The 59,996-nt window shown below is 40.9% G+C and overlaps 1 protein-coding gene across 1 annotated transcript; it reads right to left on the bottom strand.

Annotated features, from left to right (window-relative positions):
* Positions 1-10,174: 10,174 nt before the first annotated feature.
* On the bottom strand, positions 10,175-36,470 carry LOC134586725 (transmembrane 4 L6 family member 1-like). Its single transcript, XM_063442481.1, has 5 exons — positions 36,234-36,470; positions 13,447-13,533; positions 13,214-13,353; positions 11,590-11,776; positions 10,175-10,352 (listed from the first exon to the last, which is right to left on the bottom strand). Exons 1-5 carry the CDS (start codon positions 36,408-36,410, stop codon positions 10,338-10,340), a joined length of 606 nt encoding a protein of 201 aa, XP_063298551.1. The 5' UTR covers positions 36,411-36,470; the 3' UTR covers positions 10,175-10,337.
* Positions 36,471-59,996: the final 23,526 nt, after the last annotated feature.

Here is a 59,996-nt window from a genome sequence, read left to right as displayed (position 1 = left end):
TTAAGAACCGGTTTAGCAGCACTCCTCCCAGTTGCTCCTATTACAGTGATAGTTCTTCCTGAAGGAGGAGCGACTAGGTTAGTCACCACAGAATGTTCAGCACCAGTGTCGATCATGAAAGAACTCCTTTTTCCCCCTATTGCTACATCGACCATAGGCTCCGCTCGGCCAAGGGGGATGGAGCCCGGTCGGTATCAATAGTCCTCCATGACAGTGTCAGCCAAACCCACAAAGTCTCTATCTTCTCTTTCTAGGGGTCTCTGCGCTGCTGGGTAATTACTATCCCCATGAACGCTTCCTATATTATTCCCACCATTTCCTCCAGGGCCTCCTCTTCCTCTCGCTCTGCCTCTATAATTATTACTATATCCTGCCCTTGTTCTATCTCTCTCATATTGTTCCCTCTGTGGACACTCACTTCTCCAATGCCCTTCTTCCCTACAGTATGCGCATTGGTTCCTACTTAAAGGCTCCCTATTCCACCTATTCTCGCTTTTCTCAGTTCCCCTATACACTTCCTTTTCCCTTCTATCTACACCCGCGATAGCTACTGCTAACATGTCTGCTTTCCTTCTCATCTTTCGTTCTTCTTCCTTTTTCGTCTCTGTCTCCCTATTCATATAAACCTTATTTGCTATCTCCATTAGTTGAGTTATAGACATCCCTACAAACCCTTCTAACTTTTGTAATTTTCTTTTTATATCTCCATAGGCCTGGCTGACAAAGGCAGAGTTAACCATCCGGGAATTCTCAGGAGCCTCCGGATTAAAGGGGGTATACAACCGGTATGCCTCCAATAATCGATCATAAAAGGCACTGGGCGACATTTCTGCAATACCTCAGCCGTCTTTGACATATTGATCGCCCTTTTCCCTCCGGCTTTCATGCCAGCAATAATGGCGTCCCTGTAAGCTCTTAAATGGGCCATATCTGCGCCATTAACATTCCAATTCGGATCTGCATTTGGATAATGGGCTGCGGCCCATGCTGCCGGGTTGGCCTGATTTTGAGTACGGGCCACTTCTTCAAGCTCTTTAATTGCCGCCTGATTTATCCGAGTTCTTTCCTCGTTATTGAACAATGTCATAAGTAATTGCTGGCAATCAGCCCAAGTGGGATTATGCGTCTGGATTATAGAGGTAATCAAATCTGTCATGGCTTGAGGTTTATCTGTGTAGGAGGAGTTATGGGTCTTCCAGTTGAATAAGTCAGTAGTGGTAAAGGGAACATAGACAAATATGGGATCAGCATGTTGTAACTGGCCCTCACCGTTAATATGTGTCGGGCCCGGTGTCAGTCGGAGAGGCATTTGATAATGTCGGGGTTGGAGGGTACCGGTCAATTGTCGGGTTAGTATGGGACTTCGTTGAGGAAGGTCAGTTATGGGTTCCGGTCGAGGGGTAGTAAGACGAGGGGAAGGGGACGCTTTTTCTTTACTGAAGGGAAGATCAGTAAGTAGAATATTCTGGGCCGGGCTGGGAGGAACCGTGACCAGAAACCAGAGATGACGCCAAATCTGGATAGGTGGGGTTAATAGGGGTAGGTACCGGAAGGGGAGGGTTTAAAACAAGTGGGCTAGACTCTGAGCTAGAGGAGGGGGTAGGTGGAGTCAATGGAGCAAGGGGAGTAGTATTACTAGCAGCACCTCCTCTTCCTCTTCCTGTAGAGGAGGAGTAAGGGGGCGGCATAGGGATCTCTGACTCAGGGGGCGTGTCCAGAATGGGCGTAATCACGGCCTTGGTGGACAAACGAGTTCTGGCCAACATGAGGCGAGATTGCTCCTCGTGGCATACCCTGATCCATTTTGGCAAGTCATTTACGGCCCGCTTCCATCAATCGATATACGGAAACTGGCCGTAAATTTCAGGCCTACCCGATACAGCCACGTGTACGCGCTGCACCAGCTTAGGATCAAGACTACCACGTGGAGGCCATGCAGCCACCAAGGCAGGCCATTCCCTACTACATAAAGTAGTCAGGCGTGTTGGGGACATCTTTACTCCAAAATCATGTACATAGTATCCCTTTTTAAAGTTCTTTAACATACATTCTAAGGGATCAATGATCTTTAAATCCGACGCACCCATACTTAGCAACGGAGCGCCGTCTCCAACAGAAGCAAAACAAACACACTTCCAACAGTCACACTTGTTCCCCTTGGCAACAGCACCACGTGGTACAGTTACTAGGCCAAACGCACACAACAAAACATACAGGGAATTCCCGTATGCACACAGCTGTTACACCAGTCACTAAATAACTATTACTGTACCTTTTGGCGAAACTATACAATCACCCACGTTATAATTCTCAATATTTAAATTACCCGTCTATAACACACCCTAGTAACATCGTCTTTGCAAACAGTATGTTAAACATACAACATAAACGACAGTTATTAGTGGTTATTTACAGTATCAGTAATTATAATACATGGTTATGGTACCGTGCGCTATGATACAGTTACACACTATTCACACTCTCGCTAGACGGCAGAGCTCACGCTATCTAGCAAGATATACACTCTACTACAATAATTTTAACACATTTACAGTTTCCCAACTAATCTATTGGCCAGTACCTCGAGGGACTACCTAAAACAATTTACATCCGTTTTGGTTAGCACCACATATAGCGAACTAGAGGGCGGAATTTACACAGAACCCTCTTAGTCTATCTACTCTATCAATAGTCTAGTGGGTTCCAAATTTACACGCCTTCCCACTTAGCCAAGATAGGTTGAGATCTAGCGGACAGAATATACACAGGCTCCGCTTAGTCTACTGGTCCCTCCGACCTAGCGAACTAAATATACACCCTAGATACGCTAGTCTAGACAAGACACCGGTGTCCGGCTTGGGCTATTTACACAGGACCCAGCCTGACTCCAAACCAAGATTAAACGGGCTGACTACAGGGCGTTTAATTACGAGCGGTGCGCCTTCGCTCCTTCCCTCTACTGAGAGGGCCAATTCCATACACAATACAAACCCCTTATGGGCCTACCGCACAATCGGTATCCAATACCCCTAGTGGGTCCACCGTCTAAAACAGTAGTCGTCTTACCTCCTCGTTCCTGAACCTGAGTTCACACTCATCGACGGGGGCACCCCAGCACTTACTACGTAGAGGCCGATGATCTCCTGGACAACAGACCAGTGGCTCCGAGACGAAGGGAGGTCCACGCAAAAGTTCAGGGGTGCAGCCGTAGGGAGCGTGGGCAAAGATAGACCGTCTCACGCCTCTGCTCTCAGCTACCGTTGAACGATGAGATTCCCGGCCAATGCACCAAATGATACCGGAGAAACTGACGGAAGCCAAGCACAGAGAGATTTACACAGGTTTCTTCAGGAAGGAAGAGATCTTTATTCGATTGACCGACCGGGACTCAGAGGGACTAATGTCACCAAAAACAGCTAAAGTCTGAGCCTGATCGTACAGTGTAGGCACCTTATATAGACATATAGCTCCTCCTATAATCAGTTCCACCTACACGTACTCTTACCCAATCAACAGAATAGAGACTAAATTCCTGTTTGACCACTTGGCTTGCCCAGCACAATGGAGGAGGGGAATACGCGTATATCCTGTATTCCTACACATGCTCCTTACACTACTGATTGTATCGTTGCCACGTGCAACCAACCGACCGATACATCAGAATATGCACGTGCACATACCACATGGCAATCTCGGCCTACTAAATTTATTTTTACCGAGATTCCACCCCATCACAAGGAGCTGCAGGGAGACATATCGGGTTTCACTGCAGCACGTGTGGTTAGAGCGATTACATGGGCTGAATCAGTGAAACTGCTTGCTTTAATGTGTCTCTAACACAGAAACACACTACAGGGACATTAACTCCACGATTGCCGCGATTGTAGCAATCTGGGGTTAATTTTAGTATTGGACGGAAATTTCCTGTCCTGCTTCCTTAAGGGGAGTACTGCAATGACAGAAAAATTCCGTCCATTGTCCTTAAGGGGTTAATGGGCTCTTCAGTTTGCCTTGTCTGAAATGGTTTATCATGCCATTTGCTACTTCTTTATGTTTAAAAGAAAGCAAAGAATCTCATGGAAAAGGTAAACACAAGTTGCAGTTTATTTCCAATGTTTTATTAAATGGTGTAAATTACAGAGAAGAGACAGTTTCGTTTCAATGTTGGCCTCGTCTTGTCAGAATATTTGTCATTGTCTAATAAAGAAGTTTATTTTGCAGACTTGCACCAGTCACATAAGTAAAGACTCCACTATAATGAGCACTTGTTATGTCTAATTCATGTGAGACAGCATTGTGAATCCCTTCTTCAACTATTTAATTAAATACAAATTTATTTTTAGTTATTGCCAATCACTTATGCCTTTCTCTAATTGTTGCTTAAGTATCTTTTTATTGATTTTTTTTAACTATAAAACCGTCATTTATTGTGCTATAAACAGTTATATGGTTTTTTTTTGTTTTTTTTTTAGTTACACAGCATTATTTTATTTATTTTTGGCATTTATATGGCGCCAACTTATTTTACAGCTCTTTACAATTTTATAAAACTGAGAAATTTTAGAACAAGAAGTTAATGAGGATCCTACTCAAACGAGCTTACACACTTGAGGAGGTGGGGTGTTAAAAACACAATATGAAGGGCTTTGAAGGGGATAGCAAATACAACAGCATTCAATGGGAAACAGGTCAGTGAATACAAAACATACTCTGGACGTTCTTAAACTGTGATCAGCTAGAAGATATTGGTATATTTAAGGGACCATATCCGTGCCTAGTGTTATTCTATAAACCTGGTTATAAAGTTGTATATCAGGAGTGGACAAACAGCAGGTCCCAGGTGTAGATTGTGTGATGGAATGTCTATACACAAATCACAGAGCTTCTACTTGAGTTCTGTCAGTTATATGTTTTTAATCTAATCTTTGCAAATGTGCAGTGTCTTGTATAAATATTCATTCCTCTCTTCTTTACATTGTAGGGTTTTAACTAAAAGACCCCTGCACTTGGGCCACTTCATTGAGATGAAGTGATCTTGGTGACTTTAGTGGTCTTTTCATTTACAACCCTTTTCCTATGACTAACAACAAATAGCCTATTTCACTTGCTCAAGACAGACAAATGATCCCTTATCACGCTGTAATCAATTATACCATCTCTATTGAGTTCCATTCCATACAATCATTACACACATACTATTAGTTAACATTATTTTGACAATGAAACCACAAATACACGCCACATTGATTGACAATATATTTTTAAACAACAAACTTTGAATCATGCCCACTTGACATTCCAGATGACGAGCCCATAAAATTAAATAAGTACATGAACAGTCCAGCAATACTACAAATGTTATCTAAAAAAAAAAGCTTGATCCCAACATAAGGAAAATGTTGTTTATTACAAAATGAACATACAGTTAGGACACACAGGAGGGAGAGAGAAGATCAACACGGATGCGTTTCGTGCCTCACCAGTACTTAATCAAAATCTCATTCTACCAACTATTGTCTTCTGAATCACATAAATATGCCTCTAAACCAGGGCCGGCACGGGCATTTTTTAATTACAGTGGCCCACTAGAAAGGGGGCGGGGCCAGATAGGGTGTGTTTTGTCATCACCAATGACAAGCACGCCCCATCACAAAGTGAGCATGTTGGTTCAATGCTCTTCCAGTGTAGACCATGCGCAGAGCTCTGCTGTAGAGCTCTGGCATGAGAAAAAGACCCTGTATTTGTTCTGCACAGCGCAAGCAAATTCAATAACATACTTGCACTATGTTTGCTTGAAATTTGTCTCTGGTGTCTCCATAGTTGGGATACCAGGAGACAAAAATGCTAGGAAAGCATATTGTGCAGTGTGTGTGTTTGTGTGTGTGTGTGTGTAAGGGGTGTAGTTTGTGTGCGAGAGGGGTGCAGTGTGTGTGTGTGTGTGAGGTGTGTAGTGTGTGTGTGTGTGAGTGATGGGTGCGGTTTGCGTGAGGGTGCTATGTGGGTAAGGGTGCTGTGTGTGTGCTGTGTGTGCTGTGTTTGCGTGAGGGTGCTAAGTGCGTGTGAGGAAGCTGTTTGTGTCAGGGGTGCAGTGTGTGTGTGAGGGTGCTGAGTGTCAAGGGTGCAGTGAGTGTGAGTAAGGGTGTTGTGAGTGTCAGGGGTGCAGTGTGTGTGTGCTGTGAGTGTCAGAGGTGCAGTGTGTGTGTGTGAGGGTGCTGTGAGTGTAAGGGGTGCAGTGTGTGTGAGTGAGGGTGCTGTGAGTGTCAGGGGTGCAGTGTGTGTGTGTGTGTATGTGTGTGCTAGTGAGGGTGCTGTGAGTGTCAGGGGTGCAGTGTGTGTGTGCTGTGAGTGTCAGAGGTGCAGTGTGTGTGAGTGAGGGTGCTGTGAGTGTCAGGGGTGCAGTGTGTGTGTGTGTGTGTATGTGTGTGCTAGTGAGGGTGCTGTGAGTGGCAGGGGTGCAGTGTGTGTGTGCTGTGAGTGTCAGGGGTGCAGTGTGTGTGTGCTGTGAGTGTCAGCGTGCAGTGTGTGTGTGTGCTGTAAGTGTATGGGGTGCAGTGTGTGTGTTATGAGTGTCAGGGGTGCAGTGTGTGTGAGTGAGGGTGCTGTGAGTGTCAGGGGTGCAGTGTGTGTGAGTGAGGGTGTTGTGAGTGTTAGGGGTGCAGTATGTGTGTGTGTGTAAGTTAGAGCTCCTCCGGGTTCCTCTGCTGGCAGGCTGGCTCCCTCCCTCTCTCTTCCCCGCCGGTGGCTGCAATATCCTCCATGTGGGCCGGTGAGGGAGATCTTTGGGCCACCGATGGCCAGTCCGATTTCCTTCCATCTCCATTAATGCAAGATGGACCATATCCATCGACCCACTCTTCCCTCCATTGATATGTGGTTGTCAATTAGCAGAGAAAATAATTTAAATATTCTACACAAAATTTGAGGAAATACAACACTATCTTTCATTCACTTACCTAATTATTAACTTAGACCATGCAAATATTTCTTCTTCAAGACATTATTGATGGCTTGGAGAACAGGAGCAGGAGTAATAAGTTCATTGGTTTGCCTGAATTAATAAAACTAAATCAATTATTGAATACTCTTCAGCATTGGCTCTTGCCAACTATATGTTAGCTTTTAAACAGCGAACACCTGCTCCTTACTGAATGAGCACACATACTAAGGCTTTAAAAATTCCCTTCTATCACATCATGGCCACATCAATATGAATTACATGTTGTCAGCCTCATGACCACCATTTCTTTGGGTTCTGTACTTTGTGGTCAAGATAATTACCTTCCAAACTGTGACATTCAGTATCACAATCGTCCAATCCTTTTCTTACAGGACTATTCCGCATTATGAAAAGCCAGACAATTAGAGTTTCTTCCTTTTTGCAAAGGTCTGATTGGCAAACATATACAATGTATTTTTACTATACCCTGCCAAACTGAGGATGACTTATAACAATCTAGCACATGCCTGGGACCTTTTGCAAGATGTAAGAAAACAACGGCCTGAGTCAACCTTTATATGAACATTCATTCCATGCAGGGTTCACCACCTTTTTGGAACTAGACAACCTGTGGGTCCTGATTAAACTCTAGGTCATCCAGACCTGTTATTGTTCTTTAATGATATTGTTTTTTGTTCTTGTTTTTCTTTCTAGTTTTAAACATGATTTTTTTCTTATTAATGCTTCCGTCGGTTTGTTACTTGAACCCTATTGTCTGTTGTTGTTGTTATTATTACATATAGAGAAAGAAGTGGAGCGCTATCTGAGTATAATACATAGACAATTCATATATGCATATGTACTGAAAAACACTAAGCTTAATTCGTTATTGAGGAAACTCCATTCTGTGCGTGTTCCTTTAAATATAGAGATAAACTGCAATAGTGTAAAAACATTTAAAACAATTACAAAATATATGAAAAAGCCAATTGCACACTCACAATTTCCAGAGCTATGTGACCTAGCTCTGGTATGTATCACTTATTGGTCCGTTATGGGCAACCACTCCCCCTTCTGGATATTGTAGTTATAGTGCTCTTTCCTTTCCTTGTTTACTCGGGATAAAAGTACTTTATTGGATTAATAAAATGTATTGGATTAGCCATTGGAGACAACGCAAAGGTTGGAAAAGACAAGGTCAAGGGTATTCAGAGAAAGTAAGGTCAAAGGAGCGAATGGTAGATTGAAAAGTAGATTTTATTGAGTTGTTAGGGTAGTTAATAGTGATGTTGAAGTCACCAAGGGTGAGGGAAGGCATGTCAAAGGAGAAATAGTAAGGAAGCCAAGTAAAAAATTATCAAGGAAGAGTAGAGGAAAACCAAGGGGATGGTAGGTAACAGCAACATGAGCTGAGAGAAGATTTAAGAAATGGATGGAGGGGACTACAAAAGATAAAACGAAGAGACAAGGGGGCAAAGGTTGTAAGGAACAATGAGGGGAAAACAAAAAACCCACACCACCACGCATGGCATTGAATGACCTGGGATAAGTGCTATCTACCATAAGATAGGGAGGCAGAGGTAGCAATGTCAGTGTAGGGGCCCCGGATTAGAAAAATCTAAACAATGTATGCTTCTTTTCTAAAAAATAATTATTGAAAACAATAAAAAGCATAAGCTCCATGTTACCAATCTCCAAACATGCAAGTTATTTACTTTTAAAGAACAGTCAAACATAATTTATTTATTTCAGTTTTAATATAGTAATAATATGTATAAAAAACATGTTGCATTACAAATTACATTTTACTGTTATGTTAGGCATCAATATTACAGTTTGAAAAAGTTGCTGTCATAAAAATAGAATATGGTGGCGGAGTTCCGCAGCGGAGCTGAATGGTCGCACTTCAACAGAGCTCCGGCATAACACGCTATTAAAGCCTTCAAATTGGGCACTATACCTCAACTGTGGCCACAAAAACCACAGACAAAAGGTGACGGAGGCATGATGGGTCGAAAGACCAAAAAACAAAAGTTGGACAAGCCCTGCATGGGACTTAATATTGGTGACCTCTTGCAGCAGGCAAAAGGCTCAACTAGGCCCAAGATTGTCGACTACCCAGAAACCTACTCTGACCTTTCTGATGACTTGTCGTTGGAGGAAGAAGAGATGAGACCGACCATGGCACCAGGGCCACCAAGCCCCAGACACTTCGCCAGTGAGAACAGCCGTATTGAAGGCACTACTGGCTGACCTGCAGGCTACCATCTGGCAGACACGGCCTCCCTGACATCCGACATAAAGGGCCTAACAGGCAGGCTGGTGATGGTAGAAACTACCTCGGGGGAACAGACCCGGAGTCTGGCCTACATGCAGCAGGAAATCCTAGAGCTTAGAAGGCAACAAGAGGTGCAAGACAGGAAGTTAGGGACTATGGAAGACTTAAGGTGCAAATCCCACATAAAGATCCGGGGCGTCTCAGAGGAAGTGCTGGAGCGACTCCCTTTGTCCTGAGACAGCCGGCACAAGGAGTGTATGCTGCAGTTACCACCTGAAGCCGAACTGGGGACTTTGCTTTCTCACATTTTACTTGAAGTAACCATTTCACCTCACCTAGTTCTATTTCGTTCGAGTTACAGCTTAGGTCACTCTCATGAGCGCAAGTCAGCATATACATATATATACACAGACCATTCATCACTCTCACATGGATAGGCCAAAAGGTTAGACAGATACATCTCCCCCTTCCCTTCGCCTGTCAACGCAACACACTAATGGTGCAAAGTAGGTCCCGCGACACAGGCATTAAACACCTACCAGCAGAGATGTACCCAGCACTTATCCCCCCCTTTTTTATATTGCCCAACTTTGACGCTAATTAGCCAAACACGAATAGGGAAGTAAGACACGCAGATTACCCACCTAACTAACTACTTGCGGATGCAACTACTCCATTCCACACTTGACCACCACATACACCCAAAAAATTCAATTCACTGTAGGTCTGATGCTCATAAAGTTTTACCTAATCAACTGTTTGTTCACACATATTGTGTTTTCCTTGTCATGCAGTGCTCTATATGTGAATTGCAAAAACAAAGAATTACAAAATAAATTTAAAAAAATAGAATATGGTGACAGTTTCTATTGACATATTTTATAAAATATTTGACCTCACAAATGTTTTCATTCTCTTTGTAGATTTACTTTCTTGTCAATGTGATGACTTCACAAAATAGATAAGCTTTATTTGTGAAAGGAACTGTTTCTGTGTGAAATTAAGAATATACAAAGAATTATGTACAGTGACATTCACATAAGTAAGTGCAAGCCTCCACTACTTTCTTCATCTTCATGGCAGGTGGTCAACTTCTTTTGTGAACTTCTACTTTCATCAAAATTAGCAAATGAGGGACTGCAAAGAAAAACAGATTTTTAAAGTGCTGCTTAATAATAATAATAATAATAATAATAATAATTCTAATAGCATTATTGGGTACAATCTTTAGAGGGTCATGATGGATTGCACCGGAGTGGAGAAGGGCTTCTAGTGCTGGGGGAGAGGATGGCTAGAAGGTTGGAGGAGGCTCTAAACTAAGAGTAGGGGAAGATCAAAGAAGCATACATTACAGTAGATAGTATAGAAAGGAGATTTAATTTAGATGAAGTCCAGCAGGGTGGAGATAGGGGAGTGGTAAGATTAGCAGAAAGAGCAAGTATTTAATATTTGCTTTTTGAACAAAGTTCAGGAAAAAAATTGCAGCTTTAAATGCCTGCTTGCTAATTCAAGAAGCTTGTGTAAGAAAATGGGGGAGCTTGAGATATTGGCATACAAGGAGCAGTATGACATAACTGGAATAACTGATGCTTTGTGGGAGGAAATACGTGATTTAGACATTGATATAAATGTATATACATTATTTAGAAAGGATAGAACTAATGGAAAAAGGGTCAGGGTATGGCATATATAAAACCTGATTTGAAGCCAAGTGATAAAGAAAATGTGATGATACTGGTAAGGGTGTGGAAGCCTTATGGGTAGAAATAGTCATAGGAGGAAACAGGGGGTATCCAACAGGGGTTATTATTGTTTGGCTAGTAAGCCAACCAATGAGAGCATTCTGACAACCAGAGAAGTGAGCCTTGGCTGTTAGAGTGTTAGAGTGCTCTGATTATCAGTATTATAAGGGCTTATAAAGACTTTCCCCTCTATCAGTGCTCAGTCTGCGGAGAACCCTCCATAGGTAAAGATGGATTAATTTTATGGTAGTGTGTTTTTATTTTTTGTTCCTGTGTTCTTTTCATCTCAACATAGGAACATTTTTATTTTAACAGGTTTTAGATTTTTTTACCCCCCCCCCCCCACTATTATTATAGTGAGGGTGGCAGGTAGCGTATTTTGGGAATGGGGGAGCCCCAGGTAGACGGGTGGACATACTACTACTTTGGGGGGGGGGGGGGGGCTGGAAGACATGTCCACTCCCCCTTATTTAATTATTTATCACCAACCCTGACTGATGTCAATGGGTGGGGGGAGGTGAGGGGGGGGGGGCAGGATTTTATTTTTTTCCCCTTTTAATACCATCATCTATGGTTGGGGATGGAGGGACTAGATCGTTAATCTGTTAAAATTTAATTTCAACTCCACTAACCTGTTTATTTTCTGCACAGCAGCCGAATATTCCTCCAATGAACCCATTGATGAGTTGGATTATGCAAAGAATAACCTGGATTGCAGACAAACCCAGGAGAATGGAAAATAGGGTAACATTCCAGACTACTACATTCTTTGGTTCAACACACTCAGACCAGGTACTGTGGTCAGCCAAATAGAAATAACTGCAAATATAGGAATTGTTGTTTAAGTGTATACTGCATACAAATAACCGGTTAATTGTGCATTCATACTGTGGTATATATACAAATATTATTTTCATTAAAATCCTCAAAACAAAGTACTAAAGGCTATATGTGACTTGTGCATAGAAAAAAAAAACATACAATCAAATAGTGGTCCTTCCAAAACACTTCAGAAAAAAAATAGTAATAGTTTTTTTAGGTTGACAGAATTTAGTTCATTCAGCAATTTTAAAAAGCAAATGTGGAAAGCCATAACTCAACAACAGCAACTATATTGCCTGTTATAATGGCTATGGCAATTCTGAGTTGCCAAAAATAGATAGATATACAGATAGACGGATAGACGGATAGATAGATAGATAGATAGACAATTCATTGATTCAATTCATCTCTATGATTGGTCAGGGCTGTGTTTGAATCCTGCTGGCTCTGCCCCTGATCTGCCTCTTTGTCAGTCTCAGCCAATCTTATGGGGAAGCATTGTGATTGGATCAGGCTACCACTTCTGCTTATGTCGACAGGCAGTGGGCAGGTCTAAAGGAAATAGTGACAATGCAAGCAGCTCTAGACTTGAAAACAAGTAAGACTTCTATATTTAGGGAGGCATGAGGGTGGCTAGATGGTGGTTTTAACCCTAAATGGTCAGAAATACATGTTTGTGTTCCTGACCCCATAGTGCTCCTTTAAAAATGGAAAAGTCAGTGGGCAATTGTCAAGCCATCCCTTCCACCCTGAAAAATGCTGTTTCTACACAGTCTTTCAAGGTTTGAAACATCACACAATGTTGCATTTCTTTAGACAAAAAAAAAAAAGAAAAGAAAAATAAAGCAAACAAAAAACGTTTTGATCTTCTGAGCACTGACTAGCACTCACAGCTCAATATGGTTGGCCGGATTTCTCAAAGCCAACAAAATTAAATATATAAAGCACAGACCTTTTTACAACTCTTAGGAATAGATATGTATCTGGATTCTTTCTTTGGATAGTAATGCAGGTTCACTCACTGCTTGTGTCCTCTCTCACTGAATCCATGATAGAGAAATGTATTAGCAACCCTCGTGCTGCTCATTAATCATTGAGTAACTACTTGAGTGGTTTATCAATCCAGAGTTCCTAAACTGGCTTGTTCACCTGCTGTGCTATCTTTAAACTGTGAAGTAAAGCACTAGCCCTCCCTTCTCTCCAAATTCTCCACCACAGGGATCCAAATTAAATCACATAATTTCCTTTGTGAAACCATTTTTTATGGTGCTTTTAGACCATATATTGCACTGCAGCACCTTTGGGAAAATATAAATACAATCCATAAATGTCCTGTGCTCTGTCACACACTAAACACATTTTATACGAGTGTAAAAAAAAATCAGCTGCCATAATTACCAAATTTGCTTTCATTGTTAGGTCTATGACACATACCTTGCATTTCCATATGGGTATACCCATGTATTATTATTTGTCAAACAATATGGCCCTTCTACCAGGCCCAAAGAGGAAATGATCAAACAATACCCTGCTGAAGCAAGTCCAAGTATTGCAGCCAAGATAGATGACAGCACCTAGAAGGAAATAAAGAGTGAGCCTTTTGATTCCAAATTCCTTTAAAAAATTATTATTATTTTTTTTTAAATTACAACTATGTGAGAACTTACTGCGGTGCTTTTTCCACATCTTTTGTGACCATATCCAAAGCAATTATTACTTTCTAGCCCAATAAAAACAGCTGCTGGAAAAAACATCTAAAAAAAAAAAAATACATTGAATTAACTTACAGTCAAATGTTTTGGTTTCGATCATTAGAAATCTTTTTTTTTTTTTTATCACATCTAATTTATTCTGAAATTAGCTCTTGTCTATCAGCTTGATAATTAAAGATATCCAAAAAAAGGACCTCACCAAGCCGTCTTTATTATATCTCAAAGTGTATAAATTCCATTATATAGGATGAGTTTCGTCCATGCTTACAGACTTACTCATAAACCCATGATCTATGGCAGGGGTGCCCAAAAGGTAGACACTCAGATGTTTTTAAAACTACAGCTCCCTTGATGTTTTGTCATTCTACAGGCATTCTAAATGCATGCAAAGCATCATGGGAGTTGTAGTTATACAACACCTGGGGATCTACCTTTTGGGCACCCCTGATCTGTTGTGTATAATTAAGTTTTGTATGTGTGGATGAAAAAAGTCAGATATGATGGATTTTATGTGGTTCGAGATGTATTAAAGACAACTTGTGGAGAACCTTTTCTACTCATCATTTCAAGGTTGTGCTGCTACCTTTTTGTTTCTGGATATATTTGTCTTGTTTGGAGTGCAGTGGGAGACCATCAAGCCTTTAGCTGGACTTATGAGGGTGAGCTTTGTGTTACTTGTGAGCTTATTTAGGGAACAGGTTACTGGAGCAATGCAGCAAATACTTATGTCTTGTGATAATTAGTTAGGATCTATTGAGACTCAATCCAAAAGCGACACACTTGAGTTTTCAATCAATGAAGAGAGCAGATTATAAAGTAGTGTTACATAACAAAATTTATGCATGTATGTCATTCACCAATCATTTTAAAGTCAACATGTTAAACTTTACAGAAATTTAGAGCATTCCTATGACTTTGCACAAGACTATTTCTGGGGGAATGTACTTTATTATTATTATTATTATTATTGCCATTTATATAGCGGCAACAGATTCTGTAGCGCTTTACAATACTAGAAGAGGCCAATTTCAAGAAAATTACAGGAATGGTTTAAGAGGACCCTGCTCAAACGAACTTAGTCTGTAGGAGGTGGGTGGGAAAAACACAATAGGACAAGAAATAGCAATCAAATAAGGTGGGAGTGAAGCAGAACTGGAGGAGAGAGTAGAGTTCTGCCCTTTAGGAGAGAGCAAGAGACAGGTATGTAAAGTAGAAGTTACTCTGGGAGGCCATAAGCTTTCCTAAAGAGATGGGTTTTAAGGCACTTTTTAAACGATTGAAGACTAGGGGAGAGTCTGATGGTGGTAGACGGGCTATTCTATAGGAAGGGAGCCACCTGCAAGCGTGAGTTGGATGTACGGGTGTGAGTAGCGAACAGGAGAAGGTCACGGGCAGAGCGGAGAGACAGAGAAGGGGCATACCTATGGATCTGTAAAGAGATATAAGAGGGGCTAGAATTTTTCAGTGCTTTATAGGTATGGGTTAGTACTTAGAATTGACTCCTATAGGATACAGAAGAGAGAGGTGTAAGAGGACCGACTAGAGAGGAAAATCAGTCTGGCGGCAGCATTCATTACAGACTGTAGCGGGGCAAAACTGTTTTTGAACAGACCGATTAGGAGAGGGCTGCAATAATCCATGCAGGAAATTACTAGAGCATGGACAAGCTCCTTACTAGCATCTTGCATAAGAAAGGGGCGGATGTGGGCTATGTTTTCAAAATGGAATCTACAGGATTTTTAACATACTGGATGTGAGGCTCAAAGGTGAGGCCAGAATAAAGTATGACGCCAAGACAGCGTGCTTGCAAGGATGGACTGATGTGGATACCACTAACTTGAAGGGAGAGCATAAGAGGAGGATCAGTATTAGGAGAAGGAAAGACAAGGAGTTTTAGAGAGACTGAGTTTCAGAAAACGGGAGGACATCTAGTCAGGGATGGAAGAAATGCAAGCAATGACACATTGCTGGAAGGCAGAGGAGAGGTCCAGGAAAGAGAGATATATCTGGGTGTCATCAGCGTACAGGTGGTAGTGGAATCCAAATGAGGTAATAAGTTTGCCAAGAAAGGCAGTATAAAGAGAAAATAGAAGGGGACCAAGGAAAGAGCCTTGCTAAAGTCACTTAATGTTGAATTTATTCACAAAACAAGTGAGATATGAGCAACAGAGAGGAAAAACCGAGACAGGAAGAAGTGAGGAGATTTCATTAGAAAAGGAGACACTGAATGAGCGTTGGGAGAGATAAGAGGAAAACCACAAGCTGAGCAAAGTGGGACAGGGGCTGAGCAAAGGGGGGCAGGGGCTGAGTAAGGAGACAGGTCTGAGGAAGGGGGATAAAAAAATAAAAAAAAATAAAGTGTGTTCCCCCCCTCCCTGAGTCTTACCTTACCAGCGTACAGCAGTCAGTGGAGTCGGACGGCCTCTCCTGATGATGTCAAGAAGAGGGGGCGTGACTTCCTCTGCTCTTCTCCCAGACTCGCCAGCGGTCCTGGGAGAAGAGCAGTGAAAGTCACGGCCCCTCCTCCTGACATCATCAGGAAGAGGCCAGCCGACTCCACTGGGTGTAGGCTGAAGGGAGAGAGGTAAATTGAAAAATTTGAGTCCCCAGCCAGAGGCAGGGGATTCTAATTTTTCCTTTTTTTGCTGGATGCGGACGGTCCTGGATTTAGGGTGGCCTGGGCGGCAATTGCCTCCATGACCCCCATCCCTGGCAAGTAGGCAACAAAGGCATGTTAGACCTCATCATCATCAGATGAATTAAAGAAACAAGAAACAAAATTTAAAAAAAAATCCTCTTGCCTTACTTCTACAACTGATGCCTCTTACAGCCACTTTTAGTCACTGATTTTGAATTGTTTGATTGATTTATTTTGTGCTTTGAAAATTGTAAGCTTCTTTCTTCAGTAATAAACAGTGTGTGTCAGATTAAAGCACACATGAACTCTGCCTGTAGGTTTGGCAAGTCTTTTTTTTTTTTTTTTTTAAACTACTTGTAGAAAAAATGCATTCTAAAATATGGTGGTGGTTGTTGTAATGTTTTCAAATGACTTTTATTGTCGTGTTAGTTTTCACCCTACCTAGGTGAGTCTTGTGATGCAAGTATTCCTGAAACCACCGCAGTTGGGAGTGGCTGATTTTTTTTAAACATGGTCATTCATGCTCCAAACTGTATATGTGGGAAAGATTTTCTCTTATCAGTGTAAATTAAAGGGATATGCAACATCTGACAATTATTTTTATAGACCAGCAAGCCAAAAAATGTATATAATCTGCTTTACATGCAGGCGCTACACACACAAAGTTTAATGATAGATACTACTCAATGGATAAAAGAAACATCGGGACACTCACAAGAAACATAGCACAATTAAAACAAATTAACTGTGCAAAATGCCTTTATTAGCCTAAATAGGCTTAGTCCCACCGGCCAAGTTGGCAGACAGTCTACTCCTCCAGTCTGTTCCTCCAGATAGCGATTGTAAAGCAAAGTCAAAAAGGAACTGTTAAGGAAGCTGTTCCTTCACCACCGGTCTTCTTATGGGATCCTCCGTTCAACTTAACACGACTGACTTCCTCAGGAGTGTAACCCTTCTCTGAATCTTTAGCATTTAAATACACCTGTTAAGGATTTTTTTCCAGTGGTCGCGCATGCACTGAACAGGTCAGACATAATGCCATTAGTCATGGTGTCCAAAACCACCTTTGGCCATGCGCCAACATCTACGCTAACAAACCCGCAAGCAAATAATTTTAAACAAATATATAAACCAAATTAGAGCTTCTCTTCCCTTCTCATCCCTTCTCATTCCTTCTCATCCCTTCTCATCCCTTCTCTTCCCTTCTCTTTCCTTCGAAGGTAAATATGAAAGTAATAAATACTATGAACTTACTTTTTTTCAGCCTGTAAAGTAAGGCAATTGTCTCATTCAAAACTGACGTATGTACCTTTAAAGAGAAGATGACCTAAATCTTTCTTACACAGGCTAGGCTATATATTGTTTAAAGAGGACACCATACTATTAAGAAAATAACACTATACCATTAAGATGACACTTTCTATTCATGAGAAGACATTTGCTGTTTAGGAAGACAAAGGTCATACTTATCATCCAGAAGTTAAAGATTAGACTTTTGACTTTTCTATTCAGGATAAGGTTTTTGTTTAGGTAAACAAAGTTTCTATTTGACTTGGAAATTAATTCTGGACTTAACTGCAATTCAGAAGAATTTAGGCAGATGGAAGTTCAACATAATTCATGCATTCTAAGCCAAAATATACTTGTAGCACGGACTAACCAAACTGTGCAATGCCAAACATGTTCCGAGGGTCAATATTATAAAAAAGATAATTGATGGCTAAAGTCACTTAATGTTGAATTTATTCACAGAAGAAGTGAGATATGAGCAACAGAGAGGAAAAAAGGAAGTGTCATAAAAAAAAACTATATTTCTATATCATATGTTAATAAAATTCCTACTTTTTCTCAGTTGATCTGTGAAGCAAATAGTGGGAAGTTGCTCCTATCAGTGTACAGCAAAATATATCCATAATAATATATTCCTAACTAAAATGTACAGACCGATGTCACAAAAAACAGACTTTCTGTGTACCTGTCTTTAGAATGGGCAAACTAACGTCGGACATTATCAGAGAGAATAGCTGAGGTCAAAGATAGGAAAAATACAGATAACGGTATACTGTATTCAAAGGAGTACAGAGATCAGGGTAAACAAGTCAGTAATCAGATACCAGAAAAAATATATACAAGAAGGTGCTATTGGGCTAACCAGAACCACAACAGGGCAACATGGAGTGGGGGAGGTGACCATAAATAGACTGTACTTAATTATATTAGCCCACGTCATCCTAGAATTCCAGATGATTTATAGGTGGTACAAAACCTTGTTAGACTGCCGATTATTGTCATATATATATATATATATATATATTGTCCATAATAGGCCAAATTCGGTATGGCAAATTCGACATTCAGACCCGAATTCGGTCTGGCAAATTTGGCATTTGGTCCTGACATCAGTTGCATATAAGAACACGCGGTGCATGAGCATGCAGCATCAAAGAGATTGCGAGCCTGGTAAGAGGCTACCGATCCTGACAGGTTTACTGTTCTGATCTGGTTTGGGAATGGATATTCAGCCAAGCGGAACCAACATCCGACTGATAAATGGCCTGAATAACTTTCTTTCTTTGGAAAAAAATATTTAACAGAAACAAAATTCCTCGTTGTTCACAAGTCCAGTTCACAAGTCCAGTTTCTATTTACAAAGCAACCAATGTTTTAAGAAACAAGAGAGCCCTAATCGTGTACAGAATTTCAATTCATGTGATCTATTGTTACGTTCTACCAAAACTGTGTTACATCCTAGGTACATCCCTGTTATATCCACAGCTGCTGTATGATCCATTACTTCCATCCAACCATATACCATATACTAGGTAACGTTCTGAACATAACTGAGATAATAGATGTAATTCTGTATGTTATATTTGAGATGGAGGTTCTTTAGTCCCTTTAGTAAATGTGCATAAAAGTTATTGTCAAAATAACAGATCAATCCGTCATTAACACTTGACTAGACAATTATATATACGCATATACATTGTATTGTGGACTAATCAAGACTTAATCAGGGGTTTGAAAATAATTTATAATTTAATTAAGCCATTACAAAGACACATTTTTGCCTTGTCACGTTTGGGGGTGCAATAAAACCACCATTAGACCAAATTCTGGTGTGCTGAGGATTAACCTTTTGCAATACAAGCAATTTAAATTTAAAAATTATTATTATTATTATTATGTTATATTTATATAGTGCCATCAAGTTCCGCAGCACTTTACAATGGGTGGACGAACAGACATGTAGTTGTAACCAGACAAGTTGGACACACAGGAACAGAGGGGTTGAGGGCCCTGCTCAATGAGCTTACATGCTAGAGGGAGTGGGGTAAAATGACACAAAAAGGTAAGGATAGTATTAGACTAATGACAGTTGCAAAAGAGGAATCAGTTGGGAGCTATGTCATTAAAATGTTATGTGGTGTGCGTAGATTATTTTTGATGATGGACTCATGTAATTATTCTTGTCTCTTTCAATTGCACAATATATTCTATCATAACATGTAAATAAATACTGTCTGTTCTCTTAATCATGGGTCACATGAAACTATTGCTTAAGTGGCTTTGGTTTAAGATTATGTTTTTATTTATAGTTACACCCTTTATTGCTGAAGAAAAATATTATGCTTCATGTATAAAGAAACAAAAATGTATTTTATTATTATTAAATTGTGGCAGCTTGTATTTTAAAGATAGCAGGGATTCTTAGATTAGCACATTTTGTGTGCATGGGGCCTTAACAGACATCACAATGGTATTTGTAATCTTTAAATGTAGATAAAGCAAGAACATGTGCAAGCAAAGTTTTTTTTTTTTCTTTTCTATTAGGTTTCTTGCCATTCCTAAGCAGACTTGGACAGACCATCGGGCAAAGCAAGTGAATGCTCAGTGCAATCTAATGGCTATGGGCCGAGACTGACATGGGAGATCAAAAGATCTCCCCCGCAGCCCGTGAGAGTGCCATGTGTCTTCATGGGCCAGTGGAGAGATTAATCTATGACCTAAAATAATAATCTAAGACCAATGGAGGAGGAACCTGGGTTGACCGTAGTGTGCAACTCCACCGAGTTCTGATTGAATACATACCTCTCGTGAGTTTCCGGCCATGGCTGTGGCTCAACAGTAACATGCTGATCCTTGAGGGAGGTATGCATTCAGTATGCGATCCACAGAGGTGTGGACTAGAGTCTCCCACTGGACCACCAGGGTTATGGTGGTCCACTTTCCATGACTAAAGATAAGAAGCTTATAGGTGGGTTTATAGTATTGCTATTTGAAATAAAAATAACATGACACAATTGAATTGAGCCCCATGTACATACTTCTTATAGCCCCATATTTCACCCACATACAGTCCCTTTCACACCACTCTCATTCACATACTACATCCCCTATACACGCATATTTTATTTATTTATTTATTACAGGCATTTATAAAGTGCCAACATATCCCATACCACTGTACAATTGGGTAAAAGACAATAAAGTGTAAACAAACCAATCTAGAGGTTAAAATGAGATGAGACAAGAGGTAGCAGGGGAATTTGAAGGTGATTGCCCAGAGAATTAATCATATAATTGCAGTAACTGATAACATGTAAAGGTAAGGTGATTGACTGTGGTTCCAAACAGCTAGAAGAGCATGCTATATAATTAGAAGGAACCAGGATGGGCGGGTAAGGGGGTTGAGCCGAGTAGAATTAGAGGTCTGTTGCAAAGATGGTTTGGGAATTGGGCTTAAGGAGGAGTACAGATAAACAGTTATTTCAATGAATTTACAGATAGGAGTAGCAAGCATGGGGGAGGATTGGGAGGGCAGAAGAAACGATTGTGGTTTACAATTTAGAATTTTGCCAATTGAATCCTAACAGCCTTTTTATTAATTAATACATGTAACTGCAAGTACAAAATACTACAGTATTACATTATAGATTACAATGATAACATTATTATAATAAAGTAATAATCCAGTGGCAAAGGTGAAAGAATCCAGTGCAGCATCTTCTGAATTTCAATCTGTACCTTAAAGTTGCAGCGTTCAATTGAGGAGGCTTGTTGCAGAGATACACACACTTCATCCCCAACACACACATACTACATTAGTTACACATACACTACATCTCCTATACAGAGACACTATATCCCCTATACAAAAACACACCCTACATTATATATACACACCGTACATGTATTACACAGAGACACTACATTTCCTAAAAACATAATATAACTCCTAACACAATCATACTACAAACCTTAAACATGCACTACTTACCTTACACACACAGTATTTACCCTATGCATACACATTACATCCCCTATACAAACAAACACACACACACTACATCCCTTACATACACTCTATACCCCCTATACATACACACTTCATCCCCTACACACACTAAGTCCTCTATACAAGCACTGCATTACCCACACATACAATTTGTGAAAATTGCCCTTTCCCCATGCGTCTCATTTCCCTGCCCCCAGCCACGCCATGTGTCTCATTCCTTCCCCCAGCCCCTCCATGTGTCTCATTCCTGCCCACAGCCCCTTCATATGTCCCATTCCCTCTCCCTAAAGTCCCTCCATGTGTCTTATTCCCTCATCCCCCCCAGAGCCCAGCCATGTGTCCCATTTCTCCCTCTCTCCCGCCTCACCTCCATGTGTCCCATTCCTCCCTCTCTCTCGCCTCACCTCCATGTGTCCCATTTCTCCCTCTCTCCTCCTACCCTCCATGTGTCCAATTTCCCTCTCTCTCCCGCCTCCCCTCCATGTGTCCCATTTCTCCCTCTCTCCCCTCTCCCCTCCATGTGTCCCATTCCTCCCTCTCTCCTCCCTCCCCTCCCTGTGTCCCATTTCTCCTCTCTTCCTCCTCCCCTTCTGTGTCTTCCTCGTTCCTCTGTCAACCCTCCCTTCCTGTACCTGATCACAGCCACGGTTCCAGGTCTGACAGGAAGTGCTCTCTCAGTGAGCCCTTCCTGTCAGACCATTCGGTCACGCTACACACAGGCAGGAGGGGAGCAGCACAGTACAGCTCTCCCCTCCTGCCAGACACTCGGGAACTGCGGACCCAGGCCGGTGCTCAGCAGCAGGTATACCGGCAGCTCACAGTCGCAGGGGTTTCAACTGTGTCCAGGCCCCATGGAGTGATGGGCCAGGTTGCATCAGCGTCCCTTGCAACAGTGGTAGGCACGCCACTGAACACATCAATTCTATTTATATATTATATATACATACTACATATACTATATATAGACTACAGCTGCTATGCACATACTAACATCCCTAGCCACACATACTACAACACAAACATAACACAACAGAAGCAGACCTATTTACACATACTGCACAATATACAGTTCCCTCTGGTCTCCAAATGCATGCGCATAACAATTTTATGACACTTTACTCTTCTCGTATCACACGCATAGAGAAGCTACCAGCAAATACAGCACAATCATGTTATTAAATTCACATTTGTTGCACAAAGCCAACACAATGCATTTTCCCACGCAAGACCTCTTCATCAGTACTCTGTGCATGGGCTTCCCTGTAAGATGAGTAAACTAACAAAATTATTTTGGCGGGTGACGTGCTTGTCATTGATAATAACATAACATGCTTCTCTCTGCCTCTCCCCCTCCTACTGGGATGTTTTGAATTAAAATGCCCCTGCTGATTTTTTTTGTCCTGGTCTGGCCGTGACCCTAAGAACAAATTTAATTGAGAGCCTGTTACGGTATTTGTAAATAACAATTCTTAGATGATATTGCTTTGCTGCAGTTGGATTTAGATAGATTGGGGGACTGGGCACTAAAATAGCAGATGAAATTTAATGTAGAGAAATGCAAGTTATGCACTTCGAGGTCAAGAATGTACAAGCTACTTACACTGTAATGGTAGTGAATTGGGGATAACCACACACAAGAAGAATTTGGGAATTGTTATAGACTACAAATCAGGCAGCAATATGCAATGTCAATAGTAAGGTTTTGTCATGTATAAATAGGGGCAAAAATTATCGGGATGAAAATATAATTTTGCCTCTTTATAAATCACTGGTAAGACCACACCTTGAATATGCTGTGCAATTTTGGGCACCTGTTCTAAAGAAGGATATCATGGCTTGTTTTCCTGGAACAATAGGGTCATTAAGTCCCCCCCACCCTCAGGGCCCCCCACCCGCTGGGCTGAAGGGGTTAAAACCCCTTCAGCCACTTACCTTTCTCCAGCGCCGGGCTCCCTCTGTGCTGGAAAACTCTCCACCCCCTGCCGACGTCAGATCCGAATGTGCATGCGCGGCAAGAGCGGCAGGCACATTCAACCCGCCCATAGGAAAGCATTACTTAATACTTTCCTATGGACGTCCAGTGTCTTCTCACTGTGATTTTCACAGTAAGAATTGCAGAAGCGTCTCTAGCGGCTGTCAGTAGGACAGCCACTAGAGGCTGGATTAATCAGCTGTAGGGTTAAAACTAAAGGGACCTGGCACCCAGACCACTTCATTGAACTTAAGTGGTCTGGGTGCCTATAGTGGATATGAACCCTTTATGCCTAATTTTGGATATGAACCCTTTATGCCTAAATAAAGAGGACTACATATCTGCACACCCGTACTAATGAGAAATCATTATCAGTAAGGTGACATGGCAAAGGTAGCTGATACAGGTGTACATATAAAATATGAATATAGTTACATAGTTACATAGCTGAAAAGAGACTTGCATCCATCAAGTTCAGCCTTCCTCACATATGTTGTTGCTGTTGATCCAAAAGAAGGCAAAAAACCTAGTCTGAAGCGCTTCCAATTTTTCCACAAACTAGGAAAAAAATCCTTCTTGACCCCAAAATAGCAGTCAGATGTCTCCTTGGATCAAGGAGCTATTACCCCACTAATTAGAAATTATATCCCTGTATGTTATGTTTTTATAAGTATTTATCCAATTGCAGTTTAAACATCTGTAGTGACTCTGACAAAACCATCTCTTCAGGCAGAGAATTCCATATCCTTATTGCTCTTACTGTAAAAAAACTTTTCTTTGCCTTAGATGAAATCTCATTTCTTCCAGCCTAAATGTGTGACCTTGTGTCCTATGTATAGCCCTGTTTATGAATAGATTTCCAGATAATGGTTTGTACTGGCCCGAATATATTTGTATAAAGTTATCATATGTTGTAGATATGTTGTAATATGTTTGTAGATATAGTATCTTACCTTAGATAAAAAAATATGAATAGATATAAATACTACTTAAAATTATATATGTTACAAAACATTAAATGTCGTACTTTATTAGATCCAGTTCATTATAATTTTATTCAGACTAATGAGCTTTTTACATTGCTCTACATCATCTTGTTTTGATTCAATTTATTGGTGAAGCTGTTCTGGTTTTTTGTTATTACTACTATCATTATTATAATTATCTTTATATTTATAATTGTATGCCTTATTTTGGCTTATGAAGATGAACCACTAGTGTGTTATGTGTTGTTGTTTTTATTTAATTGAGAATAATTGTTCTCTTGTTTGATTTTCTTAGTCTGAATAAGCAGACTAAGCATAATCCCTTGTCTTAATCAATATCGTTATACTGACGAAACAACTAGACACGTAGATGCTTAAGATATCATTATTTGTGAATTCGTACTTGTACTCTTGCTAAGTTTATTTGTTAAACAGCTGTACTGCATATACCAACCTGGTCTACGAGTCTACGATCTTATTTTCTGGAATGGTGAGCGTCTGGCTTTTAAAAATATATATTTTATATGATCATTGGCACATCAGTATTTTGGGACATTAGTTTTATTATTGGACTTAGATTTTTTTGATTTTATTTTTTTTATCTGTCTTGCCTATTTATATTATCATTGTTGACTCAGAGTTACTTAGGAAAGTCCAGATTGTCATTGAGTTTGACAGATACCAGTGTTGTATATACATCTTCTAGGATCTGTTGTAGTTGATTGAGACTCCCTACACTGGATATAGGGAACCATTTATATCCCCTATGAACTGCTGATATTTGTATTTTATTCTCTTATTTTAACAGGAATGTGTAGCCAATTATATTATACTGCTTTCTGGTATAGAGCACCATGTTGCCATTTTAATTTTGCTTTCTTCTTAATACATTATCTTTTTATCATTGTATCTAGCACTGTTATATGTAGTGTTATGGGCAAATGCAAATATTACAAGTTTTAGAATGAAACTTAAACTGTGTACTTTGTCTTTAAGAGATATTGCAAGTTGACAAGGTGTTAGAAATGGAACATATTGTTTTTCATAGATGTTTCTTTAAGCAATAACCCCAGGTCATTACATTTTTGCGCCATTTTGCCCCAGACGAATTACAATAACAATAATGCATAAACAAGCTTCAAGGCTATGCTACGACTCTTTCAGTACACAATATACTGTGGTAACCCCAAGTTAATGGAACTTCCCCAAATCCGGGAATCTCCCACGTCTTAGTATAAACAACAGATCAGCTATTCAGACTTTGGGAAGCCATCTTGTCTCTTGAACTTGATGGAAGTTCCCCAGGTCCGGGAGTTTCCCATGACGTGTGCACTTGCTTTTAGTTATGGACTTTTTCATATTTGAACTATGGTGACTCTAAAATGACGACACCTAAGGTATAAATAAGTGTACTTTTAAATGTTAACACACAGAGGAGAGACTTGGAGACAGACGCTGCTCCATTTTAAAATGACTGAGAGGCTGACATGATGACATGTTCAGAAGGGTATGTTAACCTATTAATGATATTTGCAAGCATTTAATTTCATCTTATAAACTCTGCTATAATGGATTTGATATGTCTATATTTATATTTTTATATAATAAATATCTAAAAGACAAAACTATTGCTTCCAAGACAATCCTTATTTTATATTGTATTCTCAATTATTTATATATGTAAATAGAGGATCTCTTACTAACTATATAAAATTATGGCTAAGATATCTGTATGGTTAGCCCTACTAAGTTCTATGCTTTAAGACATTATAGTGGTAAATAAGGGAACCGCCAGCGGTTACAATTGGCGACCACGAAGGGACTTGTACTTGGAAGCGTTAAATAAAAAGTAATAAATACCTAGGTAACCTCTTATACGTAAGAGAAGACACAATACTTTGTCATGGCACAAGTCTTGAAATATCAAGAATCTATTGAGCTATTTGTAGCCCAGACTCAGAGAGAGATCTTCATCATGGAGAGATGATTTTAATGTGAACTTGTACAAGGCACTTTAAGTTCAGGTGACAGGTACATTGTAATTAGCATACAATGCTGAAATTGTGGATCTTAATATCATAAGAGAGCAAATATACATATTTGGTAAACTCCCTGATATGCCTAATACAACTGCATGTTCCATAAGTTCCAGGACAGTGGATTGCAGACAGAGGTATATGTTCTCTTTGTAGCTGCTTAGTATGCATGCACAGAATAAAGATTAATGCAAAATGTTGTCAAAAGAAAAGTGATAAGACAGAGCGATGAAATTTGAAGTCTAATTCCAAGAATGCAAAGAAAATTGCATTATGGCGTAATGAAAACATTCATGACACAGAAGCGACAGACAGACAGTCCACTATATAAGAAAGGTTTTATAAAACAGTGAAAATTTCCATATTGTCAGTTACGCTAGCTGTTCATTAAAAAATCAGGAATTATAACAGTATAACTATTATTGGAGTCTGGAGTTTCCAGCCAAGGTTGCGGAGATAGGAGACATGTAAACATTCCAAGGAATTGAGAAGTCGTTGTTTTATATTTCAAATTATGAACAACATTATTACATACAGCCATAAAGAGTAAGACATGGCTTTTAAATATATTCAGTGCAGTACAATGCAGTACACTGCAGCATATATTTTGATATAATATATGATAACTAGCTCATATTTTTTCCTTAACAGAGTTGAAATTATACTACCTTCCTAGAAAAAAGGGCAACAGGTGGTTATACACCCTTTGCTTCTCTAAATGCTCTGCAAAAATAAATATTTATAAAATGATTAAAAATAATATATATGTAAAATAAATCAGGGCAAAATAAAATTGTAACTATACAGGATCTCTGATAGCTTTTAAACTGAAATTATTAAAGGATTATTTAAATAAAATGTTAAATACATTTACAGCTTTAAATGTGACCAAAAGATACTAAGTGATGTGTTAAGCAGCCAGCCCAATTCACTAGAATAGCATAAGTATTCTACTATTTAAAGTGCACAATTCCTGCACATAATGACTTTTCTTACTCAGGTACAGTCTTTAGTCTATTGCAATGGCAGGATTAAGGTCCACCAATTTTAAAAAGGGAAAGCTTACTTAAATAAGTGGTACTATCCCACTGTACCTGTATTGCTAGCAGTAAGGAAATTAGAACAATGATATTGTACTACTGACTGTAATCAGATAAGACACATGTAATCTCAGTGAATTTCATAAACTAGGTTTTCATAACACATTAAATAAAATAAATACACCAATGTTGTTTATAAATAAATGTATATAGACCAGGCAATAAGAGCATTCAGCAGCCTGCTCTCTCTGCCAGAAACGGATTTATAAAAAAAAAAAAAATAGGTTTTAAAAAAGTCCACAGTCAACCACACACGATGGGTGAAATAATTGCTTCTTTAAAAGCTATATGCTGCTGCAATTATGTATATAAATACTGATTAGGGCACAGCGTAGAAATAAAAATACAGTTTCAAATCTCATATATGGGGATTCAGTTCCACCACATATTCTACAAGTCTGAAAGAGGCTAATTTTAATAATATGTTGTAAGAGCATTGTGAATATATATACTGCAAAATTAATTTGATATTGCAAAGCCTGCAATATTCTAAACAGAATAATGCATAAAAAAATGCAGTGTCAATTAAAGTGATAATGATCTGATATAGTAAATCACATTGCATATCACATATCTGCTATATGAAAAGTATAATTAAGGTAACTTTACTGTCGAAAGCCCCCTCACATATATTTTATAGAATCTATACTTTTCTGTGGTCACCTCCAAAGAAGCCTCTGAAACTGGGGTGTTCATCCTAAAAGGAATCAGATTTCACACTTAAAAAAAAAAAAAAAAAATATATATATATATATTTTTACCACAATATAAACAGCTTTGTTAAACAGATTTAAGTACTTATGTCAAGAAATATACCGAATCCGTTTACAACAGGTAGGTTTAGCATAAATGAAAGGTGAAATGAAATATTCTATAGCTCGCTAGACCACTGGCTTTTAATGAACAGTTTGCACAACACTCATAAAATAGTTTGTTATAATGCACAGTATAGCTGTGACAAAATAATATAAAGAGTAAAAATGCTATTTCACTGTTTAATAGACTTACCCGGTATTTAAGGACGACATGTTTCTTGCAAAGTAATCGGGAGTTTGAGGGAGGTTCTAACTACGTTTAATTAATTAATTAATTTACTAAAGAAAAAAGGTTTTGTTTTTTTTCCCCTGCAAGTGAATTTTCAGTGCAAGGTCATTCTGTGCTCACAGATTTGGATTTAAAAAAAAAAAAAAAAAAGCTGTTCTTTATCTCACATTATGAACGGCCTTGTAATTCCTATGCACACTAAAAGTTGGCTTTTAAATGTTATTGTTTTAACTTTAATATATCATAGTTAATACAGAGGATAAAGTATATTGAAAGTATATTAATTGATAGGATTTCATTTATCTATTTTGGTCCACTGTAAACTGATCTCGAGTCTCAGTCTGGTGTTCAAACAGTTTTTCTTACGATACGTCGTGTGTGTATATCCACAACTGCATTTTGCTTTGTGGAAACAAATTGAAAGCCTGGCATTGTAATACGTGTATGGACATGCTTATAACAAAGCATGGGCCCTCTCCTCATATAGTTGCCCGTTAACAGGCACTTTGATGCACTGTGTCTGTGGTCACTGGATCACAAAAGCATACCCTATCTCTCAGTCACGATGCAGAGTTTATGCTTGCAAGGATATCCAGACCTTATCCACCTGGTATCCACATAAATACTCCTATTGTTTAGAGGGGTTAATTACATAATAACCATTGAAGGTAATATGTTGGTTGTTCTTCCTATAGAGGAAAGATAAACTTGCCCAAAAGCTTTTTCATGGCTAGGACAAGCTCTTATAGAGAGAGGTAATGTACTTCTGACTCCTGAAAAGTAATATTGATGGTCCAATATGGAATATACTGTAATTCATGTGTTTAGTAATCATAAGCATTTGCTTATTGTCACATTACTTATGTACTTTTTATTGAAATATTAATATCTAACGTACTTTTTGAATTACTATACATTGGAAGTTTGCCAACATCTCATGGTTATAATTATGTTTTTGTATGTGTTGATGCATGTACCAGGTTTACTTGGATATATCCTGTGCGAAGTGCAACCTCTGATGCCACGTTTTCTAGTCTCACTTCCTTAGTATGCATTTGATAATCCCAGGACCATCCATTTGGATGGTGGTCCTGCAGTTACTGCAAAGGAAACCTAAAACTGGGCAACCACATTTGGGTTACTTTGGGATTTCAGTGCCCCAACCACCCCCAAAGTAGTGGGGTTGTGGTCTGGGAAAATGCTGAGGTTAAATGATTATTAACCAAGTTACCAGTTGCTTGCCCCACACAGTGGTATCTATTTATTCCTATGGTACGTATGAGCGTTCACAACATACTTGATGATACAAATGGTGAGACACCATATGAAATGTTACATGTTTTTCACTGACAATCATATTTCTGCACCAGGGAGAGCATAGAACCATTGGTTCTATTAGAGAAATTTAGGGAATTTTTTTTCCAGCCCACCTCACCTTGCACAACCAACTTTTTCTTACTGTTGGCCAGTTTGTCCTGGAGAGGGTGACTCCGAGAACTTTTACTACAGAGAACAATCAGAGCCAACAGAGAACAGTAAGTTTTGATATTTTACTAACAGGACGTTCACAGAACCACTGACTGACACAGTGAATGCTGTTAAAGATGACAAGATAAAACAAACAGAGGATGACAGAAATTCCACCAGAACACAGCCACCAGAATCATAGCCACATAACAGACTGAATCATGATCTGACATCTGAACCTGCAAATGTGAAGGAGAAAGGATGAACAGACAGACGTGATACATTCACAGTTAACATGGAATGTATGAAAAATGAATCATCAACATCATTATAAGAAAGACTCTGGAGAAAACAGACTGAACCGGAATTATCTTATACAGTAAGAAAGAAATGCAAAGATGGAAGCAAAAGGATGCTAGAAAATTGGTTATGGTGTCTCCTTCTTACAATCTGCAGCATTATCATAACATCAACCCTAGCTGTCGTTTTAAAACTGCATTGGGATTATGTTAACAAGCAGGAAGCACCTGAACTGACTTGGACTGCACATTATACAAGTTCTTTGATCGTGAGGACTGCCTCCAAGAACTCTCTCAAAAAGAGAGACACCGCTCACAGTGCAATGATTGCTAATGTGACCTACACTGGTATTTCACAAGGAACCTATTGAGATCATTCCAAAAACCGATTATACATGAGAAAGATGTGATTGGACTATTACAAATCCTAATAATGGACTCAACGATGATGGCAAAGCATGCTGAAATCAGAAAAAGATGGGACAGATGCTTTGAAAGACTTTGGATGCACCTATGAAGGTGATGTAAGAAAAGACTATGCAATATAGTTTATCATTGAATGACTACCGCAAACGGCCTTCTTATGCTGAAAAGAAGTGCTATGTTAATTCTGGACATTGCTATTATCCAGACAGAAGATGACCGGAAAAATAAATAAAGGCTGAAAATTGTCAACACCCAGCTGTTTCTCAAGATGGAACATGGTACTGAGAAAACCTGATTGACTATCAAAGCGCCTCACAGTACAAGACACAGATTGTTGCCTACAACTCAGAAAACGTGGTTAATAGGAAGGAGCAGAAGAGGAATATAGATTTCCTACTGGAGTGAAAAACCATCCTGGAACAATATTCTGTAACAATGAACTTTATTATGACATTTGCTGGCATATGAATTTGAATTCGGCAGAAACATATCAATTAACGAAAGAAACCTTGATGCAATTAATAAATAATAACAACACAGGCCTACTAAGAGCAGATGCCCTGCCAAGAGAATGGAATATAAAAGACCAGCAAAATCTGTCAGAAACCTTACATCATGGGACACTTGTACTAAAGCACGATTTGCAGCTTTTCTTAAACTCTACATATTATGTACATACCTGCAAAGTAAGGAACTCCTGTAAACATAAACACAGAGACATTGCTACAACGAGGAATCAGTAATGGTTCTGTTGCAGATGTGATCTACCGATGTACTCCTTGCTCTTTTGGTATAACTATACCAATCAAAACGGTAAATGGCTCCATAGAATCAAACGACAAAGGATTTTTGCTATATTCTGGACTTCCAGGAATGTGGTGCATGGACAGAAAAATTATAATTACTAAAGCAATCATGCTATTTTTTTCCCTGTATCAGAAATGTGTCAGTGACAATGTGTAATCTAATACAGATACTATAATTAATGGTATAAAATAAACACATAATGTGTTAATTACAAAGGTGGATAGACTTTGTGAATATCTGAAACGTAATTGAAGATTATTGCTAAAATGCCATATGCAGCTGCAGTATGGCCTACAAACAAATATATTAGACATAAAGTAACAGCTAATAATGCAGATGAATAATTGAATCATGATAGTTAAAGATCATATGATTACAATAACAACTGCAATAACGTTTAAACTTTAGAAGAAAATGTGAACTGTTCTTATTAAATCAGAAACTACTCGTTATCCGTATAAGTTTGCAGAGTGGTATAATTAATATAAGTGAAGTACTTCAACAGTTAAAACTTAACTGAAAGACAGGCAGAAACTTTACTTCAACTATCATAAAGTTTATTTATAATGATAAAAATATTCATTCTGCCAGAGCCAAGGCCAGTCAATGGAAAGTAAAATAGTATTATGGATTAACCCGTCCAGGTGATATACATGATGATTTTGGAAACTGGTGAAAAGATGTCAAAGATATAAATTCAACATCCATACCACTCTATGTATATATATTAAAATACACGTAATCAAATATTTTATCGGTTTTTCAAATACCAAGAAAATGTTATTTGGTTTGTGATGGTTAAAGGTACATAACGCCACCTATACAAAGGTAGAGTTATAATATAAATACCTTCAATATTGTATCTGAGTGCTTTCTTAACTCACTTTTAGAAATAATAAAATCCAAATCATCTTAAGCCACACCCAACAGCCGTTGGTAAATATACTTAAACAATTAAGATTCTCATTGTTAAGCATCCAATCTCATGAATGTAACTTTCCAAAATGGCTGTCAGTTCTTGGTAAAAAAAAAAAAAGAAATGTTAAGCCAATTTTTGGGTGTTTCTGGTATTTTAAGCCACTAATAACTGTAGTTATTATAGGTACTAATTGTAACTTAGGGAATAACTTGTCTTCTACCTAACAGGCCAAAGAAAGATAATTAACGTCATATTTCCAATTAGCAACTATTCTAAATATATTGAGAGATTTTGAATAAAAGAGTATTTTTAACATTTAAAGAGAATATAATTTTACATACCATTGTGAACAAAGGTGGTAAATACTTTGCTGCTTCGAATTGTCCTTATATCTCTAAATCATATACCAGGGTGTTTATCTTTAAAACAAAACACTAGAAAGATTAACCATGTTACTATTTCATCTATCATTATTATACAAAGTATAACAAATGTAAAGATTTTTCCACAGATTTTACCTGTTAACATTTTTAACACAACATCACCTGATGTCATTGAGATGTCTATCACTGAGATGTTACAAAGATTCCAATCCAGCAAAAAGAGGCATTCTTGAGAATCCACTTCGATTGCTGTATCAACATAACATTTACTATAATGGGAACCATGTCACTTAAGACAATGTCTTGGAAATGCGGTCAATTAATTTATTCCGTAAAAGAATATCGGAGAGTATCCAATCTATACACATCATAAACGGTGTAAAAATGTTTCATAAAAAAAACAAAATAAAAAACAAAAGACAAATACCAACACCATCACCACGGTGATAACAGATGATGCTGATTCAATATCTGCAACCAATTCTAGCCAAATATTTGGAAAGCTGGACTCTACAATCTATACTCTACAACAAATACCCGGGTATTCTACAAACATAACCTCCAGCAATGTATCTAAGGAATGTACACTTCTACAGGCCTTTACAGACTTTGGATTACAAATACGATTACTACTTTTAACTTTGGATTAAAATTCGTATCCGGATCCATCCGAGAATATCTTACTCTGGAACCTGGTGTTCTTTTCAATTCTTTCCTAGACAAAAGCTTTGCTCATTTTAATCAACCACCTTTACAGGCAAAGATCACACTACGAATGTTTTACTGTTACAACAATGATCAAAGATGCTGGGAGCACAAAAAAAACTCGACTGTAGGAGAACTTTGGTTCACTAATTTAAGGAAGAAATTGTCTACAATGCCCACAGTTTAATGGAGAGGGTGTTATGGGCAAATGCAAATATTAAAAGTTTTAGAATGAAACTTAAAGTGTGTACTTTGTCTTTAAGAGACATTGCAAGTTGACAAGGTGTTAGAAATGGAACATATTGTTTTTCATAGATGTTTCTTTAAGCAATAACCCCAGGTCATTACATGTTTGCGCCATTTTGCCCCAGACGAATTACAATAACAATAATGCATAAACAAGCTTCAAGGCTATGCTACGACTCTTTCAGTACACAATATACTGTGGTAACCCCAAGTTAATGGAACTTCCCCAAATCCGGGAATCTCCCACGACTGTGCACTTACATCTTAGTATAAACAACAGATAAGCTATTCAGACTTTGGGAAGCCATCTTGTCTCTTGAACTTGATGGAAGTTCCCCAGGTCCGGGAGTTTCCCATGACGTGTGCACTTGCTTTTAGTTATGGACTTTTTCATATTTGAACTATGGTGACTCTAAAATGACGACACCTAAGGTATAAATAAGTGTACTTTTAAATGTTAACACACAGAGGAGAGACTTGGAGACAGACACTGCTCCATTTTAAAATGACTGAGAGGCTGACATGATGACATGTTCAGAAGGGTATGTTAACCTATTAATGATATTTGCAAGCATTTAATTTCATCTTATAAACTCTGCTATAATGGATTTGATATGTCTATATTTATATTTTTATATAATAAATATCTAAAAGACAAAACTATTGCTTCCAAGACAATCCTTATTTTATATTGTATTCTCAATTATTTATATATGTAAATAGAGGATCTCTTACTAACTATATAAAATTATGGCTAAGATATCTGTATGGTTAGCCCTACTAAGTTCTATGCTTTAAGACATTATAGTGGTAAATAAGGGAACCGCCAGCGGTTACAGTAGTGTTATCTTACCTTATTATGATGCTATCCATAGCAATATCCACTTAACTCCAGATTTAAAAAAAAAATTAAGTCTGAATGGCAAAACTGATCCAAAAATAGCCAAGTTGTAATGATAGCGGAGTTGGATATTTCCAAATAAGGTATTTTTTTTCTCAGTTTTGCCATTCAGAGTTTATTAGCAAAAATGTGGAGTTTAGTAAATAACCCTAATTTAGGTATCAACTAAAACAAAGTTATCAAGGTAAAAGCAGATCAATTCTTGGTCAAAGTGCTGTATTTTAAATAATCATCAAAAACATTCCATTTGGTTATTTCTGGTCGATTTAGTATCTTGTTCCAGGATTGCTCCAATAGTACGTTTTGCAATTTTGGTATATATTGTATAGTGCCCTTGATTCAAAATATATTTTGAAATAATGCATTAAGCAATGATTGTGACATAATGAGACAATATTGATCAATGCCAAATGGATCAGTTGTATGACAAATAGAAACGAGGAGATAATTATTGTTATTTTATAATCTTTGAGACCCATGACCTGAACTTGATTTTGTTTTACCTCCATAAATATGGCTTTTTATGTATAATACACCCAATTCCCATATATATTATTATGTATAATATTGATAAACATAGCGAGAAAATAGTAATATTATAATATCTCTTAAAAGTACTAATACAATTACTATATTTATCTATATTCCAACTGGAATGCTATTCCATTTACCTTACTGCCACATCGCATTAAAAACTATTATCTGTTTATATAAAATTTAAATTCCCAAACTTCTAAATGTATTTAAAGATTGGTGCAGTCATATTGTTTTTGCTGCAGATTGAGTGAAGTTATTCATTATATGATGTGAATTATTTTATATAAGTTAAGTGCAATAAAATATTTGTAAAAGTGTCATAGAGAACGCTCTGCACTGTCAGTTTTTTGCGTTTTATTTTTAGTGCTGTACCAGGATCCATGCTGTCAGAAAATCTGGTCAAGAAGATCTGAGACATGCTTACATGCTTGATCTAACTAGTGCTTTGTGAGTGCAACATTATAACACAATTTGGGCTATATCGTTTAAACAGTTTTATCATATGTAGCCTTTTTTGTTCCTGTACAGGTTGACTTTATATCAATATTCTTTGTGTTTGTATTTAAAAGATAATTGAAAAATCTATAGTCACAGATGAAAGGGAATATTGTTCTTCAGGCAAAAGTATACTGGGTTATTTACCAAAGTGATAATCGTCAAGAAGTCATGGTGAATACAAAGTGAATTTCAAAATTAAGGCCAAAATAGCAGAACCGGAAAAAAAATATCCATGTTTCCAGTTCAGCTACTTTGGACTCTAAATTTAAAATTCACTTTGTATTTACTTTAAATTTCCTACAATTCGCACTTTAGTAAATAACCTTGACAGTGCCCAGTGTATAACTAAAAGGCTTTGCTATATTACAGCCATTAAGATTCAATATGTTTCTAGAAGCACTGTAGCACAGCCCACACTTAAAATATCTTCATACAAAATGGCAAACTGAACATTCTGCTTGTTCAATAAGAATACTCACCAACACGCCAGCTCCTATAATCCCTTGGAAAAGCCAGACAAATCTGCCCAGCTGATTGTTTTCAGCATACTTTGTTTCTCCATTCGGGAAATAAAGCAGGATATTTGCCACAATGCAAAGAATTGCCAAAATGAGCAGCTGGTAGCCGATGCATTTTGCACATTTGCCAAAGCACATTTTGTAGTCTCTGTTGTACTGCTGTTCTGCCTTCCAAAATGTAATTGCTGAGTGCTGGCAATCAATAGAAGATGTTTCTTTCTTGACATCTTGCTTGACTTCTTAAATACTCAGCACTGCCTCTTAGTCACTTAGTGATACCAGTTAGCAGATTACTCAATACTGTGTTCAGATTGTAATTATCATTTTTTTCCTGGTTTCTTTGCCCACATAATGACCAGAAAGCAGGAAGAGTTTAAGAATATTTTTTTTTAAATCAACTACTTCTTTTCCCAACAAAGTAAATCCCATGCTTGGCTACCCATAACAGGAGAATATACATCAGCCAGGTTGATCTTCCTTACATCCCTACATAATCTACAGTGAAATACTCCTGCCATGCCCATTTAATACACACTATATGCCCAACAGAAAAATACCCCTGGTATAGCTGATACTCCTCTGATAGCCCCCCTACATTCTTAATATCCTCCCCCCCCCCCCACACCCAACCATATTAAAACTAGATTTGGCAGGTTCCCCTTCCATTCTTAACCCACACCACCAAGATACTCACTTTTCCCACCTTATCCCCTATCACCACAATACAAATAGCCCTGATCGGTCCCACTTTCATCCTTAGCCCCACTTAACCACAATAAAAATACCCCTGGCATTTCTGCTTTCCCTCCTTACCGCGTACAATAAAATTGCCTCTGGCAGCACTCATAATTCCTCAGTCCCTACCACTGTAAAATAATCCCTTTCCCCCTTACACCATCTCATTAAAAATAGACCCCCTTCCCTTCACTCAAACAAAAATCCCTTAGCTACCCCATTTCTGTCTATACTGCACATAATAGTACTCCCCACCACAGTAAAAATAATTTGCACACAAAAACAGCGAATATGAGAACTCTGAGAAGTGGCAAAACCCTAGAGAAACTTGAGAACTTGCCTGCATGTCGGTTTTGGACTGCGCTTATAGGTTGAATCAGTCTGATATGCAAATTGTATAGGTTCTCTTTGTAATGGCACAATTGAGCAAAAACATTTTTAAGACCTGAGCAGGGACAACCAAAGGACAAACTATTGAGTTCTCCAAGCTTTTGCCTGTTCTCAGAGTTCTCATATTCTTTGTTTTTGTTGCATAGTAATAATAAATCTGGAAGGCCCCCCTTTGCTCCATACTCCTCATCACAATAAAAATATTCCTTAAAGGTTCCTTTTCTTTCCCTTTACCACCCCACACATTAAACAAACCACCCCACACATTAAACAAACACCTGTCCCCATTCTCTTTTTACCCTGCCACAGTAAACGCCACTGTAGTCCTCTCTCTCCTCACACACCACTGTGCATCCATCCTTTGTCCTCAGAGTCTTCATTTTCCATATTAAATAGTGGCAAGGCAGGGGCTATGCAGGCATGCAATTCATATTGTCATATAACCACAGAATTCGTTTCTCCTCTGGTCGCAAAATGACTTGTGAAGGTCAGATCATGGTCACTGGCCTGCTTGGTTTCCAGTGGTCTAGCAATGGATGATCCAGGGTTTTGGTGCCTCTTGCTTCCTCCCAGCCCTGCTATGGAGTGAAATGGGCTCAGCGGTGCTCTCAAATAAGGAGCCAGCTCTAAAGTACATCTTCAACTTGGTCCGATTGGGGGTGATATACTTTCTCTCCAGCTAGAATACGGCAGACCCTTTTGACTTGATTGGGTCCCTTATCGAAGTAAGACCTTTACACCCCTGATGGCAGCCCTGCACTCAGTGGCGTACACACAACCCATGGGGCCTCCGGTGCCAAAACTGATCCGTAGGCCCCCCCTCGCGCGCTTACTCTGCGCGGGCTGGGGCCGCAACCCATGGCGGCGGCACCTGTTCGCAGGGGTCACGGGGCTGTGACCCCTGCGACCGCGGTATGTATGCCAGTGCATGCAGATACACATACACTTAAAGGACCACTACAGACAGCCAGATAACATCAGCTCAATGAAGTGGTCTGGGTGCCAGGTCCCTCTAATATTAACCCTGCAGCTGAAAACATAGCAGTTTCAGGGAAACTGCTATGTTTCACTGAGGGTTAATCCAGCCTCTAGTGGCTGTCTCCTTGACAGCCGCTAGAGAAGCTTCTGCGATTCTCACTGTGAAAACTGTGATCGGGGCAGAGAGATCGCCAGCGCCAATGGAGTCCGGCGCTGGAGAAAGGTAAGTGCTTAAGACACATGCACACACTCTCATGAACAGACGCATACACACTAGCTAACATACACACACATTTACTGACAGACACACACTCAGTGACAGACATACATACACACTCACTGACAGAAAGACACACTCACTCACTTACAAAACACACACTCACTAACAGACGCACACAAACTAACACACTCATTAACAGACACACACAGTAACACACTCTAACACTAACACACACACATTCTAACACTAACACACACTCTAACACTAACACACACACACTAACACACACACTCTCTAACACACAAACTAACACACACACACACACACTCTCTCTAACACACTAACACACACACTCTCTAAAACACTAACACACACACACAGACACACTATCTAACACACTAACACTAACACACACTCTAGCACACACACACACACACACTAACATACACACACACTCTAACACAAACACACACACTCTAACTAACACACACTCTAACACACACACTCTAACACTAACACACACACACTCTTACACACACACTAACACACACACTCTAACACTAACACACACACTCTAACACTAACACACACACACACACACACACTAACTTACACTCACACACTAACACACACTCACACACACTAACACACACTCACACACACTAACACACACAATCACACACACACACACTAACACACTCTAACACACACACACATTTAAAAAAAACATGTATTCCCCCCAGCCTTCCTACCTTTGGGAGAGCTGAGGGGATTCCCTGGGGTCCAGTGGTGTCAACCGGCTGGCCGGTCCTGCGGGCGCGCGAGGGAGCACTCTCCCCTGAGTGCTTCCTCTTCAGCTCCCTCGCGCGTCACATACTGATACTGGAGCCGGAAGATTACGTCATAGGATAGGAACCAACAGGGCTTCCTCCTAGTTAATTAGGGATGGCTACAGTTTGTGGAAGGTATTTGACTGCAGATAGATTGGGCTATAGGTTGACAATAATTGTTTCTTTCATTTTGTTTGTTATTTAATTTTGCTTTTAATGCTGACAAATACCTGAATGTCCATAGGAAAGCATTGAGTAATGCTTTCCTATGGGCGGTTTGAATGCGTGCGCGGCTCTTGCCATGCATTCAGGAGCTGAGTGGCGGAACGGGGCGGAGAGAAAGGTAAGTGCTTAAGACACACGCACACACTCTCATGAACAGATGCATACACACTAGCTAACAGACACACACATTTACTGACAGACACACACTCAGTGACAGATATACATACACACTCACTGACAGACAGACACACTCACTAACTTACAAAACACACACTTACTAACAGACGCACACAAACTAACACACTCAGTAACACACACACACAGTAACACACTCTAACACTAACACACACACACTCTAACACTAACACACACAACACACACACACACACTAACTCTAACACACACTCTCTAACACACACACACTAACACACACATACACTCTAACACAAACACACACACTCTAACACTAACACACACACACACTCTAACACTAACACACACACACTAACACACACTGACACAAACACTTTAAAAAAAAATAATAATCCCCCAGCCTCCCTACCTTTGGGAGAGCTGAGGGGATTCCCTGGGTTCCAGTGGTGTCACCCGGCTGGCCGGTCCTGCGGGCGCGCGAGGGAGCACTCTCCCCTGAGTGCTTCCTCTTCAGCTCCCTTGCGCGTCATGTACTGATATCGGAGCCGGAAGATTACGTCATCTTCCGGCTCCGGTATCAGTGCGGTGCGCGAGGGAGCTGAAGAGGAAGCACTCAGGAGAGAGTGCTCACTCACGCGCCCGCGGGACCAGCCAGCCGGGTGACACCAGGGCCAGCCTCGGGGGGCCCTGAGGTGGCTGGCTCCTGGGCCCCCCAGGAGAAGAGGCTGGCCACAGTGGGTACATACCGGGGTCGCAGGGCGGCCGGGCCCCCTGAAGTGTGTCATCTCACAGTTTTTTCTTTCATGTTTTAAAAAAGCCCCCCTTTTTTAAAATAAAAGCCACAATTTAATTGCATTGGCCAAAACAAAAGACATTTTTAAGCAGAAAGAAGACAATTTTTCTTTTTCAGGAATTTAGTTTCATTGTCCCCCCCTCACTATAATTAGGGTGATGGGTAGATAGAGTAATTTTATTTTGGAGGTGAAAAGTTGTGTGGGGACCCCTAACCACTTGGGGAGCAATTTTTTTTGAGGTATGGACATACCCTTATTTATTACTATGTTTATTTAGTATTTATTTATTATTAAAATGAGTGGCCACTGGCTTCTCACTTTTTAGCATACCTTGTACTAATGCAGGGATTATAGTGACCCCTTAGCTCATTTTAAATTCTTTTTTTTTATGACTAGCACAGTAAGTCTTAACACTGCAATGTAAACAGTGCAGTTTCTCTGAAACTGTAATGTTTTATATTGAAAGGCTAAAGGATTAGGGACACTGTACCCAGCCCACTTCAATGAGATAAGTGGTCTGTGTGCCTATAGTGTCCCTTTAGATCCAAAATGTGATAAAAAAATACCAGGTATAATTTTATTACATGACAGGAGGCTTCCTATTTTGCATAACTTTCTTTACTTATGCCTCCAGCAGCACAAGTCAATCAATCAAAAACTTTAACCAATCCTAGGCCAACATAGCCTGTATATAAGTCTTTGGTGGGCGTGTCTATTCCTCTTTCTTTGCTGCTTCCAGAAGGCACAGGTCAGAGTACTACTTCTGAAATTATTTATTGACTTTTATTGACTTTTATTCTGTTAGAAATTCATTGGTTTCTTTTATTTAATACTGTCAGTAATATAGTTTATTTATTTATTTTCTGTACTGTTCCCTCTTGCCCTACCTCTCCTCACCACTGTCTCCCTTTCTCCCTGTCATCTTTCCGCGGCGTTTTTACGCGACCGCGTTCGTTTTTTCGTGTTAGGGAGGTAACATAGGGACATTTCAGGAGGTGGGTGTGGGGTTGGAGGGACTATACCGTTCAGGGCGACTTTTGTAACGGACGGCGGACCGCGATCATATCGCGGACCGCATTTGCGTTTTGGCGCGAACGGCGGCCATCTTGGATCTCGCGCTCGCGAGACCCACGACGGCCATTAGCGTTTCCTACGGTCGTTATTCAAACGACCCGTTCTCATAATTTCTGGTTCTCGTTTTTTCCCTCTGTGTATATATAACCTTTGTCAAATACATTTCTTCCTGCTACATATATATATATTTTTTCTTCAGGACAGTTCATACACTCCTATTAAGGGCACAGTGCCTGCAGGCTCATCCCCTGCTGCACATATTTAAAGGCACAGTTCATGCAGGCTCATCCCCTGCTGAACTTCTTAAAGGCACAGTTCACGCAGGCTCATCCCCTGCTGTACATCTTAAAGGCACAGTACTGTCAGGCTCATCCCCTGCTGTACATCTTAAAGGCACAGTACAGTCAGGCTCATCCCCTACTGTACTTATCAAGTCACAATACAAGCAGGCTCATCCATTGCTTTCCATCTAGAGTCACTAGTGCAAGCAGGCTCATCCCCTGCTACACACAAAGAGTCACTATACTAGCAGACTCATCCTCTGCTATAATACAAGTGCCAGTGCCAGCAGGCTCATACCCTGCTTTAAATCAAATGATACAGTGCCAACAGGTTTTCTTCCCTGATAAATACAGAAGTGTTGTATGTATGCAAGTGACTCACTGCTAGCAGGCTCACCCCCTGCTATAAATCTAGTGTCTTAGTACAAACAGTCTTACCCCTGCTTTAAAAGCTAAGTGACTCAATACTAGCAGGCTCATCCCCTGCTATACCATTATATATGTGACTCTATATATGACACCACATTAGTAGTGAAAGCTGTATCTTACGGCATTTCACATATTTCGGAACCTAACACTCTTCTGTCTTCCACAGACAGACCCAACATACAACACAAGATGAGTGACTCACCACAGTTACCACCATCAGATTGGCAGACAATTATTAACTCAGCGGTAGCCGCCTCCGTGGAGAAAGCTATTGGCAGACTGCTCATGCAGAACCCAAAACCCGATACAGCTACTGATCTATCCACGGAAGTAATGGAAGATGTCCTCCCCGGAGACCTCCACGCCATAAAACGGCAACGGAAGGGCACTGTATTGGACACCCAGAGACAAAGAGGCAAAACTCCAGTGAAAAAGAGCTGCCAGGCACCGAGGAGAGGACCTTCCCCTCCATACTCTCCGTCCTCAGAGGACGACGATCGCAGTCCCCCTCCATCGCTCGACATCATGGACGAATGGAAGGCGGGGGCTTCACGCTCGGAAGACGAAGACTGGCTAGACGTCCAAGGAGAAGACAAGGAATGCGATCAAGACACATACCTTGATCAAGAAGAGGGCACCTTCATAGACCCCCAGGGGACGACCATGTTCGACCCCCGCACGATCAGACACCCAAGATCGACAGAATGGGGGTTACCAGATTACCTGGCTCAGTTTATCCACTTTTGGCTGAGGAAGCCAATGGACAAAGAAGTCAGGGCAAGGCTTCGGGCAGAATGCCCAAGACCAACTCTACCAGACAAAATCGCAGTGACCCCAGAATTTGATTCTACTGTATCCCTGTTCATGTCCCGTGCGGGCCAAGACCCGCGGAAAGGGATAGAAAAAGGCCTTAGGGAATCCCAAGACAAGCTCCTTGACATCCTGGGTCCTCTAGCGAAAATGCTATACCTGGCTGACCTAGCCCTTTCCCAAGGCACTACACTGGACGCCCACACTATACGCGAATGGGCACAACGGGCTATCTGTATGCTGGGCAACACCAATGCAGCAATGTGCGCAGAACGCCGCAGAACTGCATTATTTAAAATGGACCCGAAACTGATGGAGCTGGGTAAGAAAGAGATGGGACCGCTAGCGAACGGTCAGCTATTTGGTGACTCATTCATAACTGAGCTCAAAAAACATGTGAGCATCTTCACCACTCTGAATAAGGCTCAGACCTCCATCAAACAAGTATTTCGTAACACCACACCACGCAGGGGAGTTTTTGTCAGGGCTGGTCGCCAAAGGGGCCGAGCCACCAGCCGATTCTGGCCTACAGGCCCCAGACACCAATCATCACAAGCATTCTTCCCAACCTCGAGATCCAACTTCCAGCGAGGATCCTTCCATTCAAGAGGCACCCGCACCCGCGGACGCGGACGCTTCAATGCAGGTGAACATTCCCGACATACCTTTTCTATATTCGCACATGACTGCAGGCAGACTGTCTCTTTTTTCACAGGAATGGGAAAAGATATCCTCGGACAGCTGGATCCTCAATACAGTAGCCGGTTACGAGATCGAATTTTCAGACACCCCGGTACAGGACCGACGCCCACCACCAATCAGAGCGTCGGCAATACACACCGAAATCATAGATACGGAGATCCAAACCCTGTTCGACAAAGGGGCGGTGGAACCCGCCCCAGACGATACGGGTTTCTTCAGCAACATCTTCGTAGTCCAAAAGAAAACCGGAGACTACAGACCGGTCATCAACCTACGGCAACTGAACGTTTTTGTCACCTACAGACATTTCAAAATGGAAGGAATCCACCTTCTAAGAGACCTATTGTCGCAACACGACTGGTTCACCCGACTAGACCTAAAGGACGCCTACCTATCGGTATCAATAGCTCGCGTCAGCCGTCCTTTCCTCCGCTTCACATGGAAACATCTCTCCTACCAATTCACCTGTCTCCCATTCGGCCTCAGCTCAGCACCATGGTGCTTTACGAAACTAATGAAGCCGGTAATGGCTTACCTAAGAGAGAAGGGCATCCGCTGCCTAATATACCTGGACGATATTTTAATATTCTGCGAATCAGCACCCAGGCTTCAATCTCAAACGAGATCCATAGTGCTCTTGCTAGAGTCTTTGGGTTTCATCATAAACAGAGAAAAATCTTCACTCCAACCAGCCAAGGTGGTTCAATTCCTGGGATTCGAAATAGATTCGAGAACATGTACCCTCCGGTTACCCACTTCGAAGATTGCAACAATACGGAAAGAAATACGCAGGGTACTTCGAAGAGACTCAATTCCGCTTCGCCTCCTGGCCAGAATCATAGGCCTTTTGTCATCTTCCATACAGGCGATCTTCCCAGGACCGCTACACTACCGGGCCATGCAACGGGCGAAGGCCCATCACCTGAGGCAAGGACAGACATACGACCACTGGATCCCAGTGTCAACGGAAATTCGGACAGAACTCCGATGGTGGCTCCTCCACATGGAGGCCTGGAACGGCAGAGCCATATTCGGTCCGAGCCCGGATTTCGTCCTGGAGTCGGACGCCAGCCTATGGGGCTGGGGAGCCCACTGTGCAAAGGCGTCCACCGGAGGACCATGGTCGGAGGAAGAGAAACTCCTACACATCAACTGCCTGGAGTTGATAGCGGGCTCCTTCGCGATCCGGAGTCTGGCCAAGAACATGTCCAACTGCTGCATTCTCTTGCGCATGGACAATTTTTCGGCAGTCCGGTACATAAACCACCTGGGCGGAGCCAGATCACGGGCTTTGACAGAAGCAATGAGGGACATCTATCGATTCTGCCTACCCCGCAACATCACGATCAAGGCAGAATACCTACCGGGAGTCAACAACCTCACGGCGGACTGGTTCTCCCGACATTGGAGAGACAGCAGCGATTGGCGCCTGGACACCACTACCTTCCACAGGATAAGACAAGTAAGAGGTCCGCTACACATAGACCTCTTCGCATCACGGACGAACACTCAGCTACCGAGGTATTACAGCTGGCTTCCGGACCCTCAAAGCGAAGCAGTCGACGCATTCCTCCAACAATGGCCACAAACGGGAGCTTACGCGTTCCCACCGTTTTCAATGTTGGCGAGAGTCCTCCACCACCTACGCAGAGCAAGGACTTCTCTAATCTTGATCACACCATTGTGGAAGAGCCAAGCATGGTTCCCGGACCTTCTAGCTCTGTCTCAAGACCATCCGCTACTCCTACCAGTGTTCCCATTCCTCCTAGCGAACCCGGACGGGGAACCTCATCCGTTGATTATACAAGACCGATTGGAACTGGTGGCCTGGAATCTTTCCGGGGATCCTGGAATGTCTCAGGCCTATCGCAGACGACTAGAAACCTACTATGGGACTCCTGGGCACCTGGCACTAGACGCAGCTACCTATCCGCATGGAACACGTGGAATCGCTGGTGCATGGAAAGGGACCTCGATCCCTTTACAGCACCTATTCCCTGCATTCTAAATTTCCTGTCAAACCTTTTCTCAGAAGGACGAGCATACCGCTCAATTAATATCACCAGATCCGCCATTTCGGCGGCCCACACCCCAATAGATGGTACACCAGTGGGTCAAAACACCCTAATATGCCGTCTACTTCGGGGCATCAGACTAGCCAGACCTCCGGCCCCGAAATATAACACTCTTTGGGATGTAGATATAGTTATCCGATTCCTGAGGAACTGGCCGGACAACGAGACCCTGTCTCTGAGACAACTATCAGCCAAATTGACTCTCCTTCTATGTTTAGTTTCTTTTCGCAGAGTCGCGGACGTTAGGGCTTTTGACGTAAACGGCTTCACTGTAACACCAGAAGGGGTTACCTTCACGGTGTCTCGCAGGACTAAGACGGACTCCACATCCGTATCTTACCCTTTTTTTCCGACGGTTCCGCGGCTATGCGTTGTGAACACCCTACTGCGGTACGTAGAGGTTACCGAATCGCTCCGTTTTTACCGATCGGGTCAACTACTGGTATCTTACACTAAACCGTACAAACCCGTAACTACCACTACGTTGGCTAGATGGGTTCGATGGCTCTTATCCCTGGCAGGTGTAGAACCAATTTTCGGGGCCCACTCGGTACGCGGGGCGGCGGCTTCGCGTGCATATTCGGCGGGAGCATCTCTTACGGACATCTTGCGCTCGGCAGACTGGACTAGAGAAAACACCTTCAGAGTTTTCTACTTTCGACAGACATCTCACGCATCTTTTTCGTTGTTACCACAGCGTTAAAAATGCAAAATAGGAAGCCTCCTGTCATGTAATAAAATTTGTAGATTATGTTAACGTAGTGTACGTATAATCTTAATTTTATTAATGACAGGAGGCGAGTATTTTCCCCCCGTAGACGTTGGTTTTATTCCCACCCAAATACTCGCCATTCAGCATTTAACAGACAGTTATGACGACCTTACAGACTGATATCTTCATACTGTATGAAATTTCACATACACAGTTTCAGTATAGATATAACTGTAGCTAACAACTCAATAGACTTGTCAATGTAATACTTAGACTTTAGATATATTAATTAACTAAATTGGATATATAGGTCTTGCATGCGGACAATAGTCCATTTCCACACCTTTCACCTATTTCCGTTTCTTTCCAGCATGAGATGATTCGGATACCGGGCGACAACACCTCTCAAGCTTCAGTCCAAGCTACGTTCGTTTAAAGTTACAGAGTTCCAGTTTAAAGGACACTCCACAACCTGACGTTACAGGATTTCACACATCAAAGAAAGAGGAATAGACACGCCCACCAAAGACTTATATACAGGCTATGTTGGCCTAGGATTGGTTAAAGTTTTTGATTGATTGACTTGTGCTGCTGGAGGCATAAGTAAAGAAAGTTATGCAAAATACTCGCCTCCTGTCATTATTAAAATTAAGATTATACGTACACTACGTTAACATAATCTACAAATTATTGCATAATTATTGGCCTTTATCAGCTGATTTATCTAGGATTTAATTACTTCTTTTTCAAATGTATTTTATTGCGGTGTGCTTTTTTCATCCAGGGATCAGGTTTATACCTGGTACTCTAGAACAGAAAATCGTCCATATAGACCTAATAGAGACACCACATCACAGAGATGGCGTTCAGATACAGAAGGAGCTACATCCTCCTCCTCTGCCTCCTCATCTTCGGGAATGACTTTTTTAGAGAGAGGCACACGACACGAAGAAACATCAGGCGGGGGGGTCACAACAAGAAGCTCTCGGGAGAAAAAACAATACCGACCGCCCCAATCGAGACGCAATCTCTGATACACAATATCTCAGGTAGGCCCTTAACTCCCTCGGAGGTGGGGACCCTGAATAAAGGACTCTCCTTCATTCCTACACCTCATGTAGAGTGGCATCAATATGACGTGAGTTTATACAAATTCTTTCGTCAACTTAAATTATGTGCATTTTTTTCAACAGATCAGCACAACCTCGGCACAACAACAGAACCTACTGACAGTAACACTCAGACTATACAGGGAGATCTGCATGAGGAAGGAAATATGGAGGATGCGGGGCATAACGTTACAGAATCTGGTCCATGTGCTGCTCTTCCTTTAGACACAGGTTTGAAACCTAAGAGTACTTTTACACCACACAACATCAATGCATCGATTGATTTATTCACTAATCTTGTGAAAAAAGATATGCATAAACTTAGGAAAAAACACCAACATACACATAACCATCAAAGACAAAATGTAAATTTTACTAAACAAGACTAGTTGAATATTAATAACTTGAAGAAAGATGTATCCATCATTATCAAACCAGCGGATAAGGGGGGAGCATTGGTGATCATGGATCGTACATACTATATAAAAGAAATAGAGACCCAATTAACGGATAACACAAATTACTTACCCATAAGTCAAGACCCCACACACAATCTGAAATGTATATTGGAAAGGCTTAACCAGTGGGCCCTCTCTAAAGATATCATCTCAGATGGAGAATACAAGTATATGAATCTTAAATATCCTAGGATTCCGGTATTTTATACTTTACCAAAGATTCACAAGAACCCACTTTTTCCACCAGGAAGACCTATAGTTAGTGGTACGGGGTCCATATTCCAACATCCGGCAGAGATATTGGATAAATTCCTGATTAAATATGTCCCATTGCAGAAATCATATCTTAAAGACACGCCCATTCAAGCCCATCCAAAGGATTACCCGCCCATCCAAAGATTACCCAGTGACCTGCCTATCTGACCGGATCACACAGCAGTACATTCAAAGGAGTACCTAGTGACCTGACTGGCTGACCACTGATGCCGGAGTGATCACTGTGCATTGAGCAGGAAACTTTCAACACCTTTTTTCATCCCCTTTCAGGACATTACCATCTGCAATCTTCAGCATCCTCCTACCACGGACACCATACAGCTACTGACACATTGGTGAGATCCATCCATTATAAAGTGATACATATAGTGCACTATATTCTGGACTACTATCTTGTTAGGACTGCATTATTTTTTCTATTTTTTCTCTATTTTGATTGTTTCATCAATTTTTCGTTTCATGACTACTTTTTTCTACTTTTTAGATTTTTTCTATTTTTTCATTTTTTCATTTTGTTTCTCCTTTTTTATTATTCATCATTTTCATCATTTTTTTCTTATCATTTTTTCTCAGTGTGTTTTTTTGGATCATTACCTATTGTACATTGACGTGTATATACTATGAACTTTATTACAGACGAAGGAGGGTCCTGTGTGTGTGTATATATATGTAAATAGTTTGAAATGAGTGTCACTATGAGGATATACTATTACCTTTATGAATTTATTTAAAACTTACACAATAAATATTTTGAATTAAAAGCGTGATTAGCAATAAGCTTTATTGCCCAAAGATCTTTTTGAGTGCGGTATTCATATTTGTTTATGCTTTTTTCATCCTGCCTGACTACACCAGCTACTTCCTGGTACAGTTGGTAGAAGCTCGCTCATGTTACATACTGGATCTGTGGGAAAGATTTGTTCTTCTACCGAGATGAAAAGGTAAGTGAGTCATCAATTGCCCACTATTTTTTTCCCAAGGAAAAGAAGTGGCAGTCTTTCAGTGTGCAAATAAACAATGCCCTATCAGATTCTTCCAACTTCCACCAACCCCATCACCAATTTGTAGAATTCTTATTTTTCTACAAAGATTTCAAAAAAGACCTGCTACACTAAATGAAGACAAGGTTCATTTGTGAATTAAACTGCCACATACTGTATATTATAGAGGGAAGAAGCCTGCAATTGTCCATGTAAAAAGAGTGTCACTGAAGCCCACTGGCACACTGCAAATCAAATAATCTATATTTCTAGAAATAAAAAAAATAATTACAGCTCATTAAAGCATTTGAAATTAGTGATCAAATCAAAGTTGTTGTAAGTGGTTTAAGTGGATTAATGAAACAGTTATTCAAGGTATATATTTCTCACTCTATGTTGGTGTAAATGGCACTGGATGTGGCTAGGCACAGCAATAACCCATCTAACCAGTCTCACACGAAGACATGCAGTAGCTAGGCAAGCAAAGCAGTATCTTACATTGAACCAGTCTCACACCATGATCAATGACACAGGCTGTCTACGGTCTACTCTACAAGTACTGTCTTCCTCAATCTTCCACAATCTGATATGAAAGAATCTAAAAGAATCCTCATTTGAAATCTAGTTTGTTTGTTTTTACATCACTTGATTGGACAGGAAATACAGCATACATCATTGGGCAGACCTCTTGTCCATAATGGAAAGCTATGTTGCTTAAAAAAAACACAAACAAAAACTTCTTTGCCATTCTGTACCCCTTTTTCTGGCACCTTGGGCAAAAATCTGGATCATAAATTAAACAATAGTGATGAATCGTTTGATTGGTAATAGGCAGAATAACCCTTTGGAGGTACAGAATTTGGACAAGCTGCTGATTCCCCAAAATTTGGATGAATTGTAATTGGTTTGAGAATGAATACACAAGTCTAGGTATTAACCCTTTTTTGATTTTTACATAAAAACACTATACATTTTTTTTTTCCAACCCAATGATCCATGACATGGCAGAACTGTCATGTCATATCAACTGTATAATGAAATTTGCCTAACCCCTTGAAATTAAAAATAAATACATTAAAACAAATCAACACTATGTTTAAATGCACACAGTGATAGAGAAATGGCAGCTGATTCAGTGGTTTTGGAAATGTGCACTATTCCAACCAAATGTGAAATCACTTTTGTCTGGAGGAAAATGGATGGGTTGCGGTCACCGGCCCGCCGAGCCTCACGGTCGTGCCCGACCGGCACGACCGCTCCGACTACACGAGCTTACCTGCTCGTCGGCGAGCCGGGAACCGCGCACGTAGTTCTTCCGGGCATCGCGCCCAGATCCAAGATGGCGCCGACCGCGTGGTCGCGTCTATTGCTAGCCCCGCCCCCGAGAATTATACCAACGTGTGCGTGACGTCACGACGTCAACGCACACGCACGTTTTGGGGTCAGAGGTCGCCCTCTGACCAATCATAGCCTAGAGAGGGGTATTTAAACCCCTAGCTTTCCCCATTACTTTGCCATGTCGTGGTTTCAGTTTCCTGGTTTCCTGAAAGTGCTATTCTCGTGTTTCTGATTTCCTGGTATCCTGATCCTTGGCGTTTCCCTGGTTATTCTGATCTCTGGTTTCCCTGACTTGGCTTGTTTAATCGGTATTGAGTATTTTCTGGCTTCCTTGACCTCGGCTTTCCCTTTGACCATTCTCTGTCTCTAGCGTATTAGTCCGGCCATTCTAAGGTCCGGTTTACGCTCTATCCTATTATTTTCCTTTTCTTACTTATGTATATGTTTACATAGTTTCTGCGTGCTGGACCACATTACTAGTCGTGACATTACGACATGGCCATGAATCCTGCAGAACTATGCAAGCATATGATCGCATGTGAGAGTAGGGTGGAGGATATGGACCACAGGTTAGACCAATTTGCCCAGGCATTTCAGACCTTGCTCCAGAGGACTGCCTATTTAGAGGTCCCTCCGGTACCACCTGTGGTTCCGCCACCTGTAGTGGTTCCCGTACCACATAAACCACCGTCCATAACCTTGTCACCGCCCCCTCGCTATGGAGGTGATTCTAAGGAATTCAGAGGTTTTTTAAACCAAATTGAATACCACTTTGAGGCCTCCCCAGGTTCATTCCCAACAGATAGATCAAAAATAGGCTATCTGATGAACCAATTAACTGGAAAAGCTTTGACCTGGGCTAACCCCTTATGGGAAAGTGGTGACGCAGTAGCCCGTGATTACAATACTTTTCTTACGGCCTTTAAAGCTACATTTGAACCTAAAGGCAGGGAGAAGAACGCTGCCAAAGCCCTTATGCGAATCAAGCAAGGCAGTCGTTCTGTAGCCGATTATGCTATAGAGTTCAGGACATTAGCGTCTGAGGTTGATTGGACCAATAGCGGTCTGGTGGCTGCTTTCTCTGAAGGTTTAGCTGAGAATATACAAGATGAGACTGCAGCTAGAGACCTTCCGGTTAATCTTAACGAGTTTATTGCCTACATGATAGACATTGACAACCGGCTCAGAGAGAGAGAGAAAAACAAACAACGTAACAGACGCTCTAATTTGTCCATAGCTCCTCGTTTCTCTAACCCAGTGGTGAGTAGCCAAACGCCTCTTCCAGAACCTGAACCCATGCAATTGGGTAGTGCTAAACTCACTGAGGCAGAGAGACAACACAGACGTAACGAGGGGTTATGTATGTATTGTGGCAAGAAGGGGCATCTAAGGTCATCATGCCCGGTTCGGCCGGAAAACTTGCACACCTAAGGCACGTACGGGGACCGACCTTAGGTGTGATGTATATGTCTCCTAAATTGACTAAGAACCGTTTCCTTATCAAAGTAACCTTATCTTTCGAGAACACTACTGTTCAATGTGAGGCTATGATTGACTCTGGGGCAGCGGAGAATTTCCTAGACAAAGAATTCTCTGCAAAACATCTCCTGCCCTTAAGACATAAAGAGAAACCTATAGCAGTCGAGGCCATTGATGGAAGGCCTCTTACCCAGCCTTTCATCACACACGAAACTCTGCCAATCACTGTTTCAGTGGGTATTCTCCATTCTGAAGAAATGACCTTTCAAATTATATCTTCACCTACAGTTCCGATAATACTCGGTTTCCCTTGGCTCCTGAAACACAATCCACGTTTGGATTGGATTGAAGGAGAGATTGTGAGTTGGGGTGAGAGATGCAAAGGTGTCTGCTTTAAGCAAATCCCACAACCTATTGGCACCATTAATGTTCCTGTTACACCTCCCTTGACCACACAAATTCCACAGCAGTATATGGATTTGAAAGAGGTATTTAACAAGGTCCAGTCAGAAGGGTTACCTCCTCATAGACCTTATGACTGTACTATAAACTTATTACCAGGGACTATGCCTCCCAAGGGAGGAATCTATGCCTTGTCCCCCCAGGAAAATCTTTGTTTAGAGGAATACATTAAGGAGGCTCTCAGAAAGGGTCATATCCGTAGGTCCTCCTCACCAGCCGGGGCTGGATTCTTCTTTGTCTCTAAAAAAGAAGGAGACCTACGCCCTTGTATTGATTATAGGGGTTTGAATAGGATTACCATTAAAAACGCCTACCCTATTCCCCTTATATCAGAGCTATTTGACAGATTGAAGGGAGCTCGAGTCTTTACCAAGCTCGATCTCCGAAGTGCATACAATCTAGTCAGGATTAAGGACGGTCACGAATGGAAGACCGCATTTAACACCAGAATGGGACATTACGAATACCTGGTTATGCCGTTTGGATTATGTAACGCTCCAGCGGTATTCCAGGATTTTATTAACGATGTCCTAAGAGAGTACCTTCACATGTTCGTTCTAGTGTATTTGGACGACATTCTCATCTATTCCCCAGACCTAGAGACACATCACGATCATGTGAGAATTGTACTGAAAACCCTGTTACAAAACGGCCTTTACTGTAAACTGGAGAAATGCCAGTTTGACCAAACGGAGATACAATTCCTTGGATACGTTATATCTCCGTCTGGTTTCCAGATGGATCCTCGCAAACTGGAGGCAGTCTTACAGTGGCCATTACCCAAGGGCCTTAAAGCTACTCAACGCTTTATAGGTTTTGCAAATTACTACCGCAAATTCATAAGGGGATTTTCCTCCGTGATTTCCCCTATAACCAATTTAATAAAAAAAGGAACAAATTGTATATCTTGGCCCAAAGAAGCAAGAGAGGCATTTGAACAATTAAAATTTTTATTTTCCTCAGCACCTGTCCTGACCCATCCTGATCCATCCAAACCATTTATCCTAGAGGTGGATGCATCAGAGACAGGAGTTGGAGCCATTCTGTCTCAAAGAGAAAGTCCTGATACGCCTTTACATCCCTGTGGATTTTACTCTCGCAAACTCACACCTGCAGAGAGGAATTACGACATAGGGAATAGGGAACTTTTGGCCATTGTACTTGCCCTTAAGGAATGGAGGCATCTCTTGGAAGGTTCCAAAGAGCCACTTTTGATCTTTACTGATCATAAGAATTTGGCTTATATTGGGGACGCTAAGAGACTGTCCTCTCGTCAGGCTAGGTGGTCATTGTTCCTCTCCCGATTCAATTTCGTAATTACGTACAGGCCTGGTACTAAAAACACCAAGGCAGATGCACTTTCTCGGCAGTTTGAGACAGATGAAGTACCAGAACAGGTGATATATCCTATTGTACCTCCTGAATGCCTCATTGCCACTACTGTTTCCGAAGTGTCTTCTCCACTCTTCTGTGCCATAATAGCAGATCAAACTCAGGCACCTGTGGGAAAACCTCCGGACAAACTGTATGTGTCACCTCAGTTTCGAAAGAAGGTACTAGATTTGTTCCATGACAACCTCACAGCGGGCCATCCTGGAGTCCATAAAACTCTCTCAGCCGTCTCCAGGAGATTTTGGTGGCCTGCTCTTAGAAACGATATCAAAGATTATGTTGGGGCATGTCAAATATGTGCCGTTTCTAAAGTTCCTCCTAGGTCACCTCCTGGACTGTTACAACCACTGCCCATACCTAGTGCTCCATGGACCCACTTGGCCATGGATTTCATTGTGGATCTACCCAGTTCAAACGGGTTTAATACAGTCCTTATGGTTATTGATAGATTCACGAAGATGGCACATTTCGTCCCACTTAAAAAATTACCATCTGCTCAAGATCTTGTTCAAATATTCTTGAGAGAGATCTTTCGGTTGCACGGTGTACCCAAAAACATAGTATCTGACAGAGGTACCCAGTTTGTTTCTAGGTTTTGGCGTTCCTTTTGCAAACAATTGGGCGTCGAACTCTCCTTTTCGTCAGCATATCACCCTCAAACAAATGGAGCAGCAGAGAGGGCGAATCAGTCTTTAGAAGCCTATTTACGTTGCTTTATAAATGTCAATCAATCTAACTGGTATGAGCTCTTACCCATGGCTGAGTTCGCCAGAAACAACGCCACTCATGAATCTTCTAATCACAGTCCATTCTTTGTTAATCAGGGTTATCACCCCGCTGTTTTACCTTCTGCATTCTCAGACACAGAAATCCCCGCTTTGAACACCCGTTTAGAATCGATTCATGATACCTGGGATTCCGTCCATTCAGCTCTGCAAAAAGCCTCATTCCGAGCAAAGGTCCAAGCTGACAAGAAACGGTGCGCTAATCCTGTCTATCTTCCAGGTGACAGGGTGTGGCTCTCCACAAGACATATCAAGCTTAAGGTCCCATCCATGAAATTTGCCCCTCGGTACATTGGTCCCTTTCGAGTTACCCAACGTATTAATCCAGTGACCTATTCTTTGGCACTACCGGCTCATATGAGAATAGCGAATACTTTCCATGTGTCTCTGCTCAAGCCCCTTACTTGCAATCGCTACACCAGGGTATCCACTCCTCCTCCGCCCTTGGTAGTGGGTGATCAAGAAGAATACGAAGTCCATTCTATCATGGACTCCAAATTATCCAGAGGTGTCTTGTCCTATCTCGTTGACTGGAAGGGTTATGGTCCCGAGGAACGTTGTTGGGTTCCTGCTGACCGGGTCCATGCGCCCCGTCTTATCCGGTCATTTCAAAACCGCTTTCCTCTTAAGCCGGGTCTTCCCGCCCGGTGCGCGGTCTTCGAGTGGGGGGTACTGTTGCGGTCACCGGCCCGCCGAGCCTCACGGTCGTGCCCGACCGGCACGACCGCTCCGACTACACGAGCTTACCTGCTCGTCGGCGAGCCGGGAACCGCGCACGTAGTTCTTCCGGGCATCGCGCCCAGATCCAAGATGGCGCCGACCGCGTGGTCGCGTCTATTGCTAGCCCCGCCCCCGAGAATTATACCAACGTGTGCGTGACGTCACGACGTCAACGCACACGCACGTTTTGGGGCCCTCTGACCAATCATAGCCTAGAGAGGGGTATTTAAACCCCTAGCTTTCCCCATTACTTTGCCATGTCGTGGTTTCAGTTTCCTGGTTTCCTGAAAGTGCTATTCTCGTGTTTCTGATTTCCTGGTATCCTGATCCTTGGCGTTTCCCTGGTTATTCTGATCTCTGGTTTCCCTGACTTGGCTTGTTTAATCGGTATTGAGTATTTTCTGGCTTCCTTGACCTCGGCTTTCCCTTTGACCATTCTCTGTCTCTAGCGTATTAGTCCGGCCATTCTAAGGTCCGGTTTACGCTCTATCCTATTATTTTCCTTTTCTTACTTATGTATATGTTTACATAGTTTCTGCGTGCTGGACCACATTACTAGTCGTGACAGTTATGGATGCTAAAACATCACCTTCTGTGATACCTTCACAGATTGTAAAGTGAAAGAAAAAAAAAATATTGCATGGTATTAAACAGCCATAATGAGTGATCATATCATATAGCGGTAAGTGATTTACATAAGCAAGCAGTGCCTAAGGTGATGATGTTCTGGTAAAAATATATTTTAATTGCAAATTCCGGGTTGGTTTCTAGTTCCCGCTATACAAGGAAGTTTGAGAGCAATGACACAACATTTAGTTTATTTCTAATAGATTAAGTAAACTGTTTCAAAACGTATGATATGATAATAGTTTAAGAGCCTTCAGGCTTATTTTCGATGTGAAATATTTGTCGTAAGATGTTATAATTATCAGTCTGCCGCTTCAGGAACAATATGCGTCTCATTGTTCACCTTTTAGCATTTATAAAAAAAAAAACAGTAAAATGCTGGGTGGCATAAAGGTCCTTCAGTTTGTGTCACTTCACTTGCAATAATCTGATCACAGTGGTCATTAACACCGTAAGGACTGAGCCAAATGTACACGTTGTGATCGAAACAAAACGTAAACAAAGCCTGGCATTTGTGCAATATGTCTGTCCAACCGTAATTCACCTCATTCATATTATGTACACCCACACTTATTATATATAATTTTATTCAGGGGAAACAGGGCTTTCATTTAATATCAAATATTTAGCTATGAAACATAATTTTATATGAATAAAATATAAAAAAATGGGAGTAAATAAGAATTTTTTAAAATGCTTTAGTTCTATGTGACATTTTAAATTGTGAATGTCATAATACTGTTTGATTTTACTGCAATAAAATACATATATTTGTATTCAGCGATGTCTCACATGTAAAACAGTACCCTCTATGTACAGATTTAATGGTGTTTTGGGAAGTTACAGGGTCAAATATAGCATGTTACATTTTTCAGTTTTTTCACATTGAAATTCCCTAGATTGGTTATGTTGCCTTTGAGACCGTCTGGTAGCCCAGGAATGAGAGTTCCTCACAATATGGCATACCATTTGCAATGGTAGACAACCCAAGGTATTGCAAATGGGGTATGTCCAGTATTTTTAGTAGACACTTGGTCACAAACACTGGCCAAAGTTAGCGTTAATATTTGTTTGTGTGTGAAAAATTTGAACGCCAATTTTTGCCAGTGTTTGTGACTAAATTTTAGTCACAATTAATTTTATTAAGACTCAGAGGCTCCTATTGTGCTGCTCTCTTTCTTTCTTTCCCTCAGCAGCAAAGAAAAATAACATTAAATCAGTATAAAAAGAAACCCGTAAATAAAATGGGAGGTATATCTTCAGCCAATCAGCATCCTCTTCATAGCATCTTCACAATGTCTTTCCCCTCTGACCTCCTGGCCCCAAGATTACTATCAATTGGGGCTCAGGGATGTCTTTAAGGCTCTTTATCCCCTGCACAGTGCTATCGTGCTGTTTTTTCCTTTCATCCATCTCTCTGGCCGCTGCTCTGACCATCATATTTATGATTCAAGTTGACAGGATCTTTCTGTGCCTTCTGGGTCTACAGCAAATATGCAGATTACTTTAGAAGCCTCTCCAGGTGTCTCTGGAGATGAGGCTGATTTTACTGCTGATTTTACTGATCCTGCTGATATGCAGACTTTAATTGAGACTTCCATGGCAAAAGCAATGACAAGGCCCTGGTGTCAGTCATGGGGGTTATGCCTGATTCACTTTTCACAGACATTTACCCAGACCCTGTTACAGGCACAGAGATCGGCTCAGCTGACTACTCAGGCGGCAGTACCTGTACTCACATCATCTGCTCACAGTGACTCAGTACCATACTTGTCACTTGATGGCACGGTTAATTTACTACCGTGCAAAAAGAGCCACTAGTCGGGCAAGATCAAAAATAATTTGGAAAAGGGAAAAGCCCAACTGAACTCTGAATCTGAGCTCAGTGATATTGAGGAGTTCCCTGAGTCCTATATGGAGGAGTACCTGTACTCACACCTGCTGTGCTTCAGCCTTGCCGCAAGGCCTTTATATAAGGCTAAACACTCCTCCAAAACAATAGAGATGGACAGTACCATACCTGTCACGTATGGCGCGATTAAGTTACCACCGCACAAAAGAGCCACTAGTCAGGCAAAATTATCTAGACTTTGGAAAAGGGCAAAAGTCCAACTGAGCTCAGAATCTGAGCTCAGTGATATTGAGTAGGAGTTCCCTGAGTCCTATGTGGAGTATTCAGAGGATCTTTCTGATCCTGATTATGAAATTACTGATGGAGAGGATGCTAATCGCGTGGGATACATGTCCTATTAAATCTACCAAGATTGAGGTAGGTCATGCAGCCTCAGAGGACACCGATAGGATCTTGGACACTCAAGGTGAACCCCTATTCGAACCTGACGACCTATGTCACCCAGTGGTCTCCTCAGACTACATAGCCAAGTATATTGCATCCAGAGTACGCAAGCCTTTCAAGAAGGCAAAGTGAAATAAATTGTGGGCTTAATGCCCACGCCAAACAGTCACTGATGACGCATGTAAAACGCTATCAGTCAATCCTAAGATCATTAAATTCCTGAGTTAGACAGGATGGAAGCCTACTAAAGGCTTAGATTTTTCATTGCAAAGCTGTCAGGATAAAATTCTGGACATCTTGGGCCCAGCAGCCAAGATCTTTGAAGCAGTAGAGGATGATCTAGAATTAGATCGCGCCATCTTAAGTGGGTTGATCCAGAGAGTGATTTAAGTTGGCAATGCCAATAATGCGGTTGTCACAGAATGCTGCAAATTGTAACTATGGCTCTGAACGAGCTGGACACACAGGCAAAAGGTTTTCTCTTTGGGGACAACTTTGTAAAAGAATCCTTTGTCCACACATTGGCTGATCTAGATAAAGTGCAACTCAAGATGTGCAAGCTATTTAACCCTAGAGTTTTTGCTGGGGCCAGGAAAGCCAGGAGCTGTCTGTCTGGCTGAATAAATAGAAGTTCTTTTAGACAGAACCAAAGCTCTTATACTGACCAAGCCAATTTCTTTTAACAATGCACTCTACCAACCTTTTTCCCACAACGTGGTCAACCCTGGGTTGTTAGTGGCCCTAAAGGTGCTCCTTCAGGATGAAGGCCTTATGGTAAGTCTTCACAATCTCCATTCTTCCCTTCTGATAGTGGGGGGCAGGCGCACACATTTTTCTCATGTATGGTTCCTCGTTTTATCAGATGCTTAGATTCTTCACACTGTGAAAGGGTATTGCATAGACTTCCTTTCTCTACTTGTTCAATGTTCCCCATCAATGGAAATTGTTTTTCCCCAACGAGACAAAGAATTGATGCGTAAACAAGCCATTATAGAGATTCCGGCCCATATCCTGGGTTACCTGAGCAAACTTTTCTTGGTTCCCAAAAAAGGCGAAGGTGTCTATCCAGTGAAAAATTTGAGACAGCTCAATGGTTATGAGGCATATCATCACTTCCAAGATGGAAGGAGGGCATTGCTTAAGGGGTCTTCTCCAACTAGCAGATTGGATGTCCAAATTGGATCTGCAGGATACATATCTCACAGTGCCTATCGCAGTCCAACATCAAAATTCCATGAAGATCAAGAACTTCCTGCAGTTCACATGGTAGGGCAGGAAATGGAGGTTCAGGTGCCTCCCATTTGGACTGTCTTTGTCTCCATTGTGCTTCACCAAGCACATGAAACCTATGGTCGCCATGCTACGGAGTCGGGGAGTACGTCTTATAATATATT

Source organism: Pelobates fuscus, chromosome 2, assembly GCF_036172605.1.
Source record: "Pelobates fuscus isolate aPelFus1 chromosome 2, aPelFus1.pri, whole genome shotgun sequence".
Lineage (NCBI taxonomy): Eukaryota > Metazoa > Chordata > Amphibia > Anura > Pelobatidae > Pelobates > Pelobates fuscus.
Note: the sequence above shows the minus strand (reverse complement) of the source record. Positions and strands in the feature narration are given on the sequence as shown.

What these genes read in the sequence shown, in the direction of transcription:
- LOC134586725 (XM_063442481.1), bottom strand. Translation starts at nt 36,410, where the DNA reads ATGTGCTTTGGCAAATGTGCAAAATGCATCGGCTACCAGCTGCTCATT. An exon ending in GATGTGGAAAAAGCACCGCA is followed by an intron (nt 13,354 to 13,446) that starts GTAAGTTCTCAC and finishes ATTTCCTTCTAG; the next exon opens with GTGCTGTCATCTATCTTGGC. An exon ending in TACCCATATGGAAATGCAAG is followed by an intron (nt 11,777 to 13,213) that starts GTATGTGTCATA and finishes CTATATTTGCAG; the next exon opens with TTATTTCTATTTGGCTGACC.